The 57173-nt window shown below is 41.7% G+C and overlaps 4 protein-coding genes across 5 annotated transcripts; 3 read left to right on the top strand and 1 right to left on the bottom strand.

Annotated features, from left to right (window-relative positions):
• Positions 1 to 2442: 2442 nt before the first annotated feature.
• On the bottom strand, positions 2443 to 24292 carry nudc (nudC nuclear distribution protein). Its single transcript, XM_060847260.1, has 9 exons — positions 24122 to 24292; positions 21347 to 21424; positions 20967 to 21176; positions 12108 to 12194; positions 11147 to 11266; positions 9588 to 9782; positions 8906 to 8989; positions 7042 to 7160; positions 2443 to 3487 (listed from the first exon to the last, which is right to left on the bottom strand). The coding sequence occupies exons 1-9, from the start codon at positions 24200 to 24202 to the stop codon at positions 3436 to 3438; spliced, it is 1026 nt and encodes a 341-aa protein (XP_060703243.1). The 5' UTR covers positions 24203 to 24292; the 3' UTR covers positions 2443 to 3435.
• Positions 24017 to 31672, top strand: nr0b2a (nuclear receptor subfamily 0, group B, member 2a). Of its 2 annotated transcripts, none has more exons than XR_009646278.1 (2): positions 24017 to 24407; positions 31300 to 31389. XR_009646278.1 is itself a non-coding variant. In XM_060847262.1 (2 exons), the coding sequence occupies exons 1-2, from the start codon at positions 29598 to 29600 to the stop codon at positions 31533 to 31535; spliced, it is 765 nt and encodes a 254-aa protein (XP_060703245.1). In that variant the 3' UTR covers positions 31536 to 31672. The 2 variants fall into 2 exon arrangements, 1 of the variants encoding a protein (XP_060703245.1); XM_060847262.1 differs by lacking the exon at positions 24017 to 24407 and adding an exon at positions 29598 to 30126 and having other exon boundaries at positions 31300 to 31672.
• A 3901-nt stretch (positions 31673 to 35573) lies between these two features.
• On the top strand, positions 35574 to 47474 carry gpatch3 (G patch domain containing 3). The gene is made up of 7 exons (XM_060847422.1): positions 35574 to 35916; positions 37300 to 37742; positions 38025 to 38199; positions 38305 to 38364; positions 38565 to 38686; positions 40164 to 40291; positions 40927 to 47474. The coding sequence occupies exons 1-7, from the start codon at positions 35577 to 35579 to the stop codon at positions 41138 to 41140; spliced, it is 1482 nt and encodes a 493-aa protein (XP_060703405.1). The 5' UTR covers positions 35574 to 35576; the 3' UTR covers positions 41141 to 47474.
• Positions 47475 to 49180: 1706 nt separating this feature from the next.
• On the top strand, positions 49181 to 54832 carry gpn2 (GPN-loop GTPase 2). Its single transcript, XM_060847293.1, has 6 exons — positions 49181 to 49319; positions 51874 to 52327; positions 52806 to 52962; positions 53346 to 53506; positions 53959 to 54089; positions 54432 to 54832. The coding sequence occupies exons 1-6, from the start codon at positions 49195 to 49197 to the stop codon at positions 54532 to 54534; spliced, it is 1131 nt and encodes a 376-aa protein (XP_060703276.1). The 5' UTR covers positions 49181 to 49194; the 3' UTR covers positions 54535 to 54832.
• The last annotated feature ends 2341 nt before the right edge of the window (positions 54833 to 57173 follow it).

The following is a 57173-nucleotide window of genomic DNA, read 5'->3' as shown; positions in this document are numbered from 1 at the left end:
TGGGAATTCAGAAACCAGCAAATCAATTAGAAATAAGAGTGCAATTAAGATGTTGTTTTTAAGTTGGCCTCACTTGTCCATCGGCTTCAGCTTCTCAAATAAATGGGATCTTGTCTGGAAAAGTTTTGGTTAATCAACCTTGATTTTGCTCAGTGTTAATAACTAACAATTCCACTTCATGTGGTATGTGTTGCATAGACTATGATTTCTTGCATTAAGCCATAACCTGCAGTTATCTAACCTGAGCTAGGGTAGTGCTATAATGCTACATGTTTAAAAATTCAACTGAGATTACTATATCTGGATGAAGCGTCACAAGGGAGCTAGTTCTCAGACCATTTTCTTTCCAGGTTAGATGGCAGAGAAACATGGTCTAACTCCCAGTGATGTGTTTCATGCAGTTGCAAACTAGGCTGATAGTGTTGGAATTGGAGAGCAGTAGGTGGATTCTTGCATTGACATTTCATGGGTTTGCAGCATCAGTAAAGTATTTTCATAATTTTTCCATTGCTCCTTGTTCCCATTTTCAGAGTCGTAAGGTGGATTTTTCAACTGCTACTCAAGATCTGCTACTCACTCCCAACAGTGTGTAAACCTGTAACAATCAATGGTCTTTGCCCAGGATCCTTCCAGGCAGCTCCTGTCCAATCTAAACTGATCCTGGCACCATACCCTTTTCCGACAGCTCTATAATCATTCCCACACTAACTGCAGTAACCCACCCTCTCCTCATAGTTTATATCATTTCCAAACTATCCAAATTTTACTCTCTTCAATTGCCCTATAATTAATCTCAAAGCCTTACTTTCTGCATAGCCCATCAACTGAAAAACATAACTGCGCTAACTGTCATCCTGCCCCTCTTCAGTAAACATCACCATCACATTATCATTGCTGCTGTTCCAGCAATGGCTAAGCTAAGGAATGTCCGAGCTGAGTAAACCTCAAACATTCTGTTGTGGCGGTAGGTTCACAATTTAGTTAAGATGAAAAGCAGGATAAAATGGCTCAACATTGGAAGATGACCTTAAGGTTTGTAGTTCAGGTTGTTGACTTGCTTGTTCAGCTATTAAATTTGTTTGCAGATATCTTGTCACCTTACTAGGTAACAGCATCAGTGCACCTCCAATGAATGATGGGTTTGACTGTAAAGACCCACGATCGGAGTGTGAGGTTGACAGGAAAGACCCATGGCCCTGACAAGTCATAGTACAAAGAACAGCAACCATAGTCTGTGACCAGTGGACTTGGATCCAGTAGCAATGGTGGAGTTTCTGAACTCTGCTCCACTTGCCAATACTTATCGTGAAGCATCTGAATTCACAGTTTAAATTTTAAGTTAAAACAAAGTTAGAAATACAAAAAAAAAGTATTGGAAATATTCAATGTTTGTCATAGACAACTAACAGGTTAGAGAGTTCACTTATATTTCACCAACTTAAATTTATTTATCAGGTTCAACTGTAAAATATCCTGAAGTAGTTCACAACATGAAATGTAGTACCAAATACAGGTATAAAGATAGATAAAGAATATGTTTTAAAGAATATTTCAAAAGGGAGAGGGAGACTTTGGATTTGAGAATTCTTAAAATTAAGAAGTTACTGAACTGGAATCCAGTGTAAATTACTGAACATAGAGGTAACAAATAAATGTGACCTGGTGCAAGTTCAGATAAAGGCACAAGAGCTTTGGATGGGATTGGATCAATGAAAGGAAGATGGGATGCTGACTGGACCAGGCAGAAACAGGTGATAATGCAGAGGTAGGATATGTAATGGTGGTGATGGAAAACAGATTGGATCAGAAACTTGTGTTGGGTTCAAATAGGTCATCAATTTGGTTCAGTCTCATGAAGAGGATACAATCAGTAGCTAATCCATAACAATTGTTACTACAACACAAACTGGAATTCTGTGCTGATAATTTTGCCAGATTTGACAATCACTGCCCAAGGTCTGCTACTCACTCCCAGCTGTGTGTACCTGTATCGGTCAACCCTATGTAAAGATCCTTCCGGGCAGCTCCTGTCCAACTTATAAGGACAACTTGCACCTGTATTAAGGCAGACTGTGGATCACAGTGAAATAAAGGGAGCTAGAATTAGGGCCTTGATTCCTTTTTAACCACTCTTCCCAATTGTATGAATCCCTTCATCCACTGAGCTTTCCCAATTTGAGAACTCTGCTGTAGCCTGGTTCCATTACAAACATAAACCTCCTAAAAACTAGAAAAATCTTCACCTCTAGATACAGGCCACAGAAGTAAAACATTGAAATGCCAATGTGGCACTTTCTTCTTGGTCTAGATATAGAACTGTTATGGTCAGACCTTTTTATAGTGTGCCTTTAACACTTATAATGCCTTAACTTGTCCTGCTACTGAACAAACAAGGTTAATGTAGCTTAATACAAGGACAATGAATCACAGCAAGACAACAGCTGGTGGCTTGACTTTATTGAGAAATGAATTCCAGCATCATGTCCAAGTGCATCAATGCAAACAAATTAAAAATAAACAAAGAACATGCCCCATGAGGGCCAGCACTGCACTCAACAATTTATCTAGCCACCCTGTTACTGACCTGGAAACACTGAGACAAGGAAATGGAGAGCAATGACCCTGATATTTACAATATTTGGCCTTCACCTGGCACAGCATAGCAGTTCAATCAACTGGATGACTTCAAAACTTAACACAAAGTAGCCCATCTGTGGCAATATAGACATGACTGGGCCAAGGCATTTGTTAAGTAACCGGCAAGAAACATCGGATTGCAATCTCATCCTGCATCAAGTATTGGCAGGTAGTTTTGCACAGTGCACATTAAAAGTTTCATTGAAAGGGAAAGCTTCTAATATTTTTATTTGCAAAACATGCTGGTCAAAATGAGCGACTGATGCACAGAATGTCTAATTGATCTTAGTGGAGAATAGGGGGAAAATAACAAATCCATTGAGCAAATACCAGGTAACATCTGTTTACAAAATGTTTAGCAGGACGTTGCTTAAACTCACTGAAAAGGAAACGAGGACCCCAACTGTACATAGAGAGATTATCAGAACAACACGAGAGACAAAATGAGTGAGGTGATAGCAACACATGTTTCACATCTCCCCCGGTTGCTATGTAGCAATCAGGAGGAACACTTAAAAGGCAATTTTTAAAAAGTAATCAAGTTTACAACATCACCAGAAGGTGCTTGGATAGTTATGTGAGATCAGCCAGAAAATGACATTGTTAATGGATGCCAGCATGGTGACTACACTGCAGCTGCCAGGTTCACACTTGCTCTCCACACAATGAATAACCTGAATGATTTACAAGCTCAGAAACCAGGTTTCACAGCTCGAGGTGATGCTCAAAGGGAGTCTTTCCTGCAAAAAATCTTCCAACAGTTTGGGTATCCGCTCCAGCTCCAGGGAAGATGCATTTTTAACTGAATTTGGCCTTTGAGAAGTCCATCTCTGGGTGTTGCTCCATGAACCTGAGGAGTGTAGCACAGGAAGATTAGATCTAGTTTACATGTTACAAAGAACCAACAATACATACTAAGTAAAGAACTATCAGATTCGGCACTCACTTAATCCCACCAAGTGTGATTTCTAGCTCACCCCATTATGAAACCAAGTAACTTTGCAAAGCAGAGCTCAAAATATAGATTGTCTGCAACTGTCATGAGGCAGTGTATGCTGCAACGATGGCAAGGTGTCTAGAGTTTATCAGTTCATGAAATCCAAATGGAATGGAGGTGCTCTGATGGTAGGGTGCTAATGATCCGGCCCAAAGGTAGGAACATCTGGGTTCCAGTCCCACTTCTTCCAGGTACGTAATAACATCTGTGAACAGATGATTATAAAATATCTAACACAGACACAGATAGCCTTGGGCCTGCACTTTGCAAAGTTACTCATCATGCGTGGGTTTCCTCCGGGTGCTCCGGTTTCCTCCCACAGTCCAAAGATGTGCGGGTCAGGTGAATTGGCCATGCTAAATTGCCCATAGTGTTAGGTAAGGGGTAAATGTAGGGGTATGGGTGGGTTGCGCTTCGGCGGGTCGGTGTGGACTTGTTGGGCCGAAGGGCCTGTTTCCACACTGTAAATCTAATCTAATCTAATCTGTTGTAAGCAATTCTCAGGCCTGGTGTAGCTACGATGACAATGCCTGCCTTGGGGACATGAAGCAGGAATTAAGTTCTTTATTTACAAATTTGTCCTGATCCAGTTTGGTGGGATTTTCTGGATGTCATTCTAAGAACATGGATGTCATTCTAAGAACATGGATGTCATTCTAAGAACATGGATGTCATTCTAAGAACATGGATGTCATTCTAAGAACATGGATGTCATTGTGTCTTATCTGTAGTTGTTAAATGTAGTTGTTTCTTTGCTTTATGCTCCAATGGAGAAGCCAAACCTGAAACATGAATATTTTATCTCTTGCTCAACAGCTACCGCCTGACATGAGTATTTCCAGTATGAACTTGTTTTGATATTAACTATATTCAATCCTAATTTCCCTTCTCCAGAAATGCAGATTCTAACATGTTCGATATCACGGTTTCTATCCTTATGTGACATTTTTCAGAGTTAGGACTACTAAGACCAGAGACAGGATTCAGGAGTGAATTGGTGGATTAATTGCACTGTTAAAACAATTTCCCTCACCTCCACCATCAGACCAAAAAGGTCATAGCTCAATAATGCACTAATTTTTAATTCACTAATCTTGCCTCCAACCTGAAAAGTAACGTGATGCAACTCGAGTATCGACTTGACGGGGGGAAAAAGTCACATCCACAGGAGCCATCATCAGTGAACTGTCAATTTCAATAAAAAAGGTGCAGCTGCATAATCCCATCCATTCAATTCAAGTCTGAACTAATATCAGAGTTTTGTAAGGTGGGAGGACAGGCATTCTAACTCAAGGTAGGATGAAGGACCTACAGTCAGTGCCAAGCAAGGTGTCTTTACTCAACAAGGGAGTGTGCTGTTTTGACTGCTGGGGGATATTTTAAGTTTGCAGCACCTTTGGATTTTTTTGGGGGGAGTGGGGTCAGAAGAGGGAAAAAAAAGCGAATAACAACAATTTGCATATAAATATTGCCATTGTTTTATAAAAACACCCAACATACTTCATGGCATTGATTTCAATCTTCTGTTGCTTGGTGTCTAAATTTGTGTTAGGACAGATGACCAAACAAACAGAAAAAAACTTTAAGGACGTCTGGAAATGAAACTGAGAGGAAGGAGTTTTAAAGGAAGCAATTCCAGAGATAATGGCCAAGGCAACTGAATACATCACTGTCAATAGCGATGTGACAACATATGGGATGCACAAGAGGTCAGAACTCAGGTAGCATATAAAGCAGGTGAAAAAGGGTTTTAAAAAAAAGAGGCATGGTCACAGAGGGAGTTGAAGTTATTAGACAACATTAGAGTGAATTTAAGATGGGGGTAACATATTACAATGTATGAGGACTGAGGTAGTAAATAGTCAGAGATCCAAAGGTCCATGCTGACCAGATATCCCAACCCAATCTAGTCCCCACTTGCCAACAGCGAGTCCATATCCCTCCAAACCCTTCCTATTCATATACCCAAACAGAAGCCTTTTAAATATTGCAATTGTACCAGCCTCCACCACTTCCTCTGGCAGCTCATTCCATACATCCACAACCTTCGACATAAAAAAAAGTTGCCCCTTAGATCTCTTTTGTATCTTTCCCCTCACACCTTTAAGCCACACCTTCTTCTAGTTCTGGACCAATGTCTTGTACAGCTGCAACATGACTTCCCAACTCCTGTACTCAATACTCTGACCAATAAAGGGAAGCATACCAAACACCTTCTTCACTATCCTATCTACCTGTGACTCCACTTTCAAGGAACTATGAACCTGCACTCCGAGGTCTCTTAGTTCAGCAGCACTTCCTAGGACCATACCATTAAATGTATAGAGTCCTGCTAAGATTTGCTTTCCCAAAATGCACACCGCGCATTTATCTAAACGCCATCTGCCATTCAGCTCATTGGCCCGTCCGATCAAGATCCTGTTGTAATTTGAGATAACCTTCTTTACTGTCCACTACACCTCCAATTTTGGGGTCATCTGCAAACTTACTAACTATATCTCTTATGCTAACATCCAAATCATTTATGTAAATGACAAAAAGTAGAGGACCCACACTAATCCTTGTGGCACTCCACTGGTCACAGGCCTCCAGTCTGAAGAAACAGAAGATTTTTCAGGGAGGAGATAAGTCAAAATCTGCTACTTCACAATCCAGGTGTTCTCACATAAGACTTCAATATGAATCAGCTCATCTCTCTCAAACTAACACTACTGCTCAAGTTTCACACTAATGCAGTTCAGTCAACTTCCGTACACGATCACATCCCATACACAATACCAAATTACAACATAATAATGATATACATAGATGATGCTAGGACATCAATGCACATATACTCAAGTCAACACCTTTATTTCCTTGAACTGTCTTACTGTCAGGGCTACACTTCCCTCCTAAACTCCAGTTATAGTGCTCCATAATTTCTCAAGATAATTCACTATTGTAAGCGCAAATGACAATGTTCACCATGCTCAGAAAACTGTTTTAACTATTTGTACTAATCTCGCAAACAGCACAGGACATTGGAAGACACATACATGGCATGAGCTCTCATTCTTAAACCCCTACTCTTTGGATACTCTCCTCCCAACCCAGTTAAGCCCCTACCCAACAAACACAAGTCATCCTGTTTGTTTACTTCAACTTGAAGAGTCCAGTCACTGTTCTCCCATAATCTCTCCATTTCTACCAAAGTTGCCCTACCCCAAAATACGAAGAGATTATCAGAACAACCGTGCACAAGGACAACAATGAATATAGTAGCAGCAAAACACATTTCACATCTCCCTCAGTTACAATCTGGTAATTGCTAGGAGAAGCAGTAAAAGACCTAAATATAATGTGTTACAGATGGTTATGTCAGCTAATACAAATATAACTGATCAATGCCGGAATGGAGGGCTTACTTTTTCAGTATGTCTTGTTTCTTCTGTTCCTCTGAAGTTGGAAGTCCCATGGCTTTCTGTCGTTGATCGTACATCATCTTTTCTACCATGCTCCGTGTTTCACCGTCCAAGTCTGATAACTATGGGTACAAACAGCAGCTGCTTTTACAAGTTGGATTCAGCAATGTCGAGTTGCACTCAGATAGAACTGGATAGGTTTACAATAATTGGGTTTCAAAACAAAAAATAAATTGGAAGATCAAAGGTTCTCAGGCTGTGGAAATAAATCAAATTATCTGATTGCAAATTAGCAAAGAAGGCTAAACAGCTGTTTAAAATATTACAGTATGTAATCAGACAAGATTCAGTGTTTAACGCTTTAGAACCCCACTTGCTGTAACCTGAATTGCAACATTAATTGTTTGAAAAGGTGCAAAATTTGGATTTCCAGAAAGGAAGTAATCTGGTTTTAAGTTCTGTATAGTAGAATAAAGAAGGAGATGAAATGTTCTATAGGCCAGTTAGAGGATCAGAATGCTTTAGGAGGAGACAAAGCTGGACAGATTCCAGAAATAAGATTGAATAAAGGACACTGAAAGATTTTAAGAATAAGGGCAAAAATTTTAAACTTCATTTTTTGGTGGACAAGTAGTAACAGCAGATCAACGAAGAATAGAGGTAAAGAGAAAATATGATTTACTGGATATAGTATGATCAGAAATAGAGGTGTTGGCAGGGTTGTATGTAAATAGAGTGCAGAGGTGACCACAATATGATTTAGGACTTTGGTTATTATATGCTGGTGTCAAGGACTAGGGTTATTTTTCAAAGAGAGAATTCCAGGTGGTTGACAGCACACTACTAAAGGTAAAGGTAAAGTCACCACTGTCCCAGAATATCATAAGGCTGCTCTCAAGAGAGAGACGACGACTGCTGTGGCTTACCCAGAGGGTCACCAATGCTTCAGGCGAAGGCAGGGTCGAGAAACTGGAACCTTTGTGTCCCCAGCCAATATAAAACTTCAACCTATGCTGTTGGTATCGCTCTGCTTTACACACCAGCTGTCCAGCTATCTGAGCTAACTAATCCCTGATGGCATACTATTAATGGTGGGTTGACAGTGTACTGGAAGATGTGAAAGAGGAACAGAGCTGGAGAGGATGGAGAGGGCCTGGAGGGAACTAAACACATGGGTAGAACTAGTATTGTGTGAGAAACCCAGCTGACTGTGAATTCAAGAAAGGTTGGCAGGTGAGGGACCTTAGTGCAGAATGACTGGCAAACATTCTAAAAGTACACAGACTGTCAAAATCCATAGGGTCAGGTAGTCTTGGACGTGACAACAGTGACCCAGGAAGCTAAGTGCCTATGAGGGATAGTGATCAAACCAAAGATAAGAATAGTCTAAGTGAATATGAAGAGGCAAAGGTACACTACCTGCAATGGACAGGTCAGAATGAAATTGGACAAAGGTGGTGCCTCTGAAGAGTTTTGGGAATGGCAAGTTGTTGTAAATAGAATTGATCATGCTTGTAGTTGTCAGGCTACAATTTGAATTACAATGTGACTGACTGAGTTAAAGTTTTTGATAATGGAGGTCTCATTTTGTATATCTGAATTTCATGGGCAAGTGGAAACAGTGACTATGTCTCTAAAATCCAGCAAGCAATTCATCCCAAATGGTGCATTTAGCTATTCACATTGTGATCTTTTTCTCTTTGATTCAGTGCAACTAAGTCCAAATGCAAAGTCTTGGGACTTGCAACTTTTATATTACAGAAAACCTGCATAGTGACAAAACCCTTTAAAGTCAATGCATCTGCCCAACAGACATTTCTGTCACCATATGACTAGAAACTAGAGTGTGGAAATTAAAAATACTCACCTTTGAATTCTCAGGGTTAATTTTTTTGGTATTTAGCTCAGGATCTGTTGTTACTACTTTGTTCCACCATTCCATTTTATTGATCTGAAATTAGAAACAAAAATCCTAATATCCTGACACAGTTCACAAAGAAATACAGCTTGAATACAATTGGAGTTCTCTACAAATCCTGTGGGCATTAAAGCTCCTCATAACATTGTAATCCATAGGTAGACAGTTAACTGTCACCTTCAGACTAGGAATTCCAAGCCAACCCCCACCCACAGCTCTGGAGATCGTAAAAACTGCAGAAACTGGTAGTGAGAATCTATAAAATATGGAGCTGAAAAGGCACAGCAGATAAGACAGTGGAGGAGCTCTGATGAAGGGTCGACTTTCCTCCTCCTCCAATGCTGTCGCTTTCCAGCTTCCCATTTTATTGACTCTCATCCTCAGCCCAGTGCACTCCTCACCCACAGACTGGGAAATCCAGAATAACCATCTGCATAGAAAAAGAATCCCAGTTTAACTCATGCCACAGCCCTATGTAAACTTCACCCAGACTGGAGATCCTATACAACTCTATTCTTGTATACTCTCCTCTCTACGATCGGACCACTTTGTCCAAGTCCTGAGCTATGGAATAAATTAAGAAATCTCCAAAGAGGGTTTCATTTTACCCACCATGTCAATACCAGCTCACCTTCTCCAGATGTACACTAATGCTTTTTCCATCCTCCAGCAGCCATGAACTTTCCTCTACCTTCACGTCATTGAACATCTCACCATCTATCACAGGAGGATGGCCTTTCAGACCCACTTTCAAGTGACGTTTTTGGATCTCTACAATGAGATCCCGACTCTTCAATCTGAAATTGACCTGGAAGGGAACCAGGAGCTGGGAGCAAGAAACAACCAAAGAATAATAAAAATGGTTATTTAGCCATGGTGAGAATTATTCAATCCAACCATCTAACACAACGTTACCAAGATCTACATTCCATCTGAAATCCATCCATTCCTACTTAATATCTTCCATGGTAATAGCAGTATTTATTGTATCACAATTTTTTAATGTAGGGTTTCCCAAACTATGGCTCATGACCCTCTACGGGGCTGCAAAGGCCATAACTTTGGCATTACAAAATGCCCTTTCTCCAAGGCCACAAAAACAACTTTGGAACAGAGACTTCCAATCTGGATGCTCTGGCAGGACAGCCCTGGACCCAACAGATTTATGTTGGCAAATAGCAAGGGACAGATGGTGAGCCCAAATCTCCTTTGAACATTAGAAAATCAATTACTGATGAGTTTTTGAATGGGTCCCGAGGTATCCACCAAAATGGAGGCTGACAAGTGTACGTGAAAGCAGGAAAATCTAGGAGGCCATTGTCTAGCTAAGGTGAACAGCTACCTCAAATTGTACTACATTTCTGCTCCCACCTGTAAGTACTTATCCAAGGATAATAGCTCTGCTTCAAAGTCACTGGCACTATAGCAAAAGAGAGAAAAAAAGAGGGGTGACTGGGGGCTAGTGGAGAGGGTTAGAAAAAGGGCTGAGTGGGAGAAGGGTAGGAAGAAGGGCTAGTTTATGTGAGGGGGTATAGGAATGAGGGTTAGAAAGTTGGACGTGTGTATGCATGTATGTGCTGGAAGGAAAAAGGCTGGTTAGACTTGTGTGGAGTGGTAGGAAGATGGGGCTTCAGAGTCTTCTGATGCCAGGGAATGTAGAGCTTAGCTGAAATCTAAATGAGTACTTTTTTTAAAAAGTACTTTAAGCTCAGATTGTCCTATTTATACAACCTTTTAAAAATTTGTTCATGGGACACGAGTGCCATTAGCATTTATTTCCCACCTCTAACTGCCCTTTATTATATGTTGATCCCAATGAATTTTGATAATTACATAATGAATTTTGCTTTAGTATTTTATTGCAGCTTTGATTGTTTTTGCTGGCATCAGTGGTCATGCTAATTTTCAAGTGCCAAAATTTAATCATATTAGACATTCAATATACAAGTAACATGCTAAATATAAAATGTATTCTAGAGATTTCCTCCAAGTATGTACTTTTTCCCCTGTTTATAATCAAGTGCCAAATGCACCACTAAAATTAATCTTCATATTCTCACTATGAAAATCCCCAATTTGCATTTTACCATAAAGATCCCCTCTGCTGTCTCTATATTTGTCGCATTATTTCTTGCTTCAGCCTGGGCCTGTGAGCACTGAGATGAAATGTGTTCCAGAAGTGACACTTACATCCACCTCAGACAGGGTCTGGGTCCACCGATAGTTTGGCAGATCAGCACCATTTCCAGCATTGGGCTTCAGCTTCCCTTTATCCTTCTCATCCTCTTCACCTTCAGATTCAGATTCTGCCTACAGGAACAAGAAGGGTCACATAAGAGTATCAGAAGACTGGACATATCTATGCAGCAGCATAAACTATGTTTCTCACAATATAGGAGAGATATTTTACAACTATGTGCACGGTTATTAGACAAACAGAACAATGACAACTTTTATCATGTATGGTCACGAGTGACTACTGCAGTCATGTGCAGGGACTTCATAACAGATCTGATTGTCAAGACTCCACACCATTGAAATTGCAAGCTTTAACCAGATAAAATGATGGAATGAGAAACATTTTTTTAAATTTAAGATAAAATTAAGTTCAAGGCATAGGGTGGCGAAGTTTGATGGACAGTTTATAAGTGCTCTCAGTCAGTAGTGTGTGAAGGATGCTGTGAGAGAGTTTAATTTTACAAAACATTTTACAAAGTTATAAATAGGAGTAAGTGGAATATATCAATATTTGGAAACAAGCCCTCGCAGGCAAATAGTCAGAACCACATTTACCCATCCTGGCACCACCCCCATGTCCTTTCAATGTCATTTACATCATCCCTGCTCAACCTAATCCATAAAGTACTGCAAATATTGACCCTTGAATTGAATCATACAACATATTCAGTAACTTATGCTGTAAATACTGATGCACTTTGTAGTTGCTACCTGAAAATCACAATTAAAACCAGATGGGTGAAGCACTGAAGATTGGCAAGAATTTAACAGACAAGGTGGCACAACAGGGAGAAAAGATCTCAGGAGATAGAGACATTAGCACAGAACTTCAAATACAACACTGCCTCACTTGCCAAAACCCATCAAACAAATTTCCTCCCCCATTCTCCACACTGAGTCAACTGCACAATACCTGTTTTGTTTCGGGTTTTTCTGAATTCTTGACCCCATTGATTGTGATTTCATCTCCTTCAGTTTCCAGTTTCTTATGCTCCTTTTTCTAAATAAAAAATGCAAAATTAGTATTCGCATCATGGCATACCTCAGACTCACTGTGAGCAGAAGCATGGGAATAGCTCCTGGATGTGGGCCCCAGACACAGCTGCTGGGTTCCCTAATACTGTAAATTTCACAGGCATCTGTCAGGATTTACTGGGCTGTCCTCATGGCAATGCCTCACATGTAATGAGGCAATATAAACAGCTGATTCAGACATGCAGCAAAGACATAAAAAAGTGGAGCTGTAAAATCCAACATCATTTCATCCATTATTTAGTGAGAAATGAAAGAAAGGGACTGAGTTTCAGGTAACCATTTCAGTTAACTGTCAGATTAAAAAGTTAGCCAGTTGCTGCATTTAGGGTCACACAGTAGCAATCTGCATGTCATGGTCCCAATGTCAGCTAAAAAAGCTAAGATGCTCATATAGAAAAAGAGAGCTTTTGCTACAGATCAGTCTAGGTATTCCTGAGCTTCAGAAAATTCACTTATGGACCTTGAAGTTGCAACTGAGAGTCAGTTTACCAGCTGGCCACATTTCAATGCTGCTGAGAGCATGTGGTGCCATTGCAGACACTACTTTCCACCCAAATTCATCCACCACTCCTCTGCACCCTTCCACCTCACTGCATTTCATCTCACATAAGTAACAACCCCAATCCCCAAACTAGGTGCTCTCCCACAGCCACCCCTCATTGCCATCAGCACTGGCCATTCACTGAGTTGCATCGGGATTTGATTGGTAGCAAAAGCCTCTTTATTCGGAATACCCAAAAAGCTAGAACTTCCCATTTCCCTTGTCTCTTTACCTGGATTTCTTCCTCACAAACCCAATGCATTATAATGGTTAATTATAAATTGGAGGTACTTATGCCACTCTGCAGCGTGAGAAAGCCATTCAGCCCCTCTAGCCTGCTCTGCCATTCAATTAAATCATGGCTGATTTGGTACTCTATTACCAACCATAATAGTATCAACCCCTGTTTTTAAATTTTCAAATGACCTCAAACTTCAACAGCATTTTGGAGGGGAGACTGCGAGGTTTCCATTATGCTAAGTGTGAAACGTGCCTCCTGACCTCACCTGAATTTTAGTTTTAAGCAAAAGTAAAATAAGTTGAGTGCTAGAAATCTGAAATAAAAATGAAGTGACAAATATTCAGGAAGGCTGGTGACATCTGTGGAGAGAGGAAAGGAGTAACATTTCAGGTCAATATCCTTTCATCAGAACAAGACATTAACTTGCAATGTTAGCATCTGTGAAGAGAGGAATATATTTATCAGACCAGACTATTTTCTGTTTGATATATAGTTTAAGATTTTTTACATGCTCTAGACTGTCCAGAGGAAATAATTCCTTTCCATTTAACTTGAAATGCAGGATAAAAAATGGGATCGACCAAAAAGCTATTATGTAAACTTAAAACAACATTAACCCTTTTCAGTGATTTATGTCATAGAGTCATAGAGATGTACAGCATGGAAATAGACCCTTAGATCAAACTTGTCCATTCAGACAAGATATCCTAACCTAAACTAGTCCCATTTGCCAGCAATTGGGCCATATCCCTCTAAACCCTTCCTGTTCATTTACCCATCCATATGCCTTTTAAATGCTGTAATTGTACCAGCCTCCCACTTCCTCTGACAGCTCATTTCATACATGCACCACCCTTTGTGTGAAACATTGCCCCCTAGGTCCCTTTTATATCTTTGCCCTCTCACCCTAAACCGATGCCCTCTAGTTATGGACTCGCCCACCCAAAGGAAAATACCTTGTCTATTTATATAATCCATGCCCTTCATGATTTATTAAACCTCTATCAGGTTACTCCTTAGCCTCCAATGCTCCAGGGAAAACAGAACCAGCCTGTTCAGCCTCTCCCTATAGCTTAAATACTCCAATACTGGCAATTTCCTTGTAAATCTTTTCTGAACCCTTTCAAGTTTCACAACATCCTTCCAATAGGAAGGAGACCACAACTGCACATGATATTCCAAATGTGGCCAGACCAATGTCCTGTACAGCCGCAACATGACCTCCCAAATCCTGTACTCAATACTCTGACCAATAAAGGAAAGCATACCAAATGCCTTCTTCAATATCCTATCCTGTGAGTCTACTTTCAAGGAGTTATGAATCTGCACTCCAAGGTCTCTTTGTTCAGCAAAACACTCCCTAGGACCTTACCATTAAATGTATAAGACCTGCTAAGATTTGCTTTTCCAAAATGCAGCAACTCGCATTTATCTGAATTAAACTCGATCTGCCACTTCTCAGCCCATTGGCCCATCTGGTCAAGATCCTGTTGTAACCGGAGGTACCCTCTTCGCTGTCCACTACACCTCCAATTTTGGTGTCATCTGCAAACTTACTAAGTATATCATCTACGTTCACATCCAAATCATTTATGTAAATGACAAAAAGTAGAGGGCCCAGCACCTTGTGGCACTCCACTGGTCACAGGCCTCCAGTCTGAAAAACAACCCTCTACCACCACCCTGTCTTCTCCCTTTCAGCCAGTTCTGCATCCAAATGGCTAGTTCTCCCTGTATTCCATGAGACCTAACCTTGCTCATCAGTCTCCCATGGGGAACCTTGTCGAACGACTTTGAAGTCCATATAGATCACATCTACTGCTCTGCCCTCATCAACGTTCTTTGTTACTTCTTCAAAACACTCAATCAAGTTTGAGAGACATGATTTCCCACACACAAAGCCATGTTGACTATCCCTAATCAGACCTTGTCTTTCCAAATACATGTACATCCTGTCCCTCAGGATTCCCTCCAACAACTTGCCCACCACTGTGGTCAGGCTCACCGGTCTACAGTTCCCTGGCTTGTCCTTACCACCCTTCTTAAACAGTGGCACACGTTAGCCAACCTCCAGTCTTCCGGCACCTCACCTGTGACTATCGATGATACAAATATCTCAGCAAGAGGCCAGCAATCACTTCTCTAGCTTCCTACAGAGTTCTCGGGTACACCTGATCAGGTCCTGGGGATTTATCCACCTTTAACCATTTCAAGACATCCAGCACTTCCTCCTCTGTAATCTGGACATTTTACAAGATGTCATCATCTATTTCCCTACAGTCTATATCTTCCACATCCTTTTCCACAGTAAGTTCTGATGCAAAGTATTCATTTAGTATCTCCCCCATTTTCTGTGGCTCCACACAAAGGCCGCCTTGCTGAACTTTGAGGGGCTCTATTTTCACCCTTTTGTCCTTAATAGATTTGTAAAAACCCTTTGGATTCTCCTTAATTCTATTTGCCAAAGCTATCTCATGTCCCCTTTTTGCCCTCCTGATTTCCCTCTTAAGTATACTCCTACTTCCTTTATACTCTTCGAAGGATTCACTCGATCTATCCTGTCTGTACCGGACATATGCTTCCTTCTTTTTCTTAACCAAACCTTCAATTTCTTTAGTCATCCAGCATTCCCTATACCTACCAGCTTTCCACCACCCGCCTCTGTCTTCTACCTTCAAGCCAGTTCTGTATCCAAATGGCTAGTTCTCCCTGTATTCCATGAGATCTAACTTTACTAACTAGTCTCCCATGGGGAATCTTGTAGAGATCCATATAGGTCACATTCACCCTCTGCCCTCAATCCTTTTTATTACTTCTTCAAAAAAACTCAATCAAGTTCGTGACACATGATTTTCCACACACAAAGCCATGTTGACTCTCCCTAATCAGTCTTTGCTTTCTAAATACATGTACATCCTGTCCCTCAGGATTCCCTCCAGCAACTTGCCCACCACTGATGTCAGGTTCACTGGTCTATAGTTCCCTGGCTTTTCCTTACCACTTTTCTTAAACTTTGCCACCACGTTAGCCAACCTCCAGTCTTCTGGCACCTCAACTGTGACAATCAATGATATAAATATTTCAGCAAGGGGCCTAGCAATCCCACAGAATTCTAGGGTACACCTTATCAGGTCCTGGGGATTTATCCACTTTCATGCGTTTTAAGACAACCAGCACCTCCTCCTCTGTAATATGGACATTTTTTAAAAAGTCACCATCTACTTCCCCATATTCCACAGCTTCCATGTACTCTCCATGTAAACACTGATGCAAAACACTCATTTAGTATCTGCCCCATCTCCTGCAGTTCCATACACAGGCTGTTTTGCTGATCTTTGAGGGGCACTATTCTCTCCCTTGTTACCCTTTTGTCCTTAATGTATTTATAAAAACCCTTTGGATTCTCTTTAACCCTATTTGCCAAAGCTATATTCTGTCCCCTTTTTGCCCTCCTGTTTTCCTTCTGAGGTATGCTCCGACTGCCTTTATATTGTTAGGATTCACTCGAATTCTGCTGTCCATACCTGACATACACTTCCTTCTTTTTCTTAACCAAAATATTTCTCTGGTCATCCAGCATTCCCTGCATCTACCAGCCTTTCCTTTCACCCTAACAGGAATATACTGTCTCTGGACTCTTGTTATCTCATTTTGAATGCTTCCCATTTTTCAGCCTTTCCTTTAACTGCGAACATCTGACCACAATTAGCTTTTGAAGTTCTTGCCTTATACAGTCAAATTAGCCTTCCTGCAATTTAAACCTTCAACTTTTACATCTGGTCTATCTTTTTCCATAACTATTTTAAATGAATAGGATTATGGTCATTGGCCCCAAAGTCTTTCCCACTGAACCCTCAAATCATGTGCCCTGCCTCATTTCCCAAGAGTAGGTCAAGTTTTGCACCTTCTTTAGTGGATCCATCCACATACTGAATCAGTAAATTTTCTTGTACACAGTTAACAAATTTCTTTCCATCTAAACCTTTAACACTATGGCAGTCCTAGTCTATGTTTGGAAAGTTAAAATCCCCTCCCATGACTACCCTCTTATTCTTACAGATAACTGAAATCTCCTTAAATTTGTTTCTCAAATTTCCTGTTGACTATTTGGGAGGTCTATAATACAATCCTAATAAGGTGATCATCCCTTCCTTATTTCTCAGTTCCACCCAAATAACTTCCCTGGATGTATTCCTAGGAATATCCTATTTACATATAGCAGTAATGCTATCCCTTATCAAAAATGCCACTTACCCTCCTCCCTTTTTCTATCACTCCTGTATCCTGGAACATTAAGCTGCAAGTCCTGTCCATCACTGAGCCACATTTCTGTAATTGCTATGACATCCCAGTCCTATGTTCCTGACCATGCCCCGAGTTCATTTGCCTTCCTTGTTAGGCCTCTAGCATTGAAGTAAATGCAGTTAAATTTATCAGTCCTACCTTGTTCTCTGCTTTATTCCAGCCTGCCCTGACTGTTTGACTCGCTCCTTTTCTCAACTGTACCAGTCTCACATTGATCTCTTTCCTCACGATCTCTCAGGATCCCACCCTCCAACCTTACGAGTTTAAATCCTCCTGAGCAGCTCCAGCACATTGCACCTTCCAATTCAGGTGCAATCCGTCCTTCTTGTACAAGTCACTTCTATCCCAGAAGGGATTCCAATGATCCAAAAACATGAACCCTTCTCCCCTGCACCAGCTCCTCAGCCATGCATTCATCTGCTCTGTCCTCCTATTCCTACCCTCACTAGCACGTAGCACCAAGAGTAATCCAGATAATATTACCTTGGAGGACTTCCTTTTTAAATTCCTGCCTAACTTACTATATTCTCCCTTCAGAATCTTATTCTTTTCCCTTCCTATTAAAATAGTGATGGAAGAGGATAGACCAGATCTAAAAGTTGAAGTTCTAAATTGGAGAAAGGCCAATTTTGACGGTATTAGGCAAGAACTTTCAAAAGCAGATTGGAGGCAGATGTTCGCAGGTAAAGGGATGGCAGGAAAATGGGAAGCCTTCAGAAATAAGAGAACAAGAATCCAGAGAAAGTATATTCCTGATTTGGATGCGAGCATAAGAGGTACAGTTAGTAAGTTTGCAGATGACACCAAAATTGGAAGTGTAGTGGACAGTGAAGAGGGTTACCTCAGATTACAACAGGATCTTGACCAGATGGGCCAATGGGCTGAGAAGTGGCAGGTGGAGTTTAATTCAGATAAATGCAAGGTGCTGCATTTTGGGAAAGCAAATCTTAGCAGGACTTCAACACTTAATGGTAAGGCCCTAGGGAGTTTTGCTGAACAAAGAGATTTTGGAGTGGAGGTTCATATGTCCTTGAAAGTGGAGTCGCAGGTAGATAGGATAGTGAAGGCTGCGTTTGGTACGACTTCCTTTATTGGTCAGAGTATTGAGTACAGGAGTTGAGAGGTCATGTTGCGGCTGTACAGGACATTGGTTAGGCCACTGTTGGAAGATTGCGTGCAATTCTGGTCTCCTTCCTATTGGAAAGATGTTGTTGTGAAACTTGAAAGGGTTCAGAAAAGATTTTCAAGGATGTTGCCAGGGTTGGAGGATCTGAGCTACAGGGAGAGGCTGAACACACTGGGGCTGCTTTCCCTGGAGCATCAAAAGCTGAGGGGTGACCTTATAGAGGTTTACAAAATTATGAGGGGCATGGATAGCATAAATAGGCATAGTCTTTTCCCTGGTGCTGGGGAGTCCAGAACTAGAGGGCATTAGTTTAGGGTGAGAGGGGAAAGATATAAAAGAGACCTCACACAGAGGGTGGTACGTGTATGGAATGAGCTGCCAGAGGAAGTGGTGGAGGCTGGTACAATTGCAACATTTAAGAGGCGTTTGGATGGGTATACGAATAGGAAGGATTGAGGGATATGGGCCGAGTGCTGGCAGGTGGGACTAGATTGGGTTGGGATATCTGGTCGGCATGGACGGGTTGGACCGAAGGGTCTGTTTCCATGCTGTACATCTCTATGACTCTATGTCGTTGGTTCCAATGTGTACAATGACTTCCTGATGGCCCCTCTGCCCCGGAAGAACATTCCGCACCCTCTCTGAGATATCCTTGATCCTGGCGCCAGGGAGGCAACACATTATTCTGATTTTTCACTTCTGGCCACAGAAACATCCGTCTGTGCCTCAGACTAGAGAGTCCCCAATCACAATCGATCACTTGGTACCCGATGTATCCCTCATTTCATTAGAAAACTCGTCTCAATACCAGAAACTAGGCTGTTCATGCTACATTCCCCTGAGAGTCTAGCATCCTCTACATTTTCCAAAACAGCATACTTGTCTGAAATGGGGATAGCCACCCTTCCTATCTTTCCTGGAGTTAACCCATTTACCTGACTGTATCTGTGTCTTTTCTCCCTTCCTTTAATTGCCATCCATCACACCCCCAACTCTTGTAAATTCCTCACTGCCTCTAACTATGGCTCCAACCATTCTATGTGACGTGATAAGATTCGCAACTAAAGACACTTCCTGCAGACATAATCATTAGTAACATAGAAACTCTCCCTAAACTCCGACATCTGATAGGAAGAGCATATCACTCTACTAAAGGCCATTTTGCTCCTTTATAATCTACAGACCCATAAAATAGCACTGTCATTTTGCACTCAAAAACAGCGTTCCAGGTTAACTTAGTACTTCTGGTTTATAGTTTTGAGATTTAATCAAGAGACAGATCTCAATAAAACATATAATCAAGAAAGAATCCGCTCTACTCACTACTGTAGACTTACAGCAAGGTTACACGTTAAAAACTACGCACCCATCTGTTCCTGTGCTCAGCTCACCCACACAGGTTCCTCGAAGGCCAGGTTAATTTTTCCAAGACGCACTCGCATGTCCAGAGATACATGAACTCAAACAGCAAAGGCAGTAACTGTGCAGATTCACTGTAGTGTCAGTTAGCAGTGTGGGTTTTCTTTCTCTCCCTCACAAAAGGTTGCTGCCTTTTGTCTGTCTTTTCTCCTTTTAAAAGTGCTGTTGTTTTGATCTTTTTCCCCAAAGTTCCAAAACAATGCAACTGCATATAAAACAGTAATTGCTGCTCCTGGGATTCGAGGAAATCACCTCCATCACGTAAAATACTTCAAAAAAAAAGGAGCAGCCCTCACAACTACAATTTTTCGCTGTCCTCCATCTTGGATTACCCTGAATCCTTTGTATTAAAAGCCTTTAAAACTTTGTACTCCTCAGTTCTAAGCTTCTCACCATTTAAAGAAATAAAAACTCTGATCTAGAGGGTGGTTCACGTGTGGAATTAACTTCCTGAGGAAGTGGTGGATGCAGGTACAAATTAAAAGACATTTGGATAGATGCATAATTAGGAAAGGGTTTGGAGGGATATGGGCCAGGAGCAGGTAAGTTGGACTAGTTTAGTTTGAGATTATGTTTGGCATGGACTGGTTGGACTGAAGAATCTGTTTCCAAGCTGTATGACTCTATGCTGAAAATGTGTTGCTGGAAAAGCGCAGCAGGTCAGGCAGCATCCAAAGAACAGGAAATTCGACGTTTCGGACATAAGCCCTTCCTGACCTGCTGCGCTTTTCCAGCAACACATTTTCAGCTCTGATACTCCAGCATCTGCAGACCTCACTTTTTCCTGTATGACTCTATGACATCACACTGAAATCCATCTGTCAGAGTTTTGCCTAATCACTAAATCTACTATTGATTCTTTGCATCTTTTCACTCTCATCTGCATTATTAGCAGTGCCAACTAACTTGGCGCCATCAGCCAATTTAGGTTTACAGCTTTCTATTGCTTCACAAGTTATTCATATCTATTGAAACATCAAGATCTCCGTGCAATACCATTACCCATATATTAACAATATGACTGCATGCTATTATCCCTATTCCTGTCTCCTAATTCCATAATCCAATTCTAATGTTTCAATTGGCCATTAGATACTGTACTTACTTGGTCAATCTCCTTCTGCAATTTCTCCGCCTCCTCATCAGTCAGCTCCTTGATCTTTGGCTGCTTCAATTCTGGTTCAGATTTCTCTTTTTCCTCTATAAGCTTTGCCCGTTCCAATTTTTCTTTTCTCTCTGCTTCCTTTTTCACCTCCTTTTCCATCTGAGCCTGTATGGCTAACTTATGGTGGCGTTTGAAGGTGTCTGTGACCAACTGTGGAAAATACATGATCAGAATAATCAAATCAGTTAAATGGGATTACACTATTAGTATACTAGGGAGACCTGGGCATTGTCACTGGGAAATTGAATTGAGAAATGAAGATGAGGAGCACCCCGTCAACCCAAGATAAATGGAGCTATAACGAAACCCCTTATACTCACTTTGTTCGCTGCTCCCTGCTCTCCACCAGTAAAGAAGTCGGTTTTCCGCCTCAGAAAACTGAAGAATGTATCCACGAGCTTGTGAAAGAAAAATGTTAAGGCTGTTAATTAGATCCACTAAACTTCACAGGTTACTGGATAGTACATTCTCCTATAAAAGTCATAATGGATGAAAGCAAATTAGAAATTGGGGAGGTAATGGTCGAGTACTATTGTTGCTAGACTAGTAATCCAGAGTCCCAGGTAACATTCTGAGCACTTGAGTTTGAATCCAGCTTAACAGATGATAGATTTGGAATTTATCAACTTGCAAAAAGGAAAAAAGAAATGAAAGTGGAAACTTGACATCAACTAAGGCACTATAAGTGACAACAGCAAACAGAGGTCCCAACATGACAAATACCCCTTAATAATGGTAAGGGAGTGCAGTCTTACAGATTCATCAAACAAGAGCCTGACAGTCTTAGCTGTGGAGTCATACCTGATAAACAATGTTCCAGGCAACACCATCATCGTCCGTGTCTCACTGGCAGGACAGACCTAGCAGAGGTAGTGGCAAAGTATGTACAATATATATTCAGAAGGATGTCGCCCTTGGAGTCCTCAACATTGACTCCAGACCCACATGGCAATACGTAAAACTTCAAAATTGGCATTCGCCCGACAATGAAAAATTGCCCAGGTATGTCTGATACACAAAAAAAATTGGAAACATTCAACCTAGCTAATTACTGTGCTACTGTTAATCATCAGTAAAGTGACAGAAAGGGTAATAAACAGTGCTATCAAATGGCACTTGCATAGCAATAACCTACTTATTGATGCTTAATTTGGGTTCCACCGGGGCCACTCAATTCCTGACCTCATTACAGCCTTGATTAAAAACATGAACAAAAAAGCAGAGTTCCACATGAAGGGAAAGTGACTGCCCCTGACCTGAAGGCCACATTTGACCAAGTTTGGTATCAAGGAGCCGTAGTAGTATTGGTGTCAATGGGAATTGGGGGGGGGGGGGGGGAACTCTCCTGGAACTAAGACTAATGGAATTTATTCAATTCAGCTCCAGGACATCTCTGTAGGAGCTCCTCAGGGAATGTCTTTGTCCCAACCATCTAAGTATTATCAATAATCTTCCCTCCAACATATGGTCAGAAATAGGGATGTTCACTGGTGATTGTAGAATGTTGAGTACCATGCACAACTCTTCAGAATCTGAAGTACACCATCTCCAAAGGCAGCAAGACCTGAACAACATCCAGGTTTGGGCTAACAAGTGGCAGGAGTCTCAGCACACAAATGCAAAGAATTATCATCTACAATGAGAGAATAAAACCAACACCTGACATTCAAAGGTATAACCATCACCAAAACCCCCATTATCATGTGGGTTACCACTGACCAGAAAACAAACCGAATTAGCCACATAAATACCGTGGCTACAAAAGCAGATCAGAGGTTAGGAATCAGATAATGACGAATTCACATTCTTACTCCCCAATATCTCGCCACAAGTCAGGAGGACAATGGAATAGTCTTCACGTGTCCAGATGAACGCACTACTGACAACAAATAAGACACATGACACCATATTGGACAAAACAACCAGCTTGATTGGCACCACATCCACAAATATTCCCTCCCTCTACCAGTGACACATAGGAGCAGCAGCGTCTACCATCTACAAGATGCAATGCAAAAGTGCACTAACCCTCCTCAGACACAATCTTCCAAACCTATAATTGCTACCTTCTAGAAGGGCAGCGACAGCAGATACAAATGAACACCACCACCTGCATGTTTCCCTCCATCTACTCACCATCTTTACAGGAAATATATTCCTATTCCTTCATTGTTGCAGTGTTAATATCCTGGAATTCCTTCTCTAATGACATTGTGGGTATCCCCGCACCAGCTCAACATACCTTCAAAGGCAACTAAAATTGGGTAATAAATGCTGGCCCAACCAGCATCACCATTATCCCATGAGTGAATAAGTTTAAAAAACCCACTCAATTCAGCATGGAAATAAACCAACTTTAAGTTGTTTTATGTTTGAGTGCAGCTATAATCAGGCATGGATCACGATGTCCCTGTCGGTGAAGAACACAATACAGGCAGTAGTGGCATACACCAAACTCTTTCATTCCCCCCAATGATGATGGTGAACTGGACATTTCACCATTCACCATGTAGTTCTTGACAATATTTATCCCTCGGAATAACGTACAGTAGACAATTATTATTGTTTGTTAGAAGTTAATGTATGAAGTTTGGCGAGTGCATTTCCTACATTAAAACATTAAGTACATTGCAAAGTTATTGAGATGCCAATGGTCTTAATTTCCTGCCTTTTTTTAACCACTGGACAGATGTTCCCAGATACTGTGCTACTGAAATCTACCCTCCGGCAGAACCAGGAGAGAGGAAATTAGAGGATCCACCACCACAAAAGCGTATTTATTTAACAGATCCACACCCCCACAAAAAAAAACAGAATGTAAGGGTTAGCTGTGATACAGAATAAACCCCCAAGTGAAACTGGATTCACACCGCTCCACCTCACGCCGTGACGGTTGTTTTTTCGTTGGAAAGCGGAAAGAAAGTAAATCTATTCCCCAGATCTGGCGGAGCGTGCGGAAATATACACCGCAGGTGGAATGTGGGGGAAGGGATAAAGGATCCAACCCCATTAAGCGGGACGGCAGGTGGGATACATCTACAGGAAGGGGAGGAAATCTGCCCACACTCGGGTAGGGGTAAGTACCTCCTTCATACCTGGTGAACACCCCCTTCATGTTGCTGGGCCATCGCCAGCAGAATGCCATCGAAGCGATCCTCGCCGGATGAGTCCCCCATCGTTTCTCCGACTCGGTGCTGCTCCCCTCAAGCTGTCGCTCAACCACGCTACAGGCCCCGGGCCGCTCACCCGGAAGTCGTGCCACCGCGGTCAAGAGTTGATGGACAGGTCTTTCAACCAATCACCAGACGCGCCGATCCATTACGTATGACGTTAAACCAATAGAATGAACGTGGGTGTGACGCAGACTGTACGGTCACCAAGGTAACTGGAACATTCGGGAATCGGGCCCTAGCAACCAGGGCCTCAACAAAAGCCTCAGTTGCATGGGCCCTTGTGGTGCGGAGGAAATCTCACTAACTCTGAGTCAGGCGGTCCATATATAAAAGTACCATGCCCGATTGTGTGGCTCGAAATTAGCTTGGGATTGTTTAAAGAGTCCCAGACCACAGGAAAATCTCTTCACAGAATTGTAACACCATGGAAGGAGCCCATCGTGCCTGTCTCCTGCCTTTTCCATATATCACTGCATACCATTTCTACCTAAATAATCACCACATTTCTTGACAGTACATCCCATGTCTGGGAAAGTTTTGGTTTTGTCTGAAACCCTTCATCAGGAGTGGGTTAGTGGGAGGTGCTGGGTTGTTGGTGATAGGTGGATTCAGGTAGGGGATTAATGTGATTCCAGTGGGAAGGCTAGAGTGGATAAGTGCATAGGACAATGGGCAGATTAGGTCAGGTCGGGAGGTGAGGAGGAAGAGGCTGCTGGACATGGAGGATTTCAAGAGCTGGTGAAATCAATTGAGGCCATTGGCTGCAAGCTCCCCAGGCGAAATATTAGTGTTGTTCCTCCAGTTTGTTTGGCCTCACTCTGACTTTGGAGGAGGCCAAGGATCCACTGTCAAGTAAGGTCAACTGTAAACTGGAGGAACAACACCTGAGGGAGCTTACTGCCCAATGACCTCAATATCAACTTCACCAGCTTCAAAATCCCTCCACTGCCTATCTCAGAGTCTCCCTAACCTACCCATCTTCCTACTCACCTACCCACTCCACTCCTCTCACTACCAATGAAAATAACCCCCATACCTACCCTTCCCCGGCCCCACCAATTGCACCTCACCCAATATATATCTGGGCCCGCTCCCCAGGCCTGATGAAGTTTCAGACTGAAACGTTGACCTACCTGCTCCTTGGATGTTGTCTGACTTGCTGTGCTTTTCCAACTCCACATCTATTGATTCTGACTTCCAGTATCTGCAGTCATTACTGTTTCCACATCCCATGTCTTAACTGCTTGCTAAGATTTTTTTTGCACATCACCCTTGCTTCTTTTAGAAATCACTTTAAATTTATGACCTCTTATTCTTTCTTCCTTTTACAAGAAAGAACAACTTCTCCCTATCTACTGCATTCAACCAGTTCATGATTTTGAAAACCTCTATCAAATTACCTCTTAGCCTTCTTCCAAGGAGAACAATCTCAACTTCTTAAAACTATCCTCATAACAGAGGTTTCTCATTCCTGGAACCATTCCTGTAAACTCCCTCTGCACTGTCTCTCATGCATACATATCTTTCCTATAATATGGTATCCACAATTGTACACAATATTCCAGCTAAGGTCTAACAAATGCCTTGTCTAATTTCAATATCATCTCCCCGCACTTGTATTCTATGTACTTATTAATAATGTCAAGATCACTGTGTGCTTTGTTAACATATAGACTCAGACCAGTCTGCTCCTGCATCCCCTTTCGAACTGTACCTCCCCCATATATTGTCTTTAATGGGGAGTAGCTGGTAAGAGGATATAGAGGCATTGTGAAAAGCATTAGTCAGAAACCAGAGCAGGTCAGAGGCTGGGAATTCTACAGTAAGTATTTCTGCAGTAAGTATCATTTGTAACATTGGGGATCTTTGAAGCCTGACTTTTAAGAGTATGAAAGGGTAGAGTACCCCACTTGCAGATGAGGCTAGAATTACAGGATATAAATGTAATCACAAATAACTTCTTGGGAGCAAGTTTTGAGAACATTTGTGGTTCAGGTTGAGGTTTTGGATGTAATTTTGCTTGCTGAGCTGGAAGGTTCATTTTCAGACATTTCATTGCCATACCAGCTAATGTCATCAGTGAGATTCCGGTAAAGCATGGGTGGTATGGCCTACTTTTTATTTATGTGATTAGCTTTCTTTGGGTTTGTATGTCATTTCCTGCGGTGGTGTCATTTCCTGTTCTTTTTCTCAGGGTTTGTAAATGGGATCCAAGTCAATATGTTTGTTGATAGAGTTCCGGTTGGAATGCCATGCTTCTAGGAATCCCATTTAACAACCCCTGAAAAAAAAATGACATCACCATGGGAAATGACATCACCAACTCAGGGAAACATAAACACATAAATAAAAAGCAGGTCATACCACCACTGCTTTACCAGAGGCTCACTGATGATGTTACCTTGTATGGTAACGAAATGAACCTTGCAGCTCAGCAAGCAAATTTATATCCAGAACTCCTTGGGAATTCTGCACAAATTCATTTATCAAGAGATTTATTTTTGTGGGTAGGGTATAGACATCATCAGCAATGTTGGCATTTGTTGTTCATACTTTACCTTTGGAGTAGTAATGCTAGATTATTAATCCATAAACTCAACTAATGTTCTGGAGACCCTGGGTTCAAATCCTGCCACAGCAGATGGTGGAATTTGAAATCAATAAAGAGTATGGAAATAAGGGTGTACTGATGACCACGAACCATTGCTGATTGTAGGAAAAAAACATCTGATTCACTGATGTCCTTTAAGGAAGGAAATCAGTTATCCTTACCTGGTCTTCCGGACATGTGATTCCAAACCCACAGCCATTTGGTAGACTCTTAACTGCTCTCTAGGCAATTAGGGATGGACGATAAATGCTGGCCTAGACAGAGGAGCCGACGTCCCATGAATGAATTTAAAAAACACATCTTTGGAAGTAGTTAAGAGTGAATCATATTAATGTGGATCTGGAACTACCTGTAGGTCACTGAGTAAAGGTGGTGGGTTTCTTTTCTAAAGTGTATTAGTGAACCACATGGGTTTTAACCTCAAAACAAATTATCTAATCTTTATTACATTGGCACTCAGCTGCTTTGTTTCTTATAGTGGTGAAATGCTTTGGTTGGTACATCCTGAGATTGTGAGTACAATTACTGATAAATTACTTTTATTTTGATGTCTTCCAGAGTTCTGTATACAGTACAATTAGGTACTCTGTGGTCAACAATTGTCTTACATAGTTTGCTTCACCTACACTGATGCATTTTACAAGCTAGGTGTTCATTGGGATAAGATAAATTTCTCCATATATTTGAGGTCAATTAATTATTTCTGATCAAATATTTATCAATAGGCATTTTACAATAGAGATTGAAAACATAGGAACAGAAGGATGCTATTCAATTCCTCAATTCTGTTTGTTATTCTGTTAAATCATAATTAGTTATAGAGATGTACAGCATGGAAATGGACCCTTCGGTCCAACCCGTCCATGCCAACCAGATATCCCAACCCAATCTAGTCCCACCTGCCAGCACCCGGCTCATATCCCTCCAAACCCTATTCATATACTCATCCAAATGCCTCTTAAATGTTGCAATTGTACCAGCCTCCACCACTTCCTCTGGCAGTTCATTCCATACACATACCACTGTCTGTGTGAAAATGTTGCCCCGTAGGCCTCTTTTATATCTTTCCCCTCTCATCCTAAACCTATGCCCTCTAATTCTGGACTCCCCAATCACAGAGAAAAGACTTCGCATATTTACCCTATCCATGCCCCTCATAATTTTGTAAATCTCTATGAGGTCACCCCTCAGCCTCCTACGCTCCAAGGAAAACAGCCCCAGCCTGTTCAGCCTCTCCCTGTAGCTCAAAACCTCCAACCCTGGCAACATCCTAGTAAATCTTTTCTGAACTCATTCAAGTTTCACAACATCTTTCCGATAGGAAGGAGACCAGAATTGCACGCAATATTCCAACAGTGGCCTAACCAATGTCCTGTACAGCTGCAACATGACCTCCCAACTCCTGTACTCAATACTCTGACCAATAAAGGAAAGCATACCAAATGCCTTCTTCACTATCCTATCTACTTGCTACTCCACTTTCAACGAGCTATGAACCTGCACTCCAAGGTCTCTGTTCAGCAACACTCCCTAGGACCTTACCATTAAGTGTATAAGTCCTGCTAAGATTTGGTTTCCCAAAATGCAGCACCTCGCATTTATCTGAATTAAACTCCATCTGCCACTTCTCAGCCCACTGGCCCATCTGGTCAAGATCCTGTTGTAATCTGAGATAACCCTCTTCACTGTCCACTACACTTCCAATTTTGGTGTCATCTGCAAACCTAATAACTGTTCCACTTATGCTCGCATCCAAACATTTATGTAAATGACAAAAAGTAGAAGACCCAGCACTGACCCTTATGGGCACAGGCCTCATTGCTGTTTCTCAACTCAATTTTCTCACCTTTTCTTCTTATGCCTTGATACCCTAGCCTAATTTTTAAAAACTATGAACCTGTTTTGAAAATTATTAGAACTGAAAATCCAGTTTGCTTCTCTCTAGTGCAACAACTGTGAAGTTAATCATAGCAGTTCTGTTGCTGCTGGATTGAAGATTAGCAAACAACACAGAGTGGACTTGAACCAGGAACATTCCAGACAGTGAACTTTCTCTGGCTGTGCATTTACTCGTTGTTACTTATGAGTTTGATTGAAACATAATAGTTTGGAACACTTGGTGAGGCTGCGGTTGCTTTATTAATAATAGTGATCTGATATCAGATAGAATTGTTTATGAGCTTATTTGTTTCAAGGCTACATTCAACAAATATTCCTTATCTAATTAGCCTGATATCACTTTCTGTAACTGAGTGTATCTGATTGGTGTTCTGTTAATGGCCTCTTGCAGTCCTTGGTGCATCGGTACAACATGGGTTTAAAGTCTGTGTACATGACATCAGGTAATCGAGATAAGCCACTTCCATCTGTCTAACCTGCTGTTTCATTGAAAAAAATCTTATCTGCTGCTGGCCTGCACCATAGAGATATGTCCCTTGGCCAATTAGTTACTGTCAGCTTTTTTTTTCAATGAAAGCTGCTTGTTCTTTCTGGCCAAGGTCATTTCTAGTCTCTGAATGAAACGATATAAATAGTCTCAGGTATAAGCAGCTCAGTCGCTGCCTGTGGAAGCTTGTGCTGCATTGGGAGCTGTAGACAAGCGTACCTGATCCTTCTCAGCCAACTCTTGTTCAGCAGAGTTCCAAAACTGGTTGTTTGAAACGTTAGAGAATTTAGAGAGTTTGGTTTCCAGTTAAAGTTAATACTTCAAACTACCTTTAATTTGTTAACACCATTACAGTCAGAGAGCTAAATTCTGAGCAATTGTGGTTTGGTAGTGAGGTGGTTATGGCTTGTGTAAATGTTTTGTCTGATAAGTGCCGACATGATTCTGGGAAGCGACAGAATGCAATCTTATACACCATCCTGAGCCAACGTGGAGACTACAAGTTCTCACATCACAACTGCTCCTGTGAAGTCAGACGGACTGTTAGCTTGAAGACTCCCCTTGTTACCTGTCAGGCGGTATCCGATGTGTTGGCAAAGACAATCAGTTTTATGAGGAACCTCCCTTCATTCCATCATCTTCCCAGATCAGACCAGCTGCTATTGCTGGAGAGCTGCTGGCCCCCATTATTTCTGTTAGGATTGGCTCAAGATAGAGTGAGCTTCGAGGTGACAGAGACCCCAAGTCACAGCATGCTGAAGAGAATCTTGCTGAATGGACCAAGCCTGCACAGGACAGAGGAAGAAGGGAGTTGGCAGCCAACACTGGCTGGTGTACATAGAATAAAAATGTGTCTGAACAAATTCCAAAGCCTGGATCTAAGTGCCAAGGAGTATGCATACCTGAAAGGAGCTATCCTGTTCAACCCTGGTAATTATAACAGCCTCTGTTTTTATTCCAATGAGCAACGAACCTAGGAAATTTTAAAGGTGAGGTGTTTCATAAAAAAAGTCACAAATTTGCTGCCACCCCCTTGAATCCAGCAATAATTCTACCACATCGTAGTAAGGGGTTAGTACCAGACAAGGGGTCAGGAATCAGGGAATCTCTGTACTTCCTGGATAAATAACTGGTATGATTATTTCCTCACTTCAGAATCGTCCATAGGCTCCCCCTCTCCCCACAACATACTTTTCTAGGATGCCTTTAAAAAGATTTCCAGCTCTCATAGAGTCATAGAGAGTTACAGCAAGGAAACAGGCCTTTCGGCCCAACTTGTCAACGCTGCCCCAGTTTTCACAATTAATCTAGTCCCATTTGCCTGTGATGGTCCATATTTCTCTATTTCTATCCCACTCATGTACCTGCCTAAATGTTTCTTAAATGACAAAATTGTACTTGCCTCCACCACTAACTGTGTGAAACAATTGCCCCTCTGGACCTTTCTGTATCTCTCCCCTCTAACCTTAAACCTCTGCCCTCTCATTTTAAACTCCATTACCAGGGGAAAAGCTGTCGACTATCTACCTTATTTATGCTTCTCATAATTTTATGGACTTCTACAAAGTGACCCCTCAGTCCCCACGAGGAAAGTCTCAGCCTCTCCTTTTAACTCAAACCTTCCAATACAGGTAGCTTCCTAGTAAGTCTTTTCTGCAATCCTTCTAGCTTAATAATATCCTTTCTATAGTAGGGGAACCAGAATTGCAGGCAGTATCCCAAATGTGCCTCACCAATGTCTTGAACAGCTGCAACAGGTCGTCTCAACTCCTATACTCTATGCTCTGAACGGTGAAAACAAGCAAGCCAAAAGCCCTTTTCGAGGAGCTATGAACCTGTACCTCTAAATCTTTGTTTCCGGGTCGGACCGTCCTGCTCACAGTGCAGTAGAGAGCTTGGTTATGGATCTGATCAACAAGTTGGAAATGCAAAATAAATCCGCAGCTAGTATTTTTGAGTCAGGAAGCAGGCTCCCACCTGAACACCAAGCGTTTGATTCCAGCGGCTAATGAACATGCTGTGCTTCTAATTCCTTTCGCTCTGCCGTGCGCCTCTTTCCTAGGGAGTTTGCTCTGATCTCATTCGTGCTCCTATCTTTTGCAGACCTACCTGGACTCCGAGCTGCTCCCTACATTGAGAGCCTTCAGCGGGAAGCGCAGCATGCCCTGTATGAGATCCTGGTGCCGGCCAAGGACAGTAGCCGCTTCGCCTGTATTTTACTCGCCGTGTCCGCCCTGAAAACTGTCAGCACCGGGCTCATCGTCGAGCTCTTCTTCAGGCCGATGATCGGGCCAGCAAACATGAAGGAGCTACTGTTTGAAATGCTATATTCCCGGTGAAGAAATAGGGGTCTGACTGCACTTCACCTCAGCCACTCACTTGGCGCCCAGCCGGACTTGCCATTCGCTGCCTATCCACAACTCACTATTGTTTTGTATTAATGTTGTTTTATCTTGAATAAAATTGGTTTAGAAGACTGGACATTTTATCAGAGGCACTTTTACTGTGGTTCTGGTTTCTAATTGAAAGAAATCCTCAGGTTTAAAAATAGACATTTAATTAAGTTTGTCAGTGGCAGCCATTGCTAATTGATTTCCATCCTGTACTATCTGGGGCCAAACTGGTAAATGTCCGACCGTTTTGGAAATAAATCCATCTATGTGTGGATTGGATGCATAGGAACTGGAATAGGCTATTCAGCAATATTAAAGCAAAATACTGCTGTTACTGGAAATCTTGAAATAAAAACAGGAAATGACCATAAGACCAGAAGACATATGAACTGGAGTAGGCTGTTTGGTCCCTCAAGCCAGCTATACCATTCAATAGAATCACGGCTGATCCCACATTTCTCACCAGGCCATTATGTCCACAACAGCCACTAATCTCATTTCACCTGGTGATCTTCCCACCCTGACCTCCCCACCATTGTTGTCAAACTCATTTAACCCTAAACCTGCACAGCCTGCTTCTACCTCTTTCCCAAAATCTGTAAACAGGGCATTCAGTGAGACCCATTGTTTCTGCCTGCTTCTTCCCCACAGAACTCATCTTTTCCTACCTCAACTCAATTCCTTCTCCTTTGTCTAGTCTCTTCCCACTTACTTTTGCAATTTTTATGATGCTTTAGAATTTCCAGTTTGCCAGTTCCAGTCACTTCAACTTCGTCATGGGTGTGCAAATCTTTACACGTCCATCTCCCATCAGAATCATCTCAGGGCTCCTCGCTTCTTCCTGTAAAAAAAGGCTTGAACTGTCCCATTCCACTATCACTCTCCTCTGCCTGGCTGAGCTTATCCTCACTTTGAAAAGCTTTTCCTTTAACTTCTTTTACTTTTTTTCAGGTCAGTAGGGTGACCATGGGTACCTGCATGGGCCTCAGTTATGAGGGGCATGGATAGTGTAAATATATAAGATCTTTTTTTCCTGGGGGAGTCTACAACTAGACAGCATAGGGTTAGGGTGATGGGGGAAAGATTTAAAAAGGACCAAAGGGGCGATGTTTTCACAGAAAGGGTGGTGAGTGTGTTAATGAGCAGCCAAAGGGATTAATGGAGGCTGGTACAGTTACAATATTTAAAATGCATCTGGATGGGTATATGAATAAGAAGGGTTTTGAGGGATATGGGCAAGTGCAAATGGGACTGGATTAATTTAGGATATCTGGTTGGCATGGACGGGTTGCACCGATGGGTCTGTTTCTGTGTTGTACATCTCTATGAATCTATGAAAATACCAATGATAATCATTTGGCATTCATTGAAAATGTTAACATCCAAATGCAAATTTAAGTCTGTTTTTTCAACTATTTAATGTAAAGATTATTCTCATTGTTGGGAAGAGTACTGTGATCACAGATGCATTGTTCTGAGTAAAATGATGGAATAAGTTATAGATTTAAGAAATGCTGAAAGATTATCTTAGGTTCAATAAGGGAGGAAAGAAGGATGATTGGATGTAAGTCTCATCTTTCTTTGTGTTCCATATTTCTTGTGATGAAGTGCAGTTTTGAAATAGTGTTTCATGTTTTATAAGGATGGAAGTATGTAAAGACTACATCTTTTTATTTTCTGGAAAATTACTATTTTTCAAATCAAGCGCTCAGGAAGGAATTGTTGCACGTTTGAAAACAAATTGCTGGAACTTATTGTGAGTTGTGTTGACACTATTATTTTGCTATTTTGACACTATTTAGAGGAGATGAGATAAGTGGTCACATTATTGTGGTATGTGTGTGCAGAGAGTGATTCAGCTGGTAACAGGTAGCTGATGGTCTGTACAAATGTGACTGTTTTTGAAGTCAAATGTTATTGGTCTGGTGACAACCCTCTGACTGTGATACAGTGACAGAAGATTACAGTGTGGGAGAAGCCTCTGGACTGCTGTGTCTCTATTTCTCCACAGTAAAAGTACCTGAAGTTTGAAGAAATACATTTTTTTTTCTCCCACCAGTTGATGTAAGCTGTTGTCTTTGACCAGTGACCAAGAGACTTGGTAATTAATGTAGCAACTACCCTGTGACTTCTGTGAAGAAGTGAAATAAGCTGGAGAAGGGCGAAATCAAAAAACAGAAAATCTTGGGAAGCAAAAGGAACAGCTGATCAAGCTTTATGGACTTGTGCTATTGCACTGTATTAGCCCCATTTTCTTTCCATAATACATATGTTTTTCCTAATTGTCTGTGTCTGTCTGTGCGCGTTGGAGATTAAAAGGGGTTAGAGTTTCAGCTAGTTGAGTTTTATGTTGGTAGTGTATTGTTTTACTTATCTGTGGCTAGAACTTACTACTTGGAATATTCAGAGTTCTTGGTAAGTATGGAAGCCTAGTCAGTGCTTTTTGTTAAACCAATTCCATCGGATAGTAAACTGGGGACTTTGTGTACTTTGATGAAACCATTAACTTTTGTGGTGACCCCTGTAGTGGTGGGGCTTGAGAATCAAAATACTCTCCTAAGGGGATTATAATAGCATCAAGATCTAAAACATACAGCAGAACAAAGTTTGAACCAATTTCTCAACACTATCTATTAAAGAGATTCAATACCAGAAAAATACAGACTCAGCTCAACTCTTCAGGGTTTTACTTAACTGACTGCTTATAGTCAGGATTGCAAGGATTGTGAATAAAATTTGATTAATCTTCACCAAGCCTGTTGATCTACATTTCCTCTAACTTATCTAACTGCTGGTTGGAGTTCCAAACTCCTTGCACAGAAACAGCTGATAAACTGGAAGTAAATGTGTTGGCCTGCTAATTGGCATGCATAGATTCTCAGAGCAGCTATGCAATTGTGCAGCTTAGATGGAACATTGCTGGTGACATGAACTTCTCTCAAATCTGAGAACTTAAACTTTCTCAGTTCTAAAAACCTGCTGTTTTCTAAACAAACTCTCCTGATTTGGAAGTTTCATAAATTAAAACCTTCTGCTAATGTGATTAATTAAGTTTCAAAATTAAAAATATTGTTCAATTATTATCTGTAGTTATATTATGAAGTTTAACTAGTTGAACTATAAATTTAATGCAGTACTTATACCTCCCCAGTACCACCTTGAATTATTGCTCCAAACAAGCCTTAAAGTTCAATCATTCATTTTATTAGTGACTCTGGACTTCCATTCTGAGGACTCGTTGACTTTCTTTCCCTGTTTTGTATTACTCCTTTCTCCTAACATGCCTCCAGAGCACACCCAGCAGCTCCATATAAAATCTTGGTCATCAATATCTACTCCTCCAGTCTTCATGATGAAATTAGATCTTTGAAGCTGAATTACTGCTCAGTGAGGTCACTAATAACAGTTAAGGAAGGAGACATGGCAACTTTAAGAACACAAGCAAGATACTTTGGATGCTGGAAAACTAAAACCAAATACTTAGGCAGCATCTGCGGAAAAGAAATAAAACTTATGTTTCAGTGACGTAATCTGAGGGATAAATATTGGTTCAGGCCACTAGGGATAATTCCGCTTCTCTTTTTTAAGTGTCACATGGGACTTTTAATATTGATCTGTGTAGGCAACCAGGGCCTTGATTAAATATCTTGTCTGAGAGCCAAAAACTCTGGGTTCATGTACCATTCCAGGACTTGATGACCAAAGTTAGTATATTGTGGCCAAACAAGTTGAGTATCAAAGTCCTCTATAAACAATCCAAAGGCAGACAGCACAGCAAAAAGTCCTGGTCAACCGTTTGCAGAAAGCAATATCAAACCACTGCAGTACCTTAACAAAAATGCCTATGGACCGACGCAGAAGTCCAAGGTGGCCATCATCCATACAGTGTAATGATACCTGAACAAAGAGGGCACCATGCATCGCCTGTATCGGTCTAGATGGCCAATGCGCAGGCGCAACCCCCCCCCCCCGCCGCCAGTCTGAAAGATGGCGGCCCAGGATGATGTTTATGCGGTTGTCGGGAATATTCCGCGCCGTCTTCGCTCTGCTGATCTCCGCCATCAGTTCTCACAGTTCACTGAGAGTGGTGGCTTCAGCTGTTTTCATTACCGGCACCGGCCCGAAAGGAAGAGGTTGCCGTCCTCGACTGTAGCCAGGGAACCGGAGCTAGGCCGCAGCCCGACCTGCTGCTGTGTGGTTCGGCTGCCAGCTGATCGAGCCTCCAGCTTTCAGCTGATGTACGACGGCTGTCAATGGCTGGATAGGGCCGGAGACAGTCTGCAGAGCCGCTGCTTCATCCGTATTGTCCGACCGGCGGAGATTGCAGGTGAGGGTTGGGGGGGGGGGAAATGGGGAAGGGGATGAGTGGTAGAGGAGGGAGGGGGAAAGTAAGGTAATAGAGATTTTATAGTACGGAAAAAAAGGTTCTTGGGCCCGTCGTGTCCGCGTTGGTCACCTAAATACTTCTTAAATGTCATAAGTATTCCTGCGACCCTTTCTGGCAAGTGAATTCCTCAAAGTCCCTTTAAATTTCCTGTTGCTTTTGTCTTAAAACTGTACATTACTAACAGCATATGCTCTTTTGTTGTCTAACTGATGGCAAATGGTTTGGAGGAATATGGGCCGGGTGCTGGCAGGTGGGACTAGATTGGGTTGGGATATCTGGTCGGCACCGAGATGTTGGACCGAAAGATCTGTTTCAGTACTGTACGTTTCTATGACTCTATAAAAACCAAAATACAGTGGATGCTAGTAATCTGAAACAGACACAGAATGCTGGAGAAACTCAGCAGGTCTAGCCCTCCCAAAATGTAGCTTCTCTCAATTTGCTGAATTAAATTCCATTTGCTGTTGTTCAGCCCACCTGCCCAGCTTGTCTATATTGTCCTTTACTCTAAGGCTTTCAACCTCACTATTTGTCTCACCATCAGTTTTTGTGTTATTTGTTAACTTGCTGATCATACTTCCTATATTCATGTCCACATCATTTATGTATTCTGCAAACAGCTTTCTGCTGTTAAGCCTGTTTTGAATCCAATTTTCAATTTTCCCTTTATACCACAGACTGCTTTGCTAGTTGCCATGAGAAATCTTGTCAAAAGCCTGACTAAAATCCACGCAGACAACATAGCTCACTACCCTCATCTACATATGTAGTCACCTCCATTAAAAAAAAGGAAACTTGTTCAACATGCTCTCCCTCTAACAAAGCCTAGCTGCCCATCTTTGCTTGATTCATGCCTCTCCAAGCAGAGATTCATTCTGTAAAATTTCAGAATATGGCATTTTTCCAACAGTTTCCCCACTACTGTTCCAAAACTGGATAACTTTCCTGAAATGCCATGGGATGCTTTGCTATTTAAAATAAACTATTCATCACAAGTTAGCTTGGATGGCTAAACTTTAAACCTCCAGACCTGCCTAGATGAACAGATCACTGCTACTATAAAGTATCATGAGTCTGAAAAACACTTTGTAGGTTTGAAGCAGCACCTGTCTAAATGTATTACAGTGGCATTTGGCAGTTTTGTAGAATCATAGATTCCCTATAGTGCAGCTAAAGGCCATTCAGCCCATCATGGCTGCACCCACCCTCCAAAGAGTATCCCACCTAGACCATGTCTCTGGGGATTTTAGTATGTACAAATATTTGGGCTTTGCTGTTCTGTATGGGAAGAGGCCTACGTTCATTACTGCTTATCTTCAACAGATTCTCACCTCTTCTCATACAAAACCAGAAAGGAACTTCGGAATCGAAGAGCTCTAAGTGAGACTTTCACACCTGAGGACTTGTCCAGATTGCCAGAGTTAAACCCCCCAACGCTGATGCCCAATGGGAATGTGGGAACGCCACTGAGAGTTTTCCTAGAATTGATCCAAGCATGCCGTTTGCCACCCCGCATTATCACCAAGCTTGATCTGAAATTTCCCAAGACCACCTCAAAAAGGCGTTATGGTAATGTTCCTTTTAAGTACCAGGACTCTGCTTCCTTCAAGTGTATGGAGGCAATATGTACAGCTGCAGGAGAAAACCTACAGAGAGATGTCTGTGCTCCTGTGCAGCAAACAGGAAAGAAGCAACACGGAACTGGACACAGGAAGTCTTTCCAGACAGGAGATGAGGAGGAGGCAGAGGAGTCTCATTCTGATGAAGTAAGTAACGTTTTCTTGGTGCTTTGCTTTGGTGTGAAGAAAGGTCATGGATAGACATGGATATTTGAGGTAGCCCCATCACCACTCTTGTCCTCTTTAGGCATCATGGTAAGCTGGGTGCTCCAAGGATTGGAACTTGAGCCTGAATTAGGATGAATGGGTAGTCAAGGATAGCTCCAGGCGCTGGTTCTTAGTTTGTGCTCTCTGAACAGTTTTGCGTAGTGAATTGTATAAATGCAAGTAGTATTTGTGGCTGGTCACTGAGCTTTGTGTTTTTCTCAGGACAATGATACATGCGAGGAATGGGAAAGACACGAAGCACTCTACGAGGATGTTACGACTCAGGAGAGGATGAAGGAACGACTCTATGAGGAAGAGATTGAACTCAAGTGGGAGAAGGGAGGGTCGGGACTGGTGTTTTACACTGATGCTCAATATTGGCAGGAGGAGAAAGGAGGTAGGTTGTAATGTGAGGACTTTTAGGGTTGGAATAGACACGGAATGGTTGATCCACTAGTTGATGTGCAGGTGTCAGTGGTTTATTTTTGCTGCTTTCTTTCAGATTTTGACGAGGAGACTGCAGATGACTGGGACGTCGATATGAGTGTCTACTATGATAAAGGTCAGTTTGGATGAATGGGTTCTTTATGAATTTTGATGATGTGCCTTTGGAATTTGATTCTTATAATCCTTTTCAAATGCAACAAAATGGTGAAGTATTATGGTAGACCATCATGAATGCAAGTTACTGGTTTTACCTGTCTAATGACTGTTGCTATAATGCAGAGAATGGAAAAAAGTTACTTCTCAAATTTTGAACAGGTGGCGGAGATAAAGATTCACAGGATTATGTGCAGATGAGGCTAGAACAACGGCAAAGAGAGGGTGTGGAGATTGTCTCGGTGCAGTCCCCACGTATTGGAGGTTTTGAACGATATACTAAGGTGAGCGTGTTTCCTTGTTTAGCTTTCCCTCCAAATAGTTTATAACAATACATTTAGCAGAACCATCAATTTGTGTTTAAACAGTCAGCTTCATTCAGAGCCTTCCAGCAAACTTAAATAATAATCTAGTCCCTACCGCCCATTATGTGAATCGGAGAATAAGCAACTATTGTTGTACGTATTTCAAAGTTGAACTGTTTACACAGTTGACAAACTGTGTAGACTTGCACAAAAGAGAAATGCTTTTGATGCCTGAAATCTGAAATAAAAGCATTTCAGAATTGTTCTGATGGAAGGGTCCTGTTCTTGGGTGTTAACTCTGTTTCTCTCCCCACAGATGCTGTCAGACCAACTGAGTATTTTCGGCATTTTTTTCTTTGTTATGCAGCGATTTACTCTGTGTCATTGCTACTGCAATTATACAGGAAACATTTGCATTTATAACATACTTTTGCATCTATGGGATTAGCCACAGTGCCTCCTAGAAATAGGAGTGAACTATTTAGCTCCTCCAATCTTTTAATTCTCTCAACAAATGAACTACTTTTGTAGTAACCAAGCCAATTGCACATATGGTCCATGGCGGCAAATTAAATGATCAGCCCATTTTCCCATTTTGCATGTTGTATTGACATTGGTTGAAAGAAAAATGTTGGCTACGACACCGATAACTCCGAGATTCTCTGTGGAAAAATTACCTAAGATTTTGTGTCCCCTGAACAAACATCGAGATACTTTATTGACAATACCTCCAACAATGTACCTCCAATAATTCTGTGGTGCTTTTGACTCAATAATGGGTTTCCCTCTCATATACTGAAGTTTATACATCATTGCCTTGAGCTGCTAAACAAGATCTTTGTGATTAATGACATGGGGGTGCCGTTGTTAGACTGAGAGGATAAAGGTAGAAATCACACAGCACCACGTCCAATATGTAATTGCCAGAATTAATATGTAATTCCCAGAAGTACAAATTAGTGAATCAAAACCTGCATCCCCATTCTAATTTATTAAAGACTTAACATCAGTCTCCGTTTGTTCAATACATTGCATCAGTTCGATGACACTTTGATCTTTTACCATAAATTCTGCTCCACCAGTTACCTGATGAAGGAGCCGCGCTCCAAAAGCTTGTACTTTCAAATAAACCTATTGGACTATAACCTGTTGTGTGATTTGTTTTTTAACTTTGTGAATTAAGGTTGCAATGAAATGTGGTTAGGGTCAATGTCACAGCATTAGTTAATTTTGCAGATCAGTAAGTCTTCACAGGCATGTAGTTAGAATTGTTTCTTGTGCTGCATTGGGAATGGAATATTGTAACTTGGTCTGATGAGCTATTGCTCACTGTTCAGACAGTTTCTTTTTGGATAACAGAACATAGAACAGTATAGCACAGGAACATTTCACCATGTCTATGCTGACCGTGGTGCCATTCTAATGTTGATTACTGCATTTTCTGATTCTTACCCAGGGAATTGGCAGGAAGGTGATGGAAAAGCAGGGGTGGAGAGATGGGCAAGGTCTTGGTTCCAGTAATTCTGGTCTGGCTGATGCTCTGGACAATGATGGTCAGAACCCCAAGTGTAAACGAGGATTTGGGTAAGTGACACAAATGGCTCCTTAGTGACTGCGTTATAAAGAGTCTTCCACATGTAAATGTCTTTACTACACAGAAGTCTCAACTGGTAACAGGCTGTTGCTCATGATGCTCTGTTTACAAGAAAAGTTGTGTTGAATTATTGAGAGCTTTGTACTGAGAATTTTTCAATGATTCTGCATGGAATGTTAAAACTGGGAACTGTGTATTCCTGAAACTGCAGTCAAATTGGAGAACTGTGATGAAAAAGTATTTTCTAGTTCACAAGTCTATACTTTGGAACTCATGTTCCTAATAGTGTCAAATACCACATTTTGTGTGTGTTGGTGGGGGGATTGGGGTCATCAGGAGGTCACTGAAGTAAATGATGTGCATTTATATCATGCTACTACGTGAAACTGCATTTTGTGTTCAATTCTCTGGGTAAGACTTAAAAATCACATCCTTCTGCTTCCGAGGCCACCTCTTGAGCCAAACTGATACTAATATGTCATGACAGAGTTTTGGTTTATTGTCTAGATGTTGCATAAATCTGAATCCTACTACCATCAATTGGACGAGAAGAGCTTCAAGTTGGTTGTGACTTACTTGAATTATCCTTGCTGACATTGTTTTGTTAATATGTGACACTCTGCAGATATCACGGAGAAAGAATCCAGAACTACCAACCAGCACGCAAAGCACGTCAACAAACCAAGCACTTGATTTCAACTGTGTACGACCAGCCTGAGGAAATAGACCAGGGTGACACTCTGCTCCGTAGACAGCCGGTGATCAGCATGAAGTACAGAATGGATGTGCAGTTTGTCAAAGGGTCAGAGCTAAGCACCTACACTCTTTTACGCCAATAATAACATTCTCCTGTTGTTGGTATATTCTTAGTGGAGTCTGGTACTTCTGTGAAATACAGTGTTAGTCTTGATACCTCTGTGCCTTGGCACTGACAATGCAACAAGGTGTAATATTCACAGGTGCAAACCATGGTCCAGGTTCCCCAACCCCATCTAACATTGACCACACATCAGCATACAACCTGGAACAATCATACAGTAAACATGATCTCTAAGCAACTGAGGGACTGGATGAAGTTCTAGCAAAATGATCAGTGGAAGAACAGTAACAACTCTTGGTATTTATATGCCTTTGCTCTAGTGGAAAGATATCTCAACCATGCTTCCCAGAATCATTATCAGAAAATTATTGTCTTCATGTTAAAGGAGCACTTGGGCAAGCTGAAAAGCTTGGAGAGGAGATGCACAAAAGGCTACGATGGAAGGCATGACGAGATTTGAACAGAAGGTTGAAAATTATAATTCACAGGTATCATAGAACATAGAAAGTTACAGTGCAGTACAGGCCATTTGGCCCTTGATGTTGTGCTGACCTGCGAAATTAATCTGATGCCAATCTAACTACACTGTTCCATTATTATCCATACATATGTCCAATGCCCATTTAAATGTCCTTAATGTCGGCTAGTCTACTACTGTTGCAGGCAGGCCGTTCCATGCTCCTACCACTCTCTGAATAAAGAAATTACCTCTATGTCCTAAATCTATGTCCCCTCATGTTAGCCTTCACCATCCGAGGAAAAAAGCTCTCGCTGTCCAGTCTATCTAACTCTCTGATTATCTTATACGTCTTGATTAAGTCACTCCTTGACCACCTTGTCCCCAACAAAAACAGCCTCCGTTCCCTCAGCCTTTCCCCTTAAGACCTTCCTTCTGTACCAGGCAACATCCTAGTAAATCTCCTCTGAACCCTTTCCAAAGCTTCCACATCTTTCCTATAATGTGGTGACCAGAACTGCACGCAATACCCCAGGTGCCTTGTAGAACTGAAGTATGACTTTGTGGCTCCGAAACTCAATACCCCTACCAATAAACACCAACACCCCCTATGCCTTTTTAACGACCCTATCGACCTGAGTGGCAACTTTCAGGGATTTATGCACCTGGACACCAAGGTCTCTCTGTTCATCTTCACTGCCAAGAATTTTACCATTAGCCCAGTACTTTGCATACCTGTTACTTCTTTTGAAGTGAACTACCTCACACTTTTCCGCATTAAACTCCACTTGTCACTTCTTAACCCAGTTCTGCATCTTATCTATGTCCCTCTGTAACCCACAACATCCTTCCGCACTATCCACAACTCTGCCTGCCTTAGTGTCAACTGCAAATTTACTAACCCATCCTTCTACGCTTACCTCCAGATCATATATAAAAATGACAAACAGCAATGGCCCCAAAACAGATCCTTGCAGCACATCGCTGATAACTGAGCTCCAGGATGAACATTTCCCATCAACCATCACCCTGTCTTCTTTCAGCTAGCCAATTTCTGATCCAAACTGCTAAATCACCTTCAATCCCAAGACTTATTTTATACAATAGCCTACCATGTGGAACCTTATCAAATGCCTTTACTGAAGTCCATATACACCACATCAACCTTCATCCACCTGTTTTGTCACCTTCTCATAGAACTCAATAAAGTTAGTGAGGCATGACCTACCCTTCACAAAATTGTGTTGACTATCCCTAATTAAATTATTCCTTTTCAGATGATTATAAATCCTATCTCTTATAACCTTTTCCAACACCTTACCCACAACTGAGGTAAGGCTCACTGGCCTATAATTACCAGGGTTGGCCCGACTCCCCTTCTTAAACAAAGGAACATGTTATCCTTCAGTCTTCTGGCACTACTCCTGTTGGTGATGATGACATAAAGATCAAAGCCACAGGCTCTGCAATCTGCTCCCTGGCTTCCCAGAGTAAAAAAGGATAAAACCCATCTGGTCCTGGGGTCTCATCTATTTTCAGATTTTCCAAAATTGCAAAAACCTCCTCTTTGCCAACCTCAACCCCATCTAACCTTGTCACCTGTATCTCTGTATTGTCACTAACATTGCCCTTTTCCAATGTGAATACTGACAAAAAGTATTCATTAAGCGCTTCCCCTATGTCCTCAGAGTCTACACACAACTTTCCACTACTATCTTTGATTGGCCCTAGTCATTCTTTTATTCCTGATATACCTATAGAAGCCTGAAGGTTTTCTTTGATCCTATCTGCCAACAACTTCTCATGTTTCCTCCTGGCTCTCCTTAGCCCTATCTTTAGATATTTTCTGGCTAACTTATAACTCTCAAGCCCTCTAACTGACCTTTCACGCCTCATCTTCTCATAAGCCTTCCTCTTCCCCTTGACAACAGCTTCAACTTCTTTAGTAAACCATGGCTCTCTCTCTTGATAACTACCTCCCTGCCTGATATGTATATAGTTATCAAGGACCTGTAGTAGCTGTTCCGTGAATAAGCTCCACGTTTCAAGAGTGTCCATCCCTTGCTGTTTCCTTCCCCATCCTATGCATTCTAAATTTTGCCTGAGTGTAACACCTCCCCCCACCCCCGCCTCGTTATACCTCTTTCCCTGCAGTATATACCTTCAAATCTAACACCTGGCTGGGATCATTCACCAGTAGTAAATCCAATATGGTCTCACCCCATGTTGGTCTGTCTACATACTGTGTCAGAAAACTCCTGCACATGTTGAACAAAATCTCACCTATCTACACTATTTGAACTATAATGTTCCCTGTCAATACTGGGGAAATTAAATCCCCCATAACAACTACCCTGTTCCTCTCACTCCTTTCGAGAATCATCTTTGCTATCCTTTCCTCTACATCCCTGGAATAATTTGGAGGCCTATAGAAAATTTCTAAGAGTGACCTCTCCTTTCCTGTTTCTACTCTCTGCCCAAACTACCTCAGTGGATGAGTCCTCAAACATTATCTCAGCTGCTGATTAGCAAGCCACACCCCCTCCTCTTTTACCATCTTCTGTGTTCTTGCTGAAACATTTAAATCCCGGAATCTACAACAACCATTCCTGTCCCTTCTCGAGCCATATCTCCAAAGTGGCCACAACATCAACATCCCAGGTACCAGCCCCTGCTGCAAGTTCACCCACCTTATTCCAGATGCTGCTGGCATTGAAGTACACACATTTCAAACCAACATCCTGATTGTTGGTGTCTTCTCGGAACCTTGTAAAACTCTCCCTGACCTCTCTACCCTCAATCTCCTGTACACTGGAATAACATTTCAGGTTCCCATTCCCCTGCTGCATTAGTTTAAACCCCCCCCCCCCACCGCGAAGAGCATTAGCAAAGCCCCGATATTGGTACCCCTCTGGTTCAGGTGAAGACCATCCTGTTTGTAGAAGTTTCACCTTCCCCAAAAACAGCTCCAATTATCTAAGAATCCAAAACCCACCCTCCTGTACCAGCCATGTGTTCAACTCTGCTCTCTCCCTGTTCCTTCACTAGCATATAGCACGGGCAACAAATCAGAGATAACAACTCTATTTGTTCTGGCTCTAAGCTTCCACCCTAGCTCCCTGAATTTCTGCCTTAGATCCCCACCTTCTTCCTCCCTATGTCATTGGTGTCTATGTGGACCACAACTTGGGGCTGCTCCCCCTCCCCCTCAAGGATTCCGAAAACATGATCAGAGTCATCACGAACCCTGGCACCTGGGAGGTAACACACCAATCATGAATCTCTCTCATTCCCACAAAACCACCTATCTGTCCTCCTAACTATGCAGTTCCCAATGACTAAAGCTCTGCTCCTCTTCCCCCTTCCCCTCTGAGCAAGAGACAGACTCTGCACCAAAAATCTGTGCTCCGTTGCTTACCCCTAGTAAATTGTAACCCTCCACAGTATCCAAAACGGTATACTTGTTGTTGAGGGGAACCACCACAGGAGATCCCTGCACTGCCTGCTGGTTCCCTTCTTACCCCTGAGGGTAACCCATCTACCTTCTTCATGTGGCTGTGGAGTAACTACCTAACTATAACTCCCTTCACCTCCTGAATGATCCGAAGTTCATCCAGCTCCAGCTCCAGTTCCCTAACATGGTTCTCAAGGAGCTGGGGTTGGGTGCGCTTGCCACAAATGAAGTCAGTAGAGACACCAGAGGTGATCCTGCAGGAGGAACATTCAACTGCCCTCACCTCCATTCCTGCTATTCTAAAGTCCCAAACAGACTGCTGGAAAAAAAAATTGAAACACAAAAGAAAACATTTGTCACCTTACCAACCGACGCACAGAGCTTTTTTTTTGGTTAGAGGAGGAGAATGGTGGAAGACACTTCCCGAATAGTGTTTCGAGTAAAGCAACCGACCAAATCTATGACCTCGGGACGTCTATGTCCAGGAACTGAAGAAAAATCAGAACTGAAAGAAATTGAAACCGTATACTCGCGTATCCCGACAGGCTCTGCTGTATCCTGGAGACCTCGGGACCTCTCTGACTGCATCCAGGTGTCAGGGACAAGGACATAAACTCCATTCCCTTATTCTATTCAGAATAAAGTCTGCTTTCTACATGTTTTCCACTGCATCTGTGGGTCAGAAGATAGTTATGGATGGGACAAGACTTTCAGCTCATCTAAATTTATCCTAAAGTTCCCAATGTTTCTGGAGTTTTGCCTCCATATGTCTATCTGGATTGATTCCAAGTGGCTAACATTCTTTAGCTGAAGGAGAAGAATTTTCTGACATCTGAACCTGTACCACCATCCAATTTCCATACTGAAAATATTTTAGGTTCACATTTTCAATGCTTTTAACAACCTATGCACATGTACGTAATCACCCTGCACAAGTCCCATTTCCAGACTGATTGATTAGCCCAAGTCTCACCAGTTGTTCCTCATAATACACTATGACACTGAAGTTCAGCCTTCCCAACATGGTGTCCAAAATGTCTTATGTCTTTACAAACACATCTGTACTCAGTAGCAGGAGAACATCTATCCAGAGTCCTGGGTAGTTCAACGTTCCACAGACATTGTTTATTGTTACTCTGCTCTAGTTTGACATGTTGACTTCACAAAGCTATTCTGCTTTATTCTGAGCTGATGTATCAACATTCATGGATGCTGTATGACTTTTGTTTCCTTCCTAAATCTGCATTTTGTCATGTTTGCCTGCATTAAGTTCCAATTCTCTACAATCATTGAATGACACATCACAGAAGATGACCACTTGAGCTATGAAGTATGTGCCAGCAATTTGGTATTGCTTTCCCCCAATCCCCTTTCTTTTTCCCCTTCAAGTATTTTACCAATTCACTTTTGAAAGTTACTAATTAATCCGTTCCACCTCACTTTCAAGCACTAAATTTCACATCACAGCTTGCTGATTAAAAACGTTTCCTCATCGTTCCGCCCAATTAAGTATTGCAATTAACCATCCTGTAATTTGAGTTGCATCTACCGATTTATCACTCCCCAGTTTGAAATTTAACAAAGACAAATCTAACCACTTTGTACTGAATTTCTGAATGTTTCTGCATTTGTGCACAGTCACTGTATATTTGGTGATTTTGGTACATGGAACCCTTAATCTCTCTATTCATTTAGTTCCTAGCTTCTTGTCATTTTTTAAAAAAATCTAATCTTTCTTTCCTCGCTCCTAGGTTCAAAGCAAGTGATTTCATGCTTCCTACATTAATAGGACAGATGAATTTTGATGTTCCTTTGCAATATTCCCTATTTATTGTCACCTAAATTGGTATTATCCTCAAACTTAAAATTTGCAGCTTTCTCTAAATTTTCATCTTCATTTAAAAAGTGAAAAATTGTGACCTAGCATCATGTGGTCATGTTGGGTTGCTGAGGAATAGTATTCCAAACATAGAATATGTTTGTCTCAAAGCTAACATGATTCAGGCTATTCTGGAAATGAATAAGAAATAATACAAATAAACTAAGAAGTTATTACTATTTTTAGCCTACTATCTGTCATGAGCAAGTTACTAAAATCTTTAGAAAGTGACCGAACAAATGAAGAAACAAACTAATCACAAACCTATGCTGTTCTCTCAGGTGGGTATGTCATGCATAATTAACATAGTTGAATTTTTGAGTATGTAATTAAGGTGGTAGATCAGGAAATATCCCAGCAGAAGAAACTTTAGAACCCCATGTCATGAAAAATATTGTAGTTAGGAATTTTATACAAAAGTTCGTATGTACTCGACATTAAAACATTACAGATTCTGGAAATCTGAAATAGAAACACATGCTGGAAATGCTCAGCAAACCATTCTGATGACGAGTCATCATCAACTGTTTTTCTTACAATGCTACCTCACATGCTGAGTGTTTATACTGTTTTCTGTTACAAATGAAAATTTTGATCATTCAATTTCAGGAAAAGTATGTCGAATAAAATATTCTTATAATATTTTTTAAATAAATGTATTCTGCCACTCCTGTCAAGTGTTGTGTATTCATTCCAATTTGTAACTTGGTGAATTGTTGCAAACTCTATTACTCTACTGATTAATGTCACTTCTCTCAATTCAACATGAAAATATGACATAGGTGTAATCCCCAGTCACTGCACAATGAACCTAAAACACAAATTAACTGAAAACTGCATTCACTCTTGTGCAATATACAGACCAATAGAATTCTTGGAAAATACTAAATATTTTTCAATAGAAGTAAAGCTAATCAACCTCCAATTCTATTTTGTGATGTGAAGGAAATTATATTTTGATAATTTGATATTATTTGACATAGACTAATCATTACAAATGAAATCATGAAGTTGAATGTTCTGCTCATGTTGGGGTCTCGAGTTGTTGGGATGATCTGTTGATAGAATCAGTTTTGAGTAGCTGAGTAAGCAGTGGTAACCTGGGAAAAAACAAATATGTAACTTCCTCTTTAGTTAATAAGGTATTTCCAAGGCCCATGTTGAACATTCATTCAAATATGGGGGAAATGTAATTCTACTCCATTGCGGTTCACCTGAATCACAGAAAGGACAGAACAGAATATGTGATTTGCTAGACAATAAAAGACAATGGTTCATATAATTGATGTTCTAACGCTCTTCTGATTTTGCTGTGTTAGCATCAGAGTAACATCTGTACATTGCCAGTATTTCTGAATGTGGTTAGTGCTAGTTGATTGTAATAGTGGAGTCATCATAAAAACCTAAATAGAGATGATCCAAATATGATAAGGAAGTTGTTGCCTAAAATAGCAATCAATCTCTCAATTAACTTACAAAGTAGGGAAGGTCCTTCGATTCTTTAATGTGTAAGTCTCCGAACTACCCAAAGATGTTCCATTTGCAAAACTCAAGACAGGAATGTGCAGAAATACTACACTCATGGCTGGATTAGTGCAGCTCCAATGACATCTGAAGCTTGATACCATCAAGAACAAAGAATCCCATCCAACAACAGTGCAATCTGACTATTGGAGTGCATCTTGTTGTTCAGTTACCTTCCTGTTCCACATCCCTCACTGCCAAGGACAAGGTTTGGAGATGCCGGTGTTGGACTGGGGTGTACAAAGTTAAAAATCACACAACTCCAGGTTATAGTCCAACAGGTTTAATTGGAAGCACTCGCTTTTCGAGCACTGCTCCTTCATCACAACCACCTGATGAAGGAGCATCGCTCCAAAAGCTAGTGCTTCCAATTAAACCTGTTGGACTGTAACCTGATATTGTGTGATTTTTAACTTTGCCTAGGTCAAGGACAGCAAGTGCATAGATTCATTATTACTTACATATGCCCCACCAACCTTATTTTAAAAACACCTTCACCCCTCTTGTTAGGTCAAAATCCTGGAATTCATTTCCTAACAGCAGAGCAGGAAGGTGGCTCACCATCACCTTCTCTGCAATTACTGATGGGCAATGAAAGCTCCTGATTCCCACAGCAGATTACCAAGTAATGGAAGACATTAAAATCTCAAGAGCTGCAAAGCTTTGAGGAGCATGGTGCCATGTTTTTCTCTCCCACCATAAGACATTGAACTGAGGTCCTGTCTCTGTAGACTGGAAGGGCATGGCCTTGCACAGCGCATGCTCCGGAGTAGCGCTGCAGTCTGTGAGCTCGGGCCTACCGACCCTGACTGTAAGGAGGGAGGGGAGGGTCGACTCTCCTCCACCACCTCACCATGTAGCGGGCATTCTTCAGCCTTACTGCGGTAGGAGAGCTTCCCTGGGAACGGCGGGCCGCGATAGAGCGCTGACAGGGCTGGGCTTCGGTGTGAGAGAGCCCTCCTCCCTTCCTGGGCCTCCCTCAGGTAGAGGAGGCTGGGCCTCCCAGGCCTGGTGCCGTACCCCCACCCCGCGCCTTGTGCAAATCCTTTCAGTCTTGTCGTGGAAAGCGGCCTCACGGGAATTTAACGCAATGTTTTCAGAACTTTTTAACCCGCGCTCTGAGCCCATTTTGAGGCTCTATAATTGTTGTGATTCCTCAGCGAGCTCCTGAGAGTGGGGAGTAGGCAGGGATTTGAGAGTGGGGGAAGTGATCATAGAGCTCCTCGGAGCAATTGCTGCCCAAATTGGGGAGTTCTGGTTTAGAGTGCTATCCTGTCGAGTCCTTGCTCTCTCTTCATACAGCCCCAAATGTCTGTCCAAGTCCATTTTTAAAGTCACCATTGAACCTGTCTCCAACCCTCTCTCAGGCTGTGCATACCCTGTTTGAGATGGTCAACTGTCCGGTAACTGAAGAGGTTAACTATTATTCTGATTGTACGCTATTTCCAGAACAGCCTGCAGGTCTATAAAATCAAAATACTGCGGGTGCTGTAAATTTGGAATTAAAAGAAGAAAATGCTGGAGAAACTTAGATCTGGCAGTGTCTGTAGAGAGAGAGAAACGGGATTAATATTTTGAGTAAATGACTTCTTCAAGGCTTGCTTTCTTTTCCAGCATGTGCTGTACTCCATGCTTTTCCTCTGGGCACCTGTACTTCTATCCTTCTAGTGTTAAGTTTGAAGCATCCCTTATTTTGTTTCATGACAGTTATCTAGCTTCTTTCCAAAGCCACTCCATTCAAATTCTCAGATTGTCAAGGCACAAGTTTGTGTTCTGTGTGTTCATTGTCTAGTGACATAATCAATGTACAATACAACTTTGGCAGAATGTTTTCAGATGTTTTTCATTGAAAAGTGGAAAAAGCCCCAGGACCTGATCAGGTGTACCCTAGAACTGTATGGGAAGCTAGGGAAGTGATTGCTAGCCCCCTTACTTAGATATTTGTATCATCGATAGTCACAGGTGAGGTGCCGGAAGACTGGAGGTTGGCTAATATGGTGCCATTGTTTAAGAAAGGTGATCAGGACAAGCCAGGGAAGTATAGACCGGTGACCCTGATGTCAGTGATGGGCAAGTTATTGGATGGAATCCTGAGGGACAAGATGTACATGTATTTGGAAAGGCAAGGACTGATTAGGGATAGTCAACATGGCTTTGTGCATGGGAAATCATGTCTCACAAACTTGCTTGAGTTTTTTTGAAAAAGTAACAAAGAGGATTGATGAGAGCAGAGCAGTAGATGTGATCAATATGTGCTTCAGTAAGGTGTTCGACAAGGTTCCCCATTGGAGACTGGTTAGCGAGGTTAGATCTCACGGAATACAGGGAGAATTAGCCATTTGGATACAGGACTGGCTCAAAGGTAGAAGACAGGGAGGTGGTGTAGGGTTGCTTTTCAGACTGGAGGCCTGTGACAATTGGAGTGCCACAAAGATCAGTGCTGGGTCCACTACGTTTTGACATTTATATAAATGATTTGGATGTGAGCGTAAGAGATATAGTTAGTAAGTTTGCAGATGACACCAAAATTGGAGGTGTAGTGGACAGGGAAGAGGGTTACCTCGGATTACAATGGGATCTTGATCAGCTGGGCCAGTGGGTTGAGAAGTGGCAGATGAAGTTTATTTCAGATAAAAGTGAGGTGCTGCATTTTGGGAAAACAAACCTTAGCAGGACTTATGCACTTAATGGTAAGGTCCTAGGGAGTGTTACTGAACAAAATGGAGTGCAGGTTCACAGCTCCTTGAAAGTGGAGTCGCAGGTAGATAGGATAATGAAGAAGACATTTGGTATGCTTTCCTTTTTGGCAGAGTATTGAGTACAGGAGTTGGGAGTGAATGTTGTGGCTGTACGGGGACAGTGGTTTGGCTACTTTTGGAATATTGTGTGCAATTCTGGTCGCCTTCCTATCAGAAGGATGTTGTGAAACTTGAAGAGTTCAGAAAAGATTTACAAGAATGTTGCCAGGGTTGGAGGATTTGAGCTATAGGGAGAGGTTGAATAGGCTGGGGCTGTTTTTCTTGGAGTGTTTGAGGCTGAGGGGTGACCTTTATAGAGGTTTATAAAATCATGAGGGGCATGGATAGGGTAAATACAAAGTCTTTTCCCTGAGATGGAGTAGTCCAGAACAAAAGGGCATAGGTTTAGGGTGAGAGGGGAAAGATATAAAAAGAGACCTAAAGGGCAACTTTTTCACGCAGAGGGTGGTATGTGTATGGAATGAGCTGCCAGAGGAAGTGGTAGAAGCTCATACAATTGCAACATTTAAAAGGCATCTGGATGGGTATATGAATAGGAAGGATTTGTGGAGGGATATGGGCTGGGTGCTGGCAGGTGGGAATAGATTGGGTTGGGATATCTGGTCAACATGAATGAGTTGGACCAAAGGGTCTGTTTCCGTGCTGTACATCTCCATGACTCTATGACTCTGTCTTACAGGCCTGTGTCAATGACGAACCCCAGGGATCCAGTTAAGATGTCGGAAGAGTCCAGGCCTCGCACTGTAATTTTTGGCCAGATAGTTATTGGGCCACCTGGCTCAGGGAAGACTACCTACTGCTTGGGGATGCAAGAGTTTCTCTCCAAGCTAGGTCGTAAGGTGGCAGTAGTGAACCTTGACCCTGCTAATGACCTCATTCCATACCAGTGTTGTGTGGACATTGGTGAGCTGGTGAAACTTGATGATGTTATGGATGGCCTTGGACTTGGCCCTAATGGAGGACTCATTTACTGCATGGAATACTTAGAGGAAAATCTGGATTGGCTACTGGACAAGCTGGAACAATTCAAGGACTGTTATTTCCTTTTTGACTGTCCTGGTCAGGTGGAGCTGTACACACACAACTGCTCTGTGAGGAACATCCTTGCACAGTTAACCAAGTGGAATTTCAGGGTAAATTCATACTCGAGGGCTAAAATTTTGGAAACATGCAGCAAGTCAGTCAGTATTGATAGTGAGAATACCCAGTGTTTCAGGTGTGATTCTGAAAGTTTTACTTGAGGATTGCCCTTCTTTCCTGGTCAAAGAAGCTGTTTGGTATGGCACTGAGTCATATAGATCAGAGGTTTTGACTTCTCATCTGTACTCAGTTAGTGATTCTGTCAGGTTTATGATAGAGATGTTACAGTCAGTCTCCTGGGATTTTGGTTTGAGAAGGAGAAATATGGTGAGGGTTGCTGAGGGCAGGGCCCAACTCTGAAACTGAATCCATTGTCGCTCATTGGGTACACCCACACTATGGGTAGTTGCTCAAGTGAAGAAAGCAGGGACATCTATCGCAACAGAAAGGGAAAAGAGACAATAGGGAATGTACTGAAGTAATAGAGTAAGCTCTCACACTATGTTAATCTGTTTGTGTGTCTTTGTGCAGCTAACAGCTGTCCATCTGGTAGATTCTCACTACTGCACTGATCCTGCAAAGTTTATTTCCATCCTATGCACATCCCTGTCCACCATGCTGCAAGTGGAGTTACCTCATGTCAACATCCTCTCCAAAATGGATCTCATTGAACAGTTTGGAAAATTAGGTAAGGGATATTTGTAATAAAGTGGAAGGATTCATTGAACTGTTTGGAGGGAAGCTGGGTGATTCCTAAACACCAAGATCAATGAAGGACTTGGGGGGTCCTAAGCCTATGACCGAATATATGCCCTATCTGGAAGAGCTGGGAGCTCTGGTGCTATAAGGAGGGGTAAACCCTAAACTGGATTTGCTAAAGTTCATTCTAATTTCTAATATTGATCATTTACAGCTGAAAATACTTTGCTTCCTGTTAATTCACTTCATATTCATGTGATATTGAAAATACAGCTGTTGCCTTGTATGGAGAGGATGATATCACATGAGCTCTGGGCTATCAGCAAGTGTGAGCATTTGCTTAGACTAAGGTCTATTTTCTCTCTTTTTCAGCATTCAATCTAGATTATTATACTGAGGTGTTGGATCTGTCTTACCTGTTGGATCATTTAGCCAAAGACCCTTTCTTCAAAAGCTTTCGACGTTTAAATAAGAAGCTGGTGGAAGTGATTGAAGATTACGGTCTGGTTTCCTTTATACCACTTAATGTGCAGGTGCATTGCTTCTTAGTAACTGGCTTTCTAATAATATCAATAAACTTATAGGTGTTTCAGAATATTACAAACCTGTCAGGACACAGTATTACAGCAGTGAAACTATAGGGTGCAGCTTGATCGTTGGATTTACGGTGTAACAATATTGTGAAATGTGTGTTGGGATGCACGAAGATTGGGGTTAGTGCTTTGATTGTATGGATGTATGAACACTCTTAATAAACATAGTGTAAGGGTTATTCAAGTTTGAGAAATATTGATTTGGAGATAGTAAGAGGATATTGGAGTGTTGGGGGTGAATGTGTTTTCAGATCCATGCAAAGTTTATATCAGTTTAGGGCATATCTCGCTGTGAATTTGAGGACTGGAGTTTAGATTTTCCGTAGATTATGCCAGTTCGCGCTGAAGATGTTTAATTCACTTTGAAAGATGAAAATGATCTTTTTGTACAGGATAAAGAGACCATGAAGCATGTGATGAGGGCTGTCGATAAGGCCAACGGATACTGCTTTGGGGACTCAGAGCAGAGAACTTTGGAAGCCATGATGTCTGCAGCTGTGGGAGCAGATTTCCAGTTCACCATGTATCCTTTTATGTGTTCTTATTAGCACATTGGATCTATAATTACTGGCTTAATGTACTACAAACTGTGACAAGCTGCTGTTCATTAACTCTATCTCTTTTCTTTTCCCCCATCACCACCACCCACATTTTCACTTCTCTCCTCCTCCTCCATACTCTGCCTCTCTCCCTTTCATACCGTCTCCAGTCTGTGTCTCTCCATCTTCTATCTTCCCTACCCCATTATTTGCTTGCACTTGCTTTGCTTTGCACACATCCTCTCTCTGCAGTCCTTTTTTGCATTTTGTTACCCAATTTGCATTATTATTATTATTATCCTGTATATTTCCTTAGCGATGAGCAGGTCCATGGATGCTCAGGAGAAATATGTGAAATCAACTGAGGAGAATGTGGAGGAGGAGCTGATGCAGCTCTCCCATGCGCACACAGACTTCAACACTACGTGAATTCTTCAATTCGGTGCCTGTGGTGATTGGCTTCACTTGATATAGACTCTAATGGAGTTAACATCTCTCCAAATGCTTGCTGGTTTCCTGTGTGGATGTATATACAGGACATTTCCACACTTGTAACAGTTCAGCCATGGATTCACCCACTGATAGCAAGATGGACTGAAGGAAGTCAGCAGCTAATTGACTCCTTGTAGTGCTTGGAGTGGAAATTTTTGAAAAATGAGTTGTCTCCAGTATGTTGAATTTTTTTTTTATATAAATAGGTACCCAATAAAGATGTTTTACTTTGCTATTTTCTCCTTCAAACAGTCTGGTTGGACAACTCAAAACTATGGAATCAAACACATCAGGCTTACCTTTTTTAATCATCCACTGTTCAGAGCCTTGTTCTGCAGCACTAGTCCTGAGAAGCCCAAAGGAAAATCATTTACTCCACCTTAGCTCATCCTGTACAGCAGACATTCCATCACCACGTTCATATGCTGCATTCCTATATATGCCCTTTTTACCTGTTTTTCCTCTCTTTTTCTCAAGATAGGCAAACACCCGAGTGGTCCAGTGACAAGCAGTGCCCTTGCCACTCATTTTTTTTTATCTTGGTGTGTGTGTGCAGGTGTGAGACACTTTACCTGTTTTTATCTGTGTTTCGTTGACCAGCTGCTGCACTTAATAGGAGATCTTGTTACAGCTTCTTCCAGAATGTTCACAAACCTCAGCAGAGTACTATCTATCTATAGCATCTTTAACACAATGAAACATCCCAAACAACTTCACAGGAGCAATATTAAATAAGGTATGATACTGAGGTACACATGATGTGAGGTCAAATGTCCAAAGATTTATCAAAGATGAAGGTTTTAAACTTCTGAAACTAATTTTCAACCTGACATCATTTTAATGCTTAAGAATTAATGTGACTCCTAGGTGTCAGTGGATACAAATGGCAATAACCAGTATAGTAACATTCGGTGTATAAGTATTAAAGTTTGGGTATTATAGGTGATAGTGTACTGAATGGATCAAATTAAATGAAAAACTGTTTCAAAGTGCTTTATAAAAATGCAGTTACTCATGGAGCAGTGGTAGTGTCCCTATCCCTGGACTGAGGCTCAGGTTCAAGTCCCATGTGCTTCAGAAGTGTGTAAGAACATCTCTGAACAGGTTGATTAGAAAAATAGGTTAATTTTAAAAATTGAAATTATGTCATGGATTCAACAATCCCTGATGACAGATGGCTTGATGAAGCTGACCATAACCATACGCCAATCAGCCCTATTTCATCTCACGTCTAGTGATTGGTCCATCTTCTTCCCCACCTAACTGACACATAGTAATCAGCATCGTTTCACCCTCGTACATACTGTAACAATCTTTCATTCCCCACCAACTCTGTTCAACTCCTCTTTCCCCTGATGCACAAACATATACATTTTGTGATCAACTTCCTCTCACTCCTCACCCTATACTCTAATCAGTGCAGTCCCCTCCCCCACACAGACATAGTAATTGGCTCTGTCATCAAGTCAATGGTGAGCATATACAGTAACAGGCAGCATTCAGATACAATGAGGAGCAAAGAATCTACATTGACAATAGAAATCTAGGTGAGAGAAGGCAGATTTTTAGAAGATGAACTTTTATCCTTTTCAGTAATCCCAGCAGCATAATTAATTCCTATCCTCTTACATCAGGATAGAGATGTTGAGAGGCATGGAAGTATATAAGGTGTTTGTCTCCCTGCAGCCACCTTTCCCTCTGCCTCTGCTATTCTAATGCACTAGAAAGGCAAAGTATAAAAATGTGGCATTATCAAAGCTGTCAAGAATTCATGCATATCAAGCTGTGTCTGTCTTTGTAAACAATTTCTTGTTTAAGAAATGAAGTGTTTTGGTTTATAGAAGCATGGAGCTTATACATCGTAAATATTGCCATGGGGAAATCATTAGCCCTACAACCCCAGGAGATCTGATAAATGCAGACACTCATTCCAGTGAGACTACTATCAAATTGTGTAAATGGCATTGTTCTGTAATGTGATGAATGACAAACGTCACCTGTGACATAAACATTGAGAGCTGTGGTCATTATCTGTGGCAGAGTTGGCATGACATCAGCTGCACAACTGAACAAGTTTATCCAAACCTGAAGCATAGCTTCTAAACAAAATACCACAACTGCAGATACTGGAAATCAGAAACAAAAACAGAAATTGTTGGGAAAACTCAACCCAAGGTCACTGGACTCGAAACATTAACACCACTTTCTCTCCACAGATGCTGGCAGGCCTGCTGAGTTTCCCCAGCAATTTTTGTGTTTGTTTCTGAAATTTTGCTTCCCAGCAGAGTCCTGGGAAGTACCTCCATGCACCTGCGTTGACCAAATCTTTTAGCGACTCACTGGCACAGTGAGTCATTTCATTTGTCATGGAGTATTCGTAGTATGTACAACACAAAAACAGGCTGTTCAGCTCAGTTGGTTCATGCCAGTGTTTCAGCTCCACATAAACATGACTGTAAGTTTCAGTTTTGAACATTTGTACTTCTAAGTTGTGATGCTCTGTCTTGAACAGTCTCTAGATTACAGTGTGCTGGAAAAGTACAGCAGGTCAGGTAGCATCCGAGGAGCAGGAAAAT

Source organism: Hemiscyllium ocellatum, chromosome 30 (assembly GCF_020745735.1).
Source record: "Hemiscyllium ocellatum isolate sHemOce1 chromosome 30, sHemOce1.pat.X.cur, whole genome shotgun sequence".
NCBI classification, from domain to species: domain Eukaryota; kingdom Metazoa; phylum Chordata; class Chondrichthyes; order Orectolobiformes; family Hemiscylliidae; genus Hemiscyllium; species Hemiscyllium ocellatum.
Note: the sequence above shows the minus strand (reverse complement) of the source record. Positions and strands in the feature narration are given on the sequence as shown.

Excerpts from the sequence above, each read along its gene's own strand:
- nudc (XM_060847260.1), bottom strand. The coding sequence starts at position 24,202 with ATGGGGGACTCATCCGGCGAGGATCGCTTCGATGGCATTCTGCTGGCG. Across the intron at positions 21,425-24,121 it reads ATGAAGGGGGTGTTCACCAG|CTCGTGGATACATTCTTCAG; the intron begins GTATGAAGGAGG and ends TTCTTTCACAAG. Across the intron at positions 7,161-8,905 it reads TTAACCCTGAGAATTCAAAG|TTATCAGACTTGGACGGTGA; the intron begins GTGAGTATTTTT and ends TTGTACCCATAG.
- nr0b2a (XM_060847262.1), top strand. The coding sequence starts at position 29,598 with ATGGCTTGTGTAAATGTTTTGTCTGATAAGTGCCGACATGATTCTGGG. Across the intron at positions 30,127-31,299 it reads AGCTATCCTGTTCAACCCTG|ACCTACCTGGACTCCGAGCT; the intron begins GTAATTATAACA and ends TATCTTTTGCAG.
- gpatch3 (XM_060847422.1), top strand. The coding sequence starts at position 35,577 with ATGGCGGCCCAGGATGATGTTTATGCGGTTGTCGGGAATATTCCGCGC. Across the intron at positions 38,200-38,304 it reads TTGGCAGGAGGAGAAAGGAG|ATTTTGACGAGGAGACTGCA; the intron begins GTAGGTTGTAAT and ends GCTTTCTTTCAG. Across the intron at positions 38,687-40,163 it reads GTTTTGAACGATATACTAAG|GGAATTGGCAGGAAGGTGAT; the intron begins GTGAGCGTGTTT and ends ATTCTTACCCAG.
- gpn2 (XM_060847293.1), top strand. The coding sequence starts at position 49,195 with ATGCTCCGGAGTAGCGCTGCAGTCTGTGAGCTCGGGCCTACCGACCCT. Across the intron at positions 52,328-52,805 it reads TAACCAAGTGGAATTTCAGG|CTAACAGCTGTCCATCTGGT; the intron begins GTAAATTCATAC and ends GTCTTTGTGCAG. Across the intron at positions 53,507-53,958 it reads TTATACCACTTAATGTGCAG|GATAAAGAGACCATGAAGCA; the intron begins GTGCATTGCTTC and ends CTTTTTGTACAG.